General features: G+C 29.2%; 4 protein-coding genes and 3 long non-coding RNA genes across 7 annotated transcripts; 3 read left to right on the top strand and 4 right to left on the bottom strand.

Moving 5' to 3' along the window:
- Positions 1-28,166: 28,166 nt before the first annotated feature.
- On the top strand, positions 28,167-44,167 carry LOC107069390 (uncharacterized). The gene is given in 6 exon segments (XM_089172965.1): positions 28,167-28,389; positions 29,901-30,176; positions 41,673-41,785; positions 41,876-42,003; positions 42,006-42,205; positions 42,342-44,167. Coding segments are annotated over 5 exon segments (699 nt in total). The 5' UTR covers positions 28,167-28,389; positions 29,901-30,143; the 3' UTR covers positions 42,567-44,167.
- LOC149032445 (uncharacterized) lies at positions 42,074-44,793 on the bottom strand. Its single transcript, XR_016176707.1, has 3 exons — positions 44,587-44,793; positions 42,362-42,590; positions 42,074-42,194 (listed from the first exon to the last, which is right to left on the bottom strand). It is a non-coding gene; the product is annotated as an uncharacterized LOC149032445 (long non-coding RNA).
- Positions 44,794-45,012: 219 nt separating this feature from the next.
- Positions 45,013-49,168, top strand: LOC107069407 (BTB/POZ domain-containing protein 1). The gene is given in 7 exon segments (XM_015326706.2): positions 45,013-45,903; positions 46,016-46,356; positions 46,359-46,695; positions 46,773-46,932; positions 47,037-47,194; positions 47,266-47,500; positions 47,592-49,168. Coding segments are annotated over 7 exon segments (1,659 nt in total). The 5' UTR covers positions 45,013-45,637; the 3' UTR covers positions 47,754-49,168.
- A 354-nt stretch (positions 49,169-49,522) lies between these two features.
- On the top strand, positions 49,523-57,592 carry LOC107069404 (uncharacterized). The gene is made up of 16 exons (XM_089172880.1): positions 49,523-49,785; positions 50,048-50,110; positions 50,194-50,306; positions 50,397-50,515; positions 50,590-50,711; positions 50,809-51,005; positions 51,071-51,219; positions 51,296-51,361; positions 51,449-51,606; positions 51,835-52,779; positions 52,880-53,113; positions 53,197-53,249; positions 54,637-54,740; positions 56,214-56,258; positions 56,333-56,554; positions 56,620-57,592. Exons 2-16 carry the CDS (start codon positions 50,069-50,071, stop codon positions 56,889-56,891), a joined length of 2,841 nt encoding a protein of 946 aa, XP_089029006.1. The 5' UTR covers positions 49,523-49,785; positions 50,048-50,068; the 3' UTR covers positions 56,892-57,592.
- Positions 57,593-61,703: 4,111 nt separating this feature from the next.
- On the bottom strand, positions 61,704-62,727 carry LOC149032444 (uncharacterized). Its single transcript, XR_016176697.1, has 2 exons — positions 62,601-62,727; positions 61,704-61,982 (listed from the first exon to the last, which is right to left on the bottom strand). It is a non-coding gene; the product is annotated as an uncharacterized LOC149032444 (long non-coding RNA).
- A 458-nt stretch (positions 62,728-63,185) lies between these two features.
- LOC149032443 (uncharacterized) lies at positions 63,186-64,054 on the bottom strand. Its single transcript, XR_016176748.1, has 3 exons — positions 63,958-64,054; positions 63,695-63,844; positions 63,186-63,619 (listed from the first exon to the last, which is right to left on the bottom strand). It is a non-coding gene; the product is annotated as an uncharacterized LOC149032443 (long non-coding RNA).
- A 58-nt stretch (positions 64,055-64,112) lies between these two features.
- Positions 64,113-65,751, bottom strand: LOC107069386 (sperm surface protein Sp17). The gene is made up of 4 exons (XM_015326662.2): positions 64,984-65,751; positions 64,758-64,842; positions 64,573-64,685; positions 64,113-64,193 (listed from the first exon to the last, which is right to left on the bottom strand). The coding sequence occupies exons 1-4, from the start codon at positions 65,071-65,073 to the stop codon at positions 64,113-64,115; spliced, it is 369 nt and encodes a 122-aa protein (XP_015182148.2). The 5' UTR covers positions 65,074-65,751.
- Between the last annotated feature and the right edge of the window lie 6,338 nt (positions 65,752-72,089).

Raw genomic sequence — 72,089 nt, 5'->3', positions numbered from 1 at the left:
AAACGTCCTAATCATGTGTTTAGTGTTTAAAATAATAGACATATAGAATAAAGAAGAATGGTGTAGGTTAATATTTAGACGTTTGGTTACATTTGACGTATTAGTACGTCATGCATTTATATGGGAAAAGGTGGACTGGACGTTTTGATACGTCATTGAAAATGAGATGAGATTTAATTAATTTATTCTGGTTTATTTCAAAGTAATAAGTAATTTTGGATATTATTATTATTATTATTATTATTATTATTATTATTATTATTATTATTATTATTATTATTATTATTATTATTATTATTATTTTAATATAATATTTTAATATTATATTTAATTTAAATTATATATACTATAATATTTAATATTATATTTTATTTAAATTATTATAATATTTCAAAGTAATTATAATATTAATTTTTATATTTAATATTAATTTAAATTATATATACAATATATAATATTATAATATTTCTAAGTAATTATAATTATTTAATATTATATTTAATATTAATTTAAATTACAATGTTATAATATTACAAAGTAATTATAATAATAATTATTATTTTTAATATTAATTTAAATTTTAATATTATAATATTTCCAAGTAATTATATAATATTTAATATTACATGTAATATTAATTTAAATTATTATATTACAATAATAATTTGGACTATAATATTAAATAACAATATTATAATATTTCAAAGTAATTATAATATTTAGTATTTAATATTATATTGAAAAATTAAAATTTAAATAATTATATAATAATATATCAATGTGTGTTTTAATAAATAAATGTGTACTCAAATGATTAAAATGAATACAAATTATAGAAATAATTCATTGTCCGTGAAAAGTCGTAATTTAATACTAAACTTTCACTTCCGACTTTTACTAAATGTACAATTTATACGAACGAGTTACATTTTCTTACTCATGGTGTCTCGTTAAGAAGAATTCCAATAAATCCTTCAAACTATAGAAGAATTTAAGGGGAAGTTTGGGACTCATTCATAACTGAGATTCTAAACAATTGAAATATTTAAAACACAGTTTACTTTTGATCGAGTTAAAATATATTACTTTGATGACTAACAAGTAATATTGTGGCGTCTCTTTATGCTTTAAAACGAGATGAAAGAAAAAAAGAAAAGAAATAGTGATCTACGATGAGGGTGAAGATCACGTAAGCTCAATTTAAGAGGTCACACGTTGAAAGGCTTGGAAGATAAACTGTGTGAAGTTCGAAAATGAAAAGAAAAAAAAAGGAAAAAAAGAAAAAGAAAAAGAAAAGAAATTAAACCCTTCTTTTTTAGTCTCATAAAACTATCATCAAAATACTTTTCTTTATTTTCTTTCTTTGTATTGTCTTAATAAAAAATATTTTTGATGTATATATTTCATTACCATTACGACTATTAAAATATTATTACGAAAACGTTTCATTTCTTTCGATTAGACAGAAATAAAAATATTAAACTAGAATTGAAGAATGAAAAGTTAAAGAATTATGAAATTATGTTATGATAAAACTATTTATAAAAAAAAAAATAAAATAGAAAAGAGTTTTGTTCTAAGTTCGAATATAAAATAAAATAAATATCTAGATATATATATATATATATAAAAATAAATTAAATTATATTTACTAGAACAAATTCAACGATGATGATAACAACGTTTTACAAAGTAATACGAAATTATTTTGCAATGTATTTGAAATAATACAATTTCACATATAACACATCCTACAATCTTTTAGTAACTATACTTTCATATATACATATATGTATAAATATAATAAACTACATTTTTTAGGACAAATTCAACGATGATAACAACATTTTCCAAAGTAACACGAAATTATTTTGCAATGTATTTGAAATAATCCAATTTCACATATAACACATCCTACAATCTTTTATTAAGTATATACATATACATATATACATATATATAAACTACATTTAGTAGGACAATTTCAACCAACTATGATAACAACATTTTCCAAAGTAACACGAAATTATTTTGCAATGTATTTGAAATAATCCAATTTCACGTATAACACATCCTACAATCTTTTAGTAACTATACATACATATATATGCATACATATATATAAAATACATTTTCTAGGACAAATTCAACGATAATGATAACAACATTTTCCAAAGTAATACAAAATTATTTTACAATTTATTTAAAATAATCCAATTTCACGTATAACACATCTCACAATCTTTTACTAAGTATACACATATACATATATATATAAACGTAATGATATTCTATCCGAAGATATTTGAAATCGTTTTAGCACTCAGTGGGTACTTCGATATTATATACAAACTTTATATACGAGCAGACAGAAACAAGATTATGTTGATCGTAAGCTCCAGTCATAATCCTATCTCTCTTTCTCACATTCTACTTTCGTTATCCAAGATTACCAATATATGTATCGAACGACAAAATAATAAACATCAAAATTTCCTACGAAAGTAAAGTAAAGTAAAGTAAAGTAAAGTAAAGTAATGTAAAGAAAGTAAGAGAAGAAAATGTTGAATTATAAAAAAATATTAAAAGAGAAACACTTTCTCTTTGCAACTAATACTATCAAAAGTAAACTAACTTATAGTATACTATCTTTAAAACATTTCTAAATATTTCTTTACTAAACGTTGATAATACTCTTTTCTAATACCTGTTATATATATATATATACATATATAATAAACATAAATGCTATATATCTTTCTGAGTATTTACTATCGTGTGCGTAAACATATCATAATTGAATTGCTCTTATATGAAATTGGACACGGTCAACGTGTAAACGAATGAATATAAAAAGAAAAGTAATAAAAAACAAATGATAATAAAAAAATAAAATTAAAAAAAAAAAAATGTAACACACACGCGATAGTGATTTGAAAAGCGATCGATCGAGATAATCATTGGCGCCAGTATATATATATATATATATATATATATGCATATAACTTGTAAACGATTGATCTCTAGTGGGCAATGCTCTCTTCTAATATTTAAAAGGCATACCGACAATAATAATAACGAGTCCTCTCGCGATTATTATTAGCAATGCCGCGTGTCCCGTTCATTGATTTACTCTCTGACTGTCGTTTCTTCGATAAGCCGCTTGGGTTGGTAATGCATTGCCAAGTACCTAAGCGCCAGTCAGACGTTCATACTTGTATATTTGTATTTGTATGTGTTTATATATATATATATATATGTGTGTAGGTTTTATGTATTTTCTAGCCGGTGCACTGCGTGCGTCGCAAAGATCTATGAGCTCGACATGTGACATATTCAATCAACCTCCTTTACACAACGTCTCACGAACCGTATTAATGTACTTACTTTAGAAATAAATAAATAAATAAAAGAACAACAAAAATTCAACATTTCTCTCGTGTGACACTCTTTAGAGAAAGAGAGAGAGAGAGAGAGAGAAAGAGAGAATCATTTTAAAATGCAACATTGCGACGTTCTAAGGTATCAAATCTCACCTCGCGTTTCTCTTTCTGACACCGATGCATCTTTCACATGCACCACCACCCACGCTAAATGCAACGTGCATTCTTCAGCTTTTACAAACTTGCTGCTGTTGTTCTCGTTTTTTTTTTTGGATCCCATTTTTTGTTTGTTTTTATTTGTTATTATTGTTTTTTTTTTTTTTTTTTAAACCAATTCATTCTTCCAGAAATTCTTTCGATACAAATTGCAACTTGTAAGAGCATCTTTCGAATGCATCACTCATGCTAAATGCAACGTGCATTCTTTTACTAACTTGCCGCTGTTGTTGTTGTTGTTGTTGTTCTCGTTTTTTTTTTGATCCCATTTTTTGTTTGTTTTTATTTTTTATTTTTTTTCTTAAACCAATTCATTCTTTCTGAAATTTCTCAGATGAAAATTACATCTGAAATGAAATATTTCGAAGAACGGTGATCTTTAGTTTGTATGCCGAAAGATTGATAGATCCAATTTTATCATTGATCGTGGAAAATCTCGATGACTCGCTGCGAAAACTCTTCCTATCGGTTATTCACACGTTTGTTGCATGATGAGAGAATCGATAAGAATAATCGATTTGTTATCAAAAGGTTCCAAGCTCTTGTTGATAGAGTTTCTATGGTGGTGTCGTAGCGTGTTTTGTAAAGTAGCGTGTTTCATTTCTTGAAAGTATAATCTCCATAAAGTGTCTTATCATGAAATGAATGAATGTTATCATGAAAAATAATATGATGTAATTATACAAAAAATAAATAAATGTGGGAAGAAATAAATATATATATTGTTTAATAACATTAATATTAATATTATACTAATTTATAGTATATTTATATATAATATTTATATTAATATTATTAATTTATTATATTATTTTATTATTATTAAAAATATTATATATAAATTTATATATTTAATATTATAAAAATTTCATATAGAAAAATAAATTATATTGCAATAAATATAATATAATAAAATAATAATAAAATAATATAATATAATAAATGCATATAAATATAAATTTATAATTTATAAATTATAACTATTATTTATATAATACTAATATAATACTAATATAATAAAATAATTTTTTGTGTTTATATAAATAAAATCTCCTTTTTTTTTTTTTTAATAATAAATTAATTATATCGTTCACATACCAATTGTTCATTCGTACCGAATTGTTGCAATTATTTATTTATTTTTTTTTTTCATTTGCATTTCCATTAATTAAAGTCAAAGTTAGTTCGGCCCACGTTGGATGACGCATGTAGGCGTACGGACCAATAAGAAACGTTCACATTTATTTTGTAACTAGATCATTATCGAATTACCCACGCGGATCGTATACAGGTAACTACCGTAATTAATATTCATTTTAATTAAAACCTCTTCCTCTTTTCCACCTCAAGGAAGGAAGCGAGTTTAAGTTTGAAGTTTAACAAATTCTCTTTTTTTAAGTATGACTTGTGGTCTTTCTTTTTTTTTTTTCTTATATAATTTTTATTTATACTCGAGAAACAAGTTTCTATACTCGATGGGGTAGTATCACTTACGGTAATTGGGAGTAATAATAAATAAGTACCTAATGACAAGGTAGGTGTACGAGTGAAATACTTCAAAAAAGGGCTTTTTGCGATAGGATCTGCTAAAACGAGTTCACATCATCTTCTAAGAGACATCCATCTATTTCCATTGCTACAGTTATCTCATAATCAAAGATTAAAGTATCTTTTTACTTACTACTACTACTACTACTTTACTATTACTACTACTACACGTTCATTCATCTTTTTGATTTCATCCATTACGTCTGATTCTCGTTGACTCAAAATCAATTACAATCTTAAAATAAGATATCACAAAATAAAAAAGTGTAGAAAATATTTTCTCCTACTTCTCGTTAAATAATACATTGATCTTTCCTACGAATATTTAACACACACACACACATATATATATATATATAGTTTGAATATCTTTTTTATACATTCCTCGAGTTATACGTGTGTAATCTAAATAACTTAACCAGTTGTTCTTACAAGCCAAAACGATTCATCAATGGCTGTTTACACAGCAGGCTACAAATGCCTTCCAACCTGAATGCCTTGCTACGTATTGAACCTTACAGAAGAGAAAGAGATAGAGATAAAGAAATAACATTATATATATATATATATATATATATATATATATATATATATATATATATATATATATATATATATAGTATATATGTATATACAGCAGCAGTAATATCAACTTAAATAGAGAAAGAGAGAAAGAGAGATAATTAATTGCAATTATGCCGTGAGTTAAATTGCCACGGTGAAAAGACAAAGGAGCATAAACCAGGAATAATGTCAAAAGGTTCGCTAATGCACACACATCTTGTTCGTGGACATAAAGGTACCGATGTACCGATGCGATTTATCACCGTTATAACGGCCAATGAGTGTAAGCTGTCAGGTTGGCCAGCCAACGATTTGTCATCTGGCAGTTCTCGCTCCCGTCTCACATATACAACTATACACATAGTTACTTTAACTTCCATCCAAGTTCGTTCCGATTGGTCGCAGAACTCTGGTTGTTCGGTATAGCGATTCCATCTCAACTTCTTTCACGCTAATGCGAGTGTCAAAATGACGCGTGCGAGGAATAAAGTGTGCCTCGTCGTTGCTCGTGAAAAACAAAATTTATGCACGGGAAAGAAACCGATTTGTCATTTTGTTTTCTTTTTTTTCTTATCTTTTTTCTTTTTTTTTTTTTTTGGATAACACTTTTGTGAAAGGTGCTCGTTAAAATGAAGAATGTATAAAGGGACTTTGTTATTTGTTGTTGTAAATTGTTCGTTTGTGTTATTTGAGAGAAAATTTTTGATGATTTTTAGAAAGTATTTTTTGGGGGGGGGGGCAGGGAGGGGGTTCTAAAATTAAAATATTTTTTTAGGTTTAATTAAAAGTCTCGTGCAATTATTGTATTGTAACTTTACTTTGAGATTGCATAAGTTATTGTTTTTGTTTAATTTATTTTGGAAATATTAATTTTAAAAAATGCAATAGGTTTTGAGATGCACCTTAATATCATAAAATGCAGTATATATATATAATTTATAATATAATAATATAATTAATATATAATTAATAATATAATATTAATATTATATATATATATAATTAATATAATATTATATATTATAATATATAATAGATATAATTAAATAGTATTAATTAAGTTAGTTATAATTGTGTATTAATATATTATTATATAATAGTAATAAAGTTAGTTATAATAATATATAAAAAATTATATATATATATATATATATATATATATATATATATATATATATTTATTTTTAATATTAAATTAAATTATTTGTAGGATAATATATATATATATATATATATATATATATATATATATATATATATATATATATAATAAATGTATTAAAACAAAAATTAAATTATATATTATATATATATATTTAAAATATGAACTAATATGATCACACTGTAATATAACATAAAATATGAAAGTATATTAAGACACATTTAAAATATATTAATATATTTAAAAGATGAATAATAATACGATTATAAATATTATCACATATTGTTTAATAATATTCAATGTAATGAATTAATTACCAAGATAATCACGTCGTTCAATTTGTACGAAAGATTGATATCCGTTCTTGTTATCTGTATAACGGAGAAGACTACAACAAAACTTATGGTAGTAAATGCATAATAAATGATGTTGAGAATTTGCGATAGATTGCACGCACGCGTGCGCGTGTGACTAACATACGTGTGACTTGCGTGTTATCATTTAACAGTGAGACGTCAGAAAAGTCACAGAGACGAGACAGCAGTAACACGTTGCCGTTGTATCAGCAAGTTTACTTCATGCATGTTTAAGTAATACCCTCAGAGCAAATAGAATTCATCACTAGGGATGAGTAGAAATAGTAAAAGAGAGAGAAAGAGAGAGAGAGAGAGAGAGAAAGAGAGAAGTCAAACGATGTCAGAATACTACGTACGAGTAAAATGCATTCCCATAAATATTATTTTTCATTTTTTTTTATTTATTTTTTTTTTCGGGATAGTAATATGTGCATGTTCATTTATGACTTTTATGGCTACCATTAGAATATAATGATTTACGTTTGCGAAGAAGTAAAACACTAACGTAGGTTTCATACGTTTACGACGAAATTAGAATGTTCCACTGTTCAATATGGCAACTCGTAATTATAAGTAATTAAATTTCGCTGTGAATAAATTCAATTTAAATAACAAAAATTCCCCTCTATATCAAGGATACATCATACTAATATTTAATTATGTTTATGTTTCAGGAAATTATAAGAAAGCAAAGATTTATTTTCGGCTGCTGCATGGTCGAACGTCATAGTATCACGTGTAAGTCAAACATAATCGATTATATTTACATCTTTATCATTTTTAACACTAAATAACAATATTTATATGGGTATTGTAAATGTACATGTGTGTATGTATGTGTGATATTAATTCAAGATTATTCACGAACACTTTAAGGTTCTTAACGTGCAACTGAAACTACGAGAAATTTCAAGTGTCGAGAAAGGGAGGAGGAGGAGTTGCAAGAAAATAAATCAAAATAAAAAGTGAAAGATAAAGAAAAGGGTTGGTTATCATTGAGGAATAATAAAAGGCCACCGATGTTCACGCCTTTGAACCTCGTTGGTATGCGATCGAGTCTTTTGCTCCTGCTAAATTTGCAGTCACTTTACTCGGTAATGACGTTACGCGGTTACAGCTTCCTTGTGTTTTCACCCTGTTTATGCATTATGCAGAAAGGTGGGGAGGGGGAGGGGGAGGGGAGAGGGGGGGTGAGTGAGAAGGGGGAATAGCAGTAGAAGAAGAAGAAAAAATAAAAGTAAAAAAAGAATCTCGAACGTGCGTGAGTAATAAGAAGTGTGTTGTATACGTGTGTTTGAGTGTAGATGGTTGTATGCGTGCAAGTGAAAGAGAGACAGACGATGTAAGGGATAATGAGAGGGCGGTCGACGATGCCCTCCTGGGTTTAATCATCTCGCGAAACACCTAACGGCTGTTACTCACGGCTCGTTTCTTCGTTGACCATAGTCACCGAGGGCATATAATATTCTTTTCTTCTTTTAACACACATATGAACAGTTGCTTACCATATATATATATATAGATGCATACACACATAGTTATTTTGGACTCATGCAAAAATGCACTGACGTCATCGTATGGACCAATAAGAGGATCACCGAGTGGAGAATATTTTTCTTTTTTTTTTTTTTTCGTCCTAACATTCGAGGTAAGCCAACCCCTCACACGTCCCTTCCTCCACCACTGTATTTAATATTACTACTTTATAACTCGGTACTTCTTTTGATTAATGGATATCATCGTCATCATTGGTTCAATAAAGATTCTAATCTATCGCGAAATGAAATCTGTAATTAGATCCGCGAGAATAAATCTAAACGTGAATTGAACGTATCATTATTTCAAGGATAAAAGAATATGTGTGTTTGTGTATGTATGTTGTGTTGTGTGTGTGTATGTGTGTATGTTGTTTTCAAAACACGAAACAACTATTAAGCAAAGAATTATATATTTTTCAATAAACACTTCTCATCACACACGTGAAGATCAATCTGCCATTAGATCTGCAAGAAGAAATCTAAACGTGAATTGAATATATCATTATTACATGTATATGTGTATGTGTGTATGTGTGTGTGTGTGTGTGTTCTTTTCAAAACACGAAACAACTACTAAGCAAACAATTTATTGTGCGTTTATTTTTTCAATAAACACTTCTCATTGCACGAGGATCAATTTACCATAACATTTTTTGAAAACTTGACGTATTTGAGAATATTAATCAACGTTAAAATAAAAATGTAAAATCATAAAGTGTGATTGGTGGTAATCCTTTCTTAGTAAAAATGTTGACGATGAATCGTATAAAAATTTCGTGGAAATCATTATTTTCAATATGTCTTATCTTTCACGTCCAAACTCTTTCTTCTTCTTCTTCTTATTATTATTATTCTTAAAGTTATTCCATTATCTTCGATTGGTGGATTAAAAAAAAAAAAAAAGAAAAAAGGGTAGTAGTAGGAGAAAGGTTCGAAGAGGATTCGCTACGCCCTGTCGGTTTACATCCATTTCTACTTTAAGAAAGTAAGATAGGAGTTTAAAATGACAGTATAAAAAGAAAAATAGAACTTATTCGAGAAAGAAAGGAACTGTCGGATGGTAGTAGTAGTAGTAGTAGTATTATTCAGAAAGAACTTCATCGGACGTTATCGCTGACCGTGTGCCGGAAGGTGGTGCAATAAATCATGGAGGTACACAACGTCCCAAAGTGAAAATTATCAGAACGAGAGATTAGAGTAGCGAGCTTTCGCAGCTGCGACGAGACGAGTAGTACACTGTGAGCAAACCCAAAAGAATTTCTATGTGTACGTATACGTATACGTATACGTGTGTGTGTGTGTTTATCTGTGAAAAAGAAAGGAAGAAAGATAGGTGAATGGAATTGGATGCTGTGCAATTCTTTGCGGTCCAGCCAACCATTTTCCGTGTTCCTGATTCGTCAGTTCTTACGTAGCTTGTTGCTGCTGCTGCTGTTTCTGCTAACTCTGGTTTGCTTGCTTTATATAAGCGTCACTCGTAATGGCGGGGTTCTCGCTTTCGATAAGATTCGTGCCGCTTCTTGTAACTGTTAAATGCGATTAAATCGATGTAATCGTCAAAAGTGTGCATTACGCTACGATTACACGTTAATTTGCTGCTGCTCCTGGCTGCTGCTGCTGGTTGGTTGCTGTTGGTTGCTGCAATACGTTTGCTTGGTTTTTTCTTACTGTAAAAGAGTTGAGAGTAAGGGAGGGGGAAGGTAGAAGGAAAGAAGGGATTTTACTAAAAAGTAGGAAAAGTAATACATCAAGATTAGTCTTATTTATTATTTCTTAAACTAACCCCCCCCCCAATCACCACCACCTACCACTTTCCACGTAAACTTGTCGATGTAAAATACCAAATAGAAAAGATGGTGGGGATAAATATTATTTCTCAAACCAACCCCTACCACCACCACCAACCACTACCACCATCTCCCACGTAAACTTTTTAATGTAAAATACCAAATAGAAAAGGTGGTGGGGGAATAAAGTTGAGAAGATAGTTGGAAGGATGGATTTATGATAGTGTTATGAGAAAGAAAAGTAGTGTTAGAGAACATTAATTCTAAATGAGAAATTCTTCAAGATATCTTATACAAGTACGACGTAGTTATTATAGACACATACACGCATATCTTAACTTTACTTATGGAAAGCTAGAAGAACGTTACTACCTAGCCTATAGGTTTTTTATAAGCTTCATAATTTGCATGTATAAATTGCGGATCTGTTAGAGGCGCCAGGCGCCTCTTATTTAACATACCAACCTTTTTTTCTTGTTTTTTTTTTTTTTTTTTTTTTTCATTCTTTCACACCGTTCTATAAATTATTTTTAATGTATGACAAGGAGAGCTTGCAACTGACGTTCTTCTTTATGCAACATAAAAAAAAAAAAAAATAAAGAATAAAAAGAAAAAGAAAGTTTTAAACAGTTCTTCTCATACGACGGTTTTGAAACATTGGAGAAAATATTTTCCAATAATTAATTGGACTTTTAAGTCATATCAAATCAAGTATGGATGTCTTCCCTTGATATAAACATTTCATTAGCGATATTCATAATCCACCATAAAAAAAGACAGACAGAGAGAGAGAGAGTGAGAGAGAAAGTCAGAAAGAACTTTTTGTTACATGTGACGTTGTAGTTAATTACTTGAAAAAAAAAAGAAAAAAGAAAAAATGTGAAAAATATATGTGACGAACAAGGAAAAAAGTAAAAAAAAAAAAAAAAAGAAAAGAGAAGGAACTATCGAGATTACCATCTGACACAACACTTTTATGCTTTTTGAACACCATACGAAGACCATTACTTATTCGTAATGGGATTAAGGGCAAGGTGGTGCAATAATCCGTGGCTTACTCACAGAGGGACACAAACGAGAAGAAATATAAAGGAAAAAGAAAAAAAAACTGACAGAGAAAGAGAACGGGGAAAGGGGAGAGGTGACGTTTCTCTCGCTTTCGGCGTCATCGAATGATAAAACAGTGCCCTTCTTCTTCTTCTTCAACAAAAAAAAAAAAATCAAAGTCCCTGGACGTATTTATTTTATTTTTCTTGGTACGGTATGTTAAACCATGAAATTGTAATTTAATTGCTTCCCCACCCCCATTTTACTGGAAGATAATACGAAATTGGTACTTGACAGCAAGATTTTGCTTTTGAAATTAAACGTAAGACTTGTAACTTATTAGCTTCTCTTTCTTGATTTTTATTATTTTTTTTTTTTTTTTTTTTTTTTGTAAAGTTTACGTCTCGTTTCGAAACTACCTCATAAAAATATGTTCATTCTCTCTTTCCATTTGTTTTTCTTTTCTAATAAAAAAAAAAAAAAACTTAAGACTTAAGACTTAAGAAATGAAAATGTATTGAATTCTTCGAATGGAGTTGTGTACTAAGGAAAAGTGAAATGAATGAACGCACACACACACACACACACACACACATATACGGGTGGGTTAACCCAACCTCTGCATCCAAAGTAACTATCGACCATTGTGACTCTATCGACATGACTAACGTACCCCACGTGCCAATAACTATTGCCAACACAAGCAACAAGGGCGGCTCGTGTACAACTACACATACGTAAAATCACAAATAGAACTTCTTGACTATTATTATTATTATTATTATCATCATCGTAGTTGGTTGGTGGTGTCGTACGAGAGACCCATGAGAGAATTGTGGATAAACATGCATCTCTATTTTCCCCCAGCTACCCCCCCCTTCCCCACTCCCCACTCCACTCTACCTTTTCCTTTACACTCCTCCTCCTCCTCCTCCTCGTCCTCCTCCTTGTTCCTCTCGTAAGCCGCAAAGATCGGCGCATTGAGATCGATTTATCTCGTGAGACGTCGGTAGATCGCCAACTCGATTATTCTTGCCAACAATATCTCACGCCTCCGAACTATTCAAGAATCTTACCTTCTAACCAACCACTGCTGCTACTTCTCTTATTTTCTATCTATCTCTCTCTCTTACTCTTGTTACTCTTAACATACGATTCAGAATTGTTGTTCCCAAGAAATAGAAAGAGAAAGATCGTGGACCAACGATGATTCATAGAAAACGTAGGCTACCACCACAACACAACTGACTGACATTGCTTTACTGCAATTTTATTTTACCTTTTTTTTTTTTTTTTATTAAATTGGTCCTCGTTGAAAAGATACCTTGAGATTGCGGAATATACCTTTACTTTATGTTAGATAGAAAACCTTTTTGAGATGCTTTGACAGGATAAATATTCGTTTGCTTTTAATGTACTATTAAACTGCTCTACCGAAAGGCCAATGCTTTCCATTAACGATTCAATTTATGTTAATACTACTAGTAACTTTACTTAAGTAGAAGGGGGTGGTGGAGGAGGAGGTGGAGGAGGAGGAAGTGGGGAGAGGTTTAAATTGTCCATGATATTATATACCTTGTACCATTGAGAATATACTTTAAGTTACTCGTGCTCTTTAAATTCGATATTTATCGATTATTCCTAATTTACATAAATGTCGTATATACAGTAGTAGTAGTAATAGTAGTAGTGAAGCTTTCACTCTCACGTAAGAAGTAGGGAACCAATCGGAAAGGGGATTATCAATATATTGTTGTTCGTTGATAAATCTTTACAAATAAAATAAAATAAAATAAAATAAAATGAATTATAAATATAACTGCTAGGTCACGTTTTGCGATAAATCATATTACATATATACATATCTTATAAGCTGATTGATAATGTCAGTGTATTTTGATAGAAATTTAAAAGTGGATCATGATAATAATAATAATAATAAAAATAAAAAAAATTTTTACAAGATAACTCGAAGAATTTAAAAACGTTGTCTACGTTTTTTCGTAGCCGCTTCAAACGTCGTGTGTGTGTGTTTTTTTTTTTTTATAGTGATGCAAATGAAGGTGTTCCCTCTTGTCCTCTTCACCTTCATAGACAGGTAAAAAAAAGGCATCTCTCATTCCGTGTGAGAATTTTGTGGTGAAGTTATTGTACGTTGCCACTGTTTGTTCGGTGACACCGATGTTGTAATACGATAAACCTTTGCTCGGAAACGCGTATTAGATATATATATATATATATATACATATATATACTAGAAAATAGGAGAATTCGAAAACAGCCGTCATATTTGCTCGTGTTTTTTTTTTTTTTTTTTAATTTTTTTTTATTATACAAAACGAAACGTAAGAGAAATATAGATAATAATTTATGACTTTTGTTTATGTTGCTTTTTTCTTTACTATTTTTATTATTTTTTCACCTTCAAGTTGAGTAGTCATAAGTAACGAATGAAATAGTTGTTATCGTTTTACAACATAACAACAATTGTTTGTAACATCGTTAAATTTTACTCTAACGTAAATTGGAATGGGTCGGGGGTGTAGGGGGGTGTGGTGGGGTGGGGTGGGGTGTTAGTAGAAAAAGGAAGAAAAAATAGTTCAATTTGATGGCAGTTATCGTTACTTTAACTTGGCATGACATAAAATAAAATCGTATAGGAAATATCGTATAGGGAAAGTTTATCGCTAAATGTTCGTACTCAAAACGACGATTTGTCTTTTTTAACATCGAACAATAAAGTTTTCTTCTGGTTCGTAAACGACCAATGAAAGTGAACGTTAGGAATGATACGATAAACGTGTGTAAGACAAACAGTTGATACAAATTCAATTTTAAAAAGGGCTTTATGACTTCCGTGAAATTTAATAGGGCAGAAATCTTTTTGTTGGTTTTTTTTATTCCATTTTTATTTGATTATGATTTTTGTTTTTCGTTTTATATTTTATTTGTATATTTGTTTTTTTTTCTTATCGTTGACATTTTATATTTCATTTTTATTTTGTTGTTTTCATTTCTTATTTTATTTTATTTTATTTTTTTTTTTTTTAATATATCGTTGTAAAATATAATTTTGTAGGTGATCGAGAGTAACGAGTAGTATATCATCGATAATATTCCAACAGAAACTTTTACATCCTGGTGAATGCGTACGCACTGGCATAATACATGCGTACGTGCGTGAATGCGTGATTTTCATACTTAAAGGTTGGTAGAATAGCCCGTAGGAAAGACCATTGGTGTCGATGCCGATGTCGTTATTAAAGAATATAAATCGTAAATAAGGTGCGTTGACAGTTTCGCCTTCTCCTACGTTGTAACATCAACGCTTTGATGGTGGTAGTGGTGGTGATGGTGGTGGTGGTGATGGTGTGTGGCAACACCCATGTAAAATAGGTAAATGCGAATAAACGACGTGGAGAATGTGTCACCCGTTCTTACTATTATATCGAAAGAAAATTTATGCGAGTAAGAAATGTTCAAATAAGAAAAATCAAAATAAAAAGATAAAGAGAGAGAGAAAGAGATAGTTCAAAATGCCGGATATGTGAAAAATAAATTGCACTAATTTTCTATCATCGAAATTTAATATTTCTAATTTATTTTCTTTTTATTATTATTATTATTATTATTTTTTTCAATACCTAGTACAAAATATTAATAACACGGTTGTCAATTAATTTACACACATTTATTATCCTAATATTTTATTCTCATTCAATTTTGAATACGTGCAAAAATGAATTGCACTAATTTCCTATTATTTTTATTTCCATCTAAATTAAATCTTTTTAATTAATTTATTTTATTATTTTTTATAACCAAATAAAACATTTTAACAACATAGTAATTAATAATCAACTTACACACGTTTATTATATTTCAATTATACTCCTCCTAATATTGTATTCACCAAACTCTGTTGATAAAGTAGATTCCTAATCCAGTAATATTTTAATATCAAGATGTTTGATTTGTTTTTTATTTTTGTTTTTTGTTTCGTTTATTTTTATTTTTCTTATCTTTCTTGTTATTTACCTTTTCTTTGGGATTATCATCCATTTAGAATAGCCGAGCATTGCTGGTGGCCGAGTTTTGCGTGTCGTTACCCTTGAATCCGGATTTAACGGCTGCGTTTATGCTAATACAACGGTCGTCGCCAAGGTGTTGTGTGCACACGCGAAGAAGAAAACCAAGTGCAAGCAGGCAAGCAGGCAGGCTCGTGTTATTTTACCTTGTGTCCTGAGCATGTTTTCTTGTTGACTTTTATTTCGTTGGACCACCATGAACACTAATGACCGACTTGATAAGCCCTAGAGGCTTCTTCTCTCTTACGAAAAAATGATCTTCTATCTTTATCTTTATCTGTCTTTCTTATTTTTATAGTATCTTGTCTTGTTTTTATTTTTATTTTTATTTTTATTTTTATTTTATTCAACTTCAATGTTGCATACAAGAAAGGTCGAAACTAACCCATGTTTTTTCATATCTTCTCATTTATAAAGATTGGTGGTTCTGTAATCATAGTTAATGGAATTTTTATTCGTAGTTTATCCAAAGATTAATTAATGACTTCGTTATGGCAGTTAACATAATAATAATAATCGTTGACGCAACTTAACTCAACTCTCAACTCAACTCAACTCAACTCAATTCTCAACAAGGAGGAAGAATAAAAAAAAAAGAGAAATAAAATTCATTACGTATCATAATTCCATTACGTAAATTCCTATGGTGTTAATTCGTTGAAATAATGACAAGAAATTATTGATAATAAATTGATGCTAGTTATAAGAAAATAAAAAAAAATAAAAAATACAAAAAAAATGTAGAATATTTCTTTCATCCTTTCTCTTTCTCATACGATTACGTAATCGTGTGCAATGTTGTTTTTAATGAAAACATATATTTAAATTTGATTATCTTAAAATCCTCAAAATATTTCTTTTGCATATCTGTTAACACGTTGAATTCCAAGCAAGTTTGTCATGTTTTGGGGCCGTAGAGGCGACGATTGTTAAGATTAAATATAAAACACGTAATAGTAACACCGGTCACCGCTGACTTCCTCAGCGCCTTCAGATAAAGTTAGGTTGCCGGTTAAACAGTAACCCCCATTTACAACACACAACGTGGTTTAATTAGTTATAATAAACAAGATTGTCCAAGTAATTTGTTTGGTGTTTGGTGTACGTCTTGAAAATATTTCAAACGAAACAGAACTTTATCTTTTGTGTGAATGTCTGTTTGTTGTGTGATTGAAATCTTAGTTTCTTTTTTTTTTTTTTGGTCAAATCAAAGACGATTAATTTTACGAGTTATTTTGTTGATTAAGTATACAGATAATTAATTATCTTTATCAAGTCATTAAAGATATCAAGTATGCGATATAACACGGACGTTTTGTTTCATTCTTGTTTTTTTTTTTTTTTGATTTACGACGAACGTACTTCACGTATGAAACTTTCAAAATTGTTTTTGGCAAATGTTCTCTAGTAAGTAAATCATTTTCTCAAAATTAATATCTTAACCTTCATAGAAAATTAATATAATAACTATTGTTTATTATAATATAAATATTTGATATATGAAAATAGAAAAAAAATAATATTTATCTTGTTTTATTTTCCGATTTGTTTTTCATTCTTTGGTTAACTCGTCACGCGTTATTAAATCCACGCAGGTCGTGGTTAACATTCGTAAGTACACGAAGTTGGTGGGGATGAGAGGGAAATAGTGGGGACAAGATAAAGTGCCGAAAAAACATTTACAAGACTGTAAATATGTCCAAGTGCGGTTTCCTGCATGACCATTTTGGTCGAAGCTTTAACAATTTAAGCCGCCGTTTTGTTTTTTCCTTTTTTTTCTTTTTTTTTTTACATCGTTCCGCGGTTTAGTGATTTATTAACTTAACACGCTAAATCACAAATTTTTATCATTTTTCTTTGGTGAAGATAGAATTCTAAAGATGACCGTGAACAAATTTTAATGCGTCCATTTACCTTGATTCAAAATAAAAAAACAAAACGAAGAAGAGGAAGAGGAAGAGGAAGAAGAAGAAGAAGAAGAAGAAGAAGAGAAAACAACGATGAAATTACATTATAACGTTTTGGAAGTTGCAAATAATAAGTAACGTTTTAAACGCGTGAATATACGTTTAGGATGATCATAAATAATGCGTTATTATCTTTAGGATGAAATGGGTTATTAAATGTCGTAACTTGAAAAATGATGGTTTTATGATCTCTCTTCTCTCTTCTCTCTCTCTCAAGTGAAATTTGTATCGATACTAAAGACTCCCACCCTTCTTCTTCTTCTTCTTCTTCATCTTCATCCTTCTCAATTGCTTCCGTGAAATAATATCGCGTAGAATTGGCAAAACGTAACTAATAAATTATTCACTATAATCGATCGTTACATTATGGCATTTAATTCCGCAAGATAGATATCGTTGTAATAAAAAGTACACGTCGTCATTTGTGTGCTTTGATTTTCTCTTTTCTTTTATTATTATTTTTTTTTCTTCTCTTTCAAACCAAAGGGTAATAAAAGTATACCCTAGTATGATCTTACAATGAAATAAAAACATATATATATATATATGTGTGTAATAGGAAAGTATCGAACGTAAGAAGTTAAATGCAAAGCATTGTAATAAAAGTAAAATAAAATTCGTACGACTTAAATGTCCTCCTTTGGGACTTGGTTGGTAACTCAATCCGCTTAAATCTATTCCGAACTTACGATTGGTCGAGAGATCATTTTATGCGAACGGGTGCGGAGTTATCTATTCGCGAGTAGGCCGTAACGATGACTTTTGCATAGTTGATAGGTAAACCTCCTCCTACCACCCCCTTTTACCATTTCCATGTAGACGATTTCTCTCTAATCATCGTAGAAATTTTATTTCCTCAGTTCATAGGAATAAATAACATCAAAATAAACAAAGAGAAAATATTCGTTAAATGTATTGACATTTCGAAATGTTATATATATATATATATATATATATATATATATATATATATATATATATTATGAATATTTGTTTTTCTTTTTTAAAATAATAAAAAATAAAAATAAATATACTGTGAAAGATTCATTTTCATTTACAGTCTATGTATGAAAAAAAAAAAAAAAGAAAAAAAACAATCATGGATAGAAAATAATCATTGAACTATAATAATCAAGCTGATTTTATCAGAACAATTAAATGTAAGAACCTATTATACAAGTCCCATTGTCTTGTTGTAATCATTATCATTTGGCACGTCAGTATGTAGGCATCCGCTACCTAGATTTCTTGCGGCGCCTTATGGCGCCGCATATATCGCTATAATGAAGGTAATTCATTCGCTTTTATTCAACGTGTCATTTTCGTAGGAGTAAGACATTTAACGTGTTCTTGTTGGGTACCTTCCAAAGAAGCAAGTTACAACTTTCAACGTAGGCGGATTTCTTGCATGTCAACCCTTTCTTCGATCTTTTCATTTAATTTTTTTTTTATTTCATTCCTTCATTCATTTTTTTTTTCTATACCCCTTTTTACTCATTGATGTCAGCAAAACATTTGAAATTTTCTTATTTGATCAAATTCTTACGTTAACCAGGTGGGACGTATAAATACGTCAAACGAGTCGCTTTAAAGATAAAAGTACAAACTTTTGTACTTTTGTATATAAATGAAAGAAACATTTGGAAATTGTTCTGTCTGATCAAATTAATATGTTATTAATTAATTAATTTGTTTTTGTCTATATTATTAAAACACGTTGTATTATAGTAATTAATATTTTTATATAATATTAATTAATTAATTATTTATTTATTTATTATACCAGAAAAGAATAATTTACATCGTATTAACAAGGTTAATACATAGCAAATTCTACAAGAGGTAAACATAATTACCTGCACATAGGCTGGTACATACTAAAATTACTAATACTAAAAACTAAGAAATATAAGTAAATTGAAATTACATTATATAAACTTATTTATATATATATAATAATATATTTAATATAAATTTGTATATATAGTAGTTAATATAGTAATAGTTAATATTCGTTTGACAATATTAAATAACCAATTGTTAACAATTACAATCACTTACGTTGTTACACAATTGAATTTCATTCAATTAACTTTTACAGTCACGTATCATATCCAACATTCCTATGTACAGTATTCTACCTCAATTTCCAAAATTCCTATGTACAGTATTCTACCTTAATTTCCAAAATTCCAATGTTATTAATTAATTAATTAATTTGTTTTTGTCTATTATTAAAACACATAGTATTATAGTAATTAATATTTGTATATAATATTTAATATAAATAACAATATATTTAACATAAATTTGATTTGTATATAGCAGTTAAAATAGTAATAGTTAATATTCGTTTGACAATATTAAATAACCAATTGTAAACAATTACGATCACCAACGTTGTTGCACAATTGAATTTCATTCAATTAACTTTTACAGTCACGTATCATATCCAACATTCCTATGTACAGTATTCTACCTTAATCTACATAAACGTCATTTTTAATACTTTTAACTTGTTTATTCGCCCGTATTTTTATTTTTTTTATTTTTTTTTCAACGAATACATTTACGTTTAAAAAATGAAATTTTTCTATTTCAAATAAAAATGATCAATTCAATACCACGTGTTTATACCTTTCTCGAAAATGTCACCTATGTACATATATTATAATTAGGTATCATAAAATTATGAACCATGAACTACTTACGTATTCTATGATTGAAAGGAAGGGGAAAGGGGAAGAGAAGGAATTAAGAAAAATTCAAACAAATTTATCGAATGAAAAAAAAATAAAATGATTCAATCTTATTGGACGTGTATATTCGTAATCAGAGATGTGAGAATGTCGGTTTAGCAAAATTAAAAACAGTACACCTATAAAGAAACGAGAATTTCAGGTTTTTCGTTGAACCAATAAAAAAAAAAATTAATATATACATATATATAAAATAAAAATAAAAAAAATGGGGGTGGAGGGAATGGGGAAAGAAAATAAAAAAAAAATAAAAATGGGAAAAAAAAACATCAAGAATTGCTTAATACATAATAAATATGGTGCATCGTCCTTTGTCGGTGCCGGTTTAATTGGTGTCTGGTTTTGGAACCAGTCTCTTCTTCACTTTTTACCAATACCACCACCACCACCACCAACCAGGTAGCACAGTTTTAACTTCACGACAAGAGAAAGAGAGAGAGAGAGAGAGAGAGATAGAGAGGTGACCATTCACAAACGATGCCATGAATGGAACTTCGTTACCACCACCACCACCACTACCAACACCATCATGACCTTAAACGTTTATTCATCTCCTTTTTTTTTTTCTTTTAATTTCTTTTCGAGTTATAAACGATTAATGCTAATAAATACGTTCTTCAAATGTTCACGCGAATCCGGTTTTTTTATTTTTATTTTTAAGACCACTGTTTTATTTTTTTTTTTATTTCAGTTCGATCGAACTTCGATTCTTTCAAAGAAGAAATCATCTCTTTTTTAGATCTATTTTTAAAAATAAAAATAAGATAGTTATCTGACGAGATAAAACTTGTCGATGTTAATCCGACGAAATGATTTAGAATTTTATTTTTCTTATCTACTTGTTGTGTCTCTTGTGTGTATGTTAAAATATCTAAATGAAAAAAAAAAAGAAAAGAAAAAACAAAAAATAAATTCAATTGTAATATTAAGAATATTAAAAAAAAAAAAAAAAGAATATTTTTGATATTAGAAAAACAAAGACAAATATGTTATAATATAAGTTTGTTAAAAAAAGAAAAAATATATAATTAACTTATACGAACTAAATTGAATGAATATTATATATATATATGTACATATACATATACATATACATATACATAAAGCAATGAAAATATATAGAATATTTGTTCTCATTAATCATATAGTAATTTTCATAGTATATTTATTATATATAATATATTAATATAGTATAAATAATTATATTAATATTATATAAATTATTATATAAATTATATAAATATTACTATATATAATATAAATATAAATAATTTATTATATATAATATAACTTATATAAATATTTATACAATAAATATAATATTTATTATATTTAATATATATAATAAATAAATATATTAATATAATATAAATAATTATATAAATATTGTATAAATTATTATATAAATTATATAAGAATTACATATATATATTACTATATTAAACAAATATATAATTTTATAAATAAATAATAATATAAATAATTTATTATATATAATATAACTCATATAAATATTTATACAATAAATATAATATATTTATTATATTTAATATAATATTAAATAATAAATATTAAATTATAAAAAATATTAAATATTAAAACCATATAAATATATAATAGTTTTATATGATATAACTTATAATTTATATTAATATATTATAATATATTAAATATATAATAAATATTAATATATAATATAAATATAATAATATAAATAACTTATCACATATATATATAACTTCATTATACATAATATAACTTATATAAACAGCAACAAAAAAATATATAAAAATTGTATCGTCATTAATCACATAATAATTTTCATTAAAAACAATAATTCAAACTTTAACTTTCCCTTTCTTATAATTATCAAACTAATCACCCTAGTATCTCAAAACAATCCCTTTAATATACATATCCTAAGCATATTCATAATAACACTAATTCACAAAATGAAAATTCTTTAACAAAATAAACAAATAACAAATAAAATAAAATAAAACAAAGGTGCTATTGTGATTTGTAATTTGTACTCGCGAACACGTGAACTTTTATAAATAAAACGTTCTCCCATGTATCTATCATCTAATAATAAACAGAAATAAAAAAAACACAATAGCGGAAGAGTAGTAAGAAATAGACAAAGTAGAAGTAGAAGTAGAATAAGAAGAAGTTAGGTTGATAATGGGACAACTTCTTTCATGCTCGTCCCCGTGAGGAGAATATATCCAGGTGTTACGATATAATTTACAAGAGGTAGAGTAATGTTACTCTCTATACGGTAAGCCTTTCCTTCGTGTTTTCTCCGGCACTTATGTTAAAGTCCCTCAGGCCAATGTAATTCGAATAAGAAAGGCAGAGATAGAAACAGCAAAAAAAAAAAGAAAAGAAAAAGAGAAAGAAAGAAGAAAGAGAGAGAGAGAGAGAGAGAGAGCTTTATATTTGCCGCGAATCAGGTTCGTTCGGCCTCGTCTTTTACGCCGAACATTCGAGCTCGCGCATTTATCACCATTTCATGCAAATCCTACCAAGAAGATTCAAAGCCGAATTAAAGTTTGAAGAGTAAGAAAGAAGGAAGATACGTGTTATATACGGTAAATCAAAAGAGAACCGTTTCTTATTTCTCTCATGTGTAACCTCGAAACATGTCAGATTTATGTATATCGTAAAATTGGATTACGTTTACGTGTTAGTGTTCGAATCGACGTTTATTACAGTTTAAATGTGATACCAGAGAAAGAGAAAATGAGATAGAGAGAGAGAGAGAGAGAGAGACAACAAAAAAATATATATGAAAAATTATTTAACTATACGACGATGGGTTGTAACATTGTTGTAAATAAAATGTTATTCACAAAACGATATGTGGTACATGCATGGAATATTTCTTACGGATTATACTTAAAAAAACAAAAACAAAAAATTAAATGAATGATAATAAAATAATGACACGGGATATATTGTGGGTTTAGAAGGCGCCACGTTATATTTGAAATAACTCACGCAATGTTAAATTTTATCAAGATTTTCCAGGCGCCACTGAATAAGTATATATATATATATATATATATAGATATATTTGTAATGAGTATAATATACTCGTACACGTGTATTTGTGACTCATAGAAACAAAGTCCGATTCGTGTTGAAATACAAACGTATTATAAATCATCATGCGAATACTTGCAATTTATTGATACCTATAATCTATGTATTCTTATACCTTAGTATTATTTCCCTTAAGTTTTAATCATTTCTGTTATTTCTACACCATTCACTGAATTACTAATCATCGTTGAAAAAAAAAAAAAACCCCCGATCGTAATGTATTGTAATTATTATTCGATTCTATCGTAATCGCGAATGAAAATGATATTTTACTCGTAATTAAATTCATTATTTATTCAATTTTGAATTTATATTATTCTTCCTTCGTTCGTTTTATTTCGTTTTAATTGTATCGATAATTAATCGTAATTAAAAGAAATTAATTAATTTGTTGTTGTTGTCATTTCTCCAAGTGTAATATCGATTCGAATTAAAATGGTATTTTACTATTAATACGTACGATTTGATTCGTTATACAATTCTGAATTTTGTTTTTTTTTTTTATTGTTATTATCTCCCTCGTTCATTTTATTTTATTTTAATTGTATTGATAATTAAAGAAATTAATTATTATTATTTTTTTTTTTTAATTTCTTCAAACGTAATATCGATATCAATTAACGTGTTGAGAATTACGCATGATCGAGTCAGAATATAACTAGGTAATTACTTTAAACTTGTACGTGTATCAGTAATAGTAACAGCAACTGTGAAGTCATAAACGCATGATCGCTAAAACTCTTTTACAAAGAGCAATGCCGCCAAAGAAGTAAGATCAAACAAATAAAAAAAATTAATTGAAAATAACTAAAGAAAAAGAAAAAGAAAAAGAAAAAGAAAAAAAGAAGAAGAATAAAAAAATAATAAATATGGTTTTATTCCTTCATTAAGAATTTGTTAGACTACTTTATAGTGTCATAATTATTAATCAGGTAAGAATCAAATCTACGTTTTAATAGATAATCTCACGCCATTATACATACTTCATTTATATGATATACTTTAAGAAGATTAACATGTCTCAGCTAATTTTCATTCTAGAAATTTACTGCTATTATATATATATATATAAATTTATATCATGATATATACATGATTAAATTAAATAAGTATGGATACAATTTTTTCTACGAGTTTTTCTTTACATTGATTTCTCAATTATCAAACAACAACAAAATATATATATATATTATAAGTTATTATATATTAATTAATATTTATACAAAATAATATAATAAAAGATTTATTATTAATTTAATTATAATTAAATTATATTATTTATTTTAATAATTAATTTAAATATAATTTAATTTATATATTATAATAATATATTTTTAATATATAAATTAATATTTTAATAATTTTTAATATTTAATAATTAATATTTTTATAAAATATATATAAAATAATATAATTTAATTATAATTATTAATTTAATTATAATTAAATTATATTATTTATTTTAATTATTAATTTAAATATAATTTAATTTATATATTATATATATATATATATATATATGTTACATTTCTAAACGTTATCTAATATTATTATCTTAATTATCTTCTTCGTTAGAATTAACACAATTAATGTGATCTTTTAAAAATTCAAATTGCCTTGCACCTAAAATAAATTCCAATCCTCTGATGATACGTCTATTACTATTATTATTACTTTAATACTTAGTATAATATATATTTATCTATTAACGATAAAATCGCGATAAGTTTCTAGGAATAAAACAGAAAAAAAGATTTCTGTCTAGTAATTTTCTCAAAAAAAAAAAAAAAAGAAAAAAAAAAACATTGTATAATTATCATCCAAATCGTGATAAGATTTACCGTCATGTTTGTCTATTAGATCATCCTAATATAATTTAATTCATTTCTCTCTTTCTATCTTTCTTTTATTTCCTTCTAACGTTATCATCGAAATGAATACAAGATTTCTGTCTAGTTATTTCATAAAAAATTGTTTTAATTATCAAAATCGTGATAAGATTTACCGTCATGTTTGTCTATTAGATCATCCTAATATGATTTAATTTTTTTCTCCTTTTTTTTTTCTTATTTCTTCAAACGTTATCATCGAATTCCTTGACAGAACGATGATTCATTGGCAATGTCATCAATAGATATACCTTCCACCGTTACACGAGGATAATCCAAAATTATATTCCTAATCCTCTTACGATTACCCAGGAGCCTAGGCTTTTATCGATTTTCTTTTGCCGCCTACCTGGTACGATCAAATATATATATATATATATAGTATATACCTTGTTCACACTAGACTATTTCGTAGTGTTCGAAAAACACCTACGGTTAAAGGATCAGGAAGAATGATTCACGACGATGATCTCGATTCGTTTAACCAAAAAAAAAATAAAAAAGAAAAAAAAAACATTCATCATTAGATTCTTCTCAAAAAAAACTTGTGCACTTCAAATAGAAAATCTTTACAGTTGTTTTATTTTTAATCAACTTTTTGTCTATTTTAATTTGTAATCAAGTAACGTTTGCTAATGTGACGTTAACAAATGAGTTTAGGATTTTGTCATAAGAAATTTACGATGATAGTTAAACGAATGATTTATAATAATAATTAATTATGTATTAATCTAACGCAACAACCACGCTTTTAAAAATATTTAAAATAAAATAAAAAATAGTAGAACATTTGGTATTTCGTAGATCTCGTTGTAAAACTGATGCAATAGGTTTCTATGGTTTTATTTATTTATTTATTTTTTTAATTCTAAGGAAGATAAAAAATAATTTTGATCAAACCCATCACCCACCAACACCCACCACTACTTACTACTATTCGTTTTTCGAATTTTTTTCACGTGTATTTAAATATAACACTAACACCTAGTAATGGTACATTCACCGTAAGAGAATAAAACATACATAACACCATATCACACACATCTCTCGTCCATTACAGTATGTGAGAAGGCGTGTTTTCACAGCGCGTGAGAGGCGTCTCGACTTCGGGACGGACCAATCGATGATTTCTCGAGAGTCATTAACTCATATAACGAATGATACTGGATCCCCCAGTGTGCAAGGTTCGATACCCGCCATGCTGGGTGCTACCGTAGTCTTAGTCGTAGTAGTCATAGTAATCATAGTTATCTATCTACTAACTTGCATTTAAGCAAATAGAATCCTTAGACAAAACTCTAACTTGCTTCCTTACTTCCTTGCTTGCTTCGATTACTTGTCTCGACTACTTTACTAACATATGAAACAACCATGTGAAACAAAAAGATAAAAAAAAAAAAAACCTAATTATAAGTAAGTAAGTAAGTAAGTAAGTAAGTTAGTAAGTTAGTAAGTATATGATACATTCGGTGAAAGTGTTGGTATAATAGGATGGTATTTAATAGATAAGTATATTATATAGGCTTTTTGCTATTTCCTTTTATCATTTTTTATCATTGACTATTATTTTGGCAATGTTATTTAAAAAAAATAAAAATAAAAAATAAAATAGATAGAAATAATAATACTAGGATTGTTTGATCATTTATTTCAAACTAATAAACAACGATACAATATATTATATAAATGTATAATAAATATGTTACATAAATATATATTTTTATTAATTTAAATTATTTTTATAAACTTAATAAAAAATAAATAAAAATAAAATATATACAATATAATAAAAATAAAAATAATTTATATTTAATAAAAATAAAATTAAAATAAAATACATATATATATATATAATAATAATAAATTATTAAAAAAAAAATAAAATTAAAATATATATAATATAATAAAAATAAAATATATATAATATCCCCCCTCCCCCTCTCTCTTTGTATATCTGTCATTTTACCCCGTTAGCTCATGTAAAAGGTGCGAAAAAATATTTACGTATATGTATATATATATATATATATAAAATATATAAAAACTTAAGAGATAATGTGTGATAAATGATTTCAATAAAATGACGCGACAAAATTCGAATTAAAAGCTTGCTCAAAGGGGAAATTCCTTTTCCTATTCTCTCTCTCTCTCCTCTCTCTCTCTCTCTCTCTCTCTCTCTCTATTTGTCTGTCTCTGTCTCTCATTGATAGGTCAGTAACATTACTTGGATCGTTAGATGACGAGACATAATTATTACTCTTCGAAAGTACACGTGGCAAAAGCGGGGGGAGGGATGGAGGTAGGGTGGGGGTGGGGGGGGGGGAGGTAGAAAAAGAGGAAAAGACGTTTGACACCTCATCGATAAGATATCTCTTTGAGAATGGCATGAGAACACAACCAAACCAACTCTGATCGTCATCGAGAACTCCACGATGACGAAATTTGACGCGCCTCTTCTTACTCTCCCTTTTTAACTTTCTTTCTGTCTTTCTTTCTTTTTTATTTTTTATTTTTTTTTTTTTTTTTATTTCATACTCAAATAGCACCGGCGCCCTTCTTACACTCTGCCGATCGATCGCATTTTTATCGGCAAAACTTTGAAATGCCAATCCAGTCGAACTCGATTCGTCGTGGTGCTCGTATCGAGTACTATCATTTTTTTTGTTTTTTTTTTTTTTTTTTCAATTTGTTGTTGTTGTTTAACCACTCTTTGATTGTACATGTGTGACAAAGCTTTACGAATTTTTTGGGGGTTAGTAAATAAACGGGCGAATTATTTTTTGTTAAATTTTGTCAAATTGAAACGAAATCGATTGTATCGTGGAATAATATTTAAATTGTTTTCAAAACAATTGTTTTTTGTTATTAACTATTGAAGTTTCTTCTTCTTCATCATTTTTACTGCAAAAAAAAAACGAATTTATGCTAACGAGTGTATAGTGTGTATCAGTGTTGGTGAAGTCTGAAGAATGACGAGGTATTTTAACGTTTCACACGCACGCTTATCCATCTTCGTTTGTGTTAGCTTTTAAAAAATAAAAAAATAAAAAAAAAAAATAAAAGAAAGAACCCTTCACCTTCTCTTTCTTCCTACGTGTGTCATTTCACCCCGTGAGTTCGTGTAAAAGATGGAAAAAAAAATTCTCTTATACATCCTCGTAGTAGGTGCATGTGCAATGGGGCCAACGATGCATGCAACTTTGTGCAGATGGTGTTAAAACAGAAAAACGCGTTTAAAATATTGAAAAATTAAAACAAATTCTTTTATTTATTTATCTTCTATGAAATTAACATTGATTTTATTTGTATTTTATTTTATTTTATTTTATTTATTTGATGCGGTGCAACAGAATATGCAACTTTGTGCGGGTGGTGACGAAATAAAATAGAAGTACGCGTTTGAAAGATTAGAACAAATTCATATATATTTATCTTTCCATAAAATCAACTAACATTTATTATATTTTTATTTTATTTTATTTTGTTTTATTTTATGTTGTGTGTATGTGAGAAATACGGAAATATCTTTCTCATAGTTTTGCCAATCCTTTCGAGAAACATCCTCGTCGTCCTCGTCGTCTTCTTTTCGACGACAGATATTCTATAGTAAGACTATAATTTACGATCGTGTAACATTTGACTTTTATTCACCGGCATCTTTTTCATTGTACCTAAACCGCCGCGCGTGCAAGTATTTAGATTGCTATCGATATAACCGATGTAAAGTCCGATTTATGTACGTGTCGTCGTCGTCCTCGTAGTCGTCGTGATATCGAGAAGATTGTCGCGCGAGTTCAACATATTTACATATTCATTTTCCAATTGCGATCCAAACAACCAACGCAAATTGTTCCTTTTTACATGGAACGTGTGTATGTGTCTGTTCTCTTCTCTCTCTCTCCCTCTCTCTCTCTCTTTTTATCTTCTTTGAATGTCCTCATACGTTTGTAACAATTATTGTTTAACGAGGTAACACGATATTTTTTTTTCTTTATCAATTCGATTACGATTTAAAAAAAGTAACAATCTAAAGAATTTCGTATCACTGATTATCATCAATCGTGATTTTTTTGTTTTTTTTTAACGAAAATAATTTAGATTTGTCCCGAAATAATTCTATTCTACAAAAGTTGTTAAAAATTTATTATAATAAAAATAATTATTATTATTAAAGGGTGAATATCAAAATTTGGTTAGTTTATTGTGTTGCAACTTTAATTTGAAACTCGCATATTGGATTTTGTATTTTTGTAAAATTAATTTTTAATATTTACGAACTTTTAATTACACCATATAGTAATTTTAATATATATTATATATTATTATTAAATAATTATTAAATTATTATATTATAAATATAATCGAATTTAAGTTATCCTTATCATCATCATATATATATTCACCTTTTACGTAAGATAACAAAAAAATAAATTATATTCTTAATATTTCAATTTAAAAATAATCATTTTATTTATTTATCTTTTTTAGATAGGTGGTACGGTGGTGGTAGTCATGTCACCCAATCAACCAAACGACGGACCACAAGAAATCGACGTGGAGGAGCCAGGAGAAACGGATTATCGGCCGCCAGGCATAATCGTATTTTCAAACGAGTTAAATCGCAAGTAAAAGAAGATCACAATTTGATAATAACAATTGAAGAGGATCGATACGTGAATTCGATCCAACAGCTTGGAACCTACGGCCTCCCCGCTGGCCTGGCCAGCTACTATGCGAATTGAAGCTCTCAGCGCCCTCGTCGCGGTAACTATACTTTCATCATTATTATTTTTATTATTATTATTATTATTATTATTCTCTTTCTTATTATCTCTTTATCTATATCGATCTTATTAAACGATTAAATATTTCTCGAGTTATTGAGAAGTTATATTTAGAATTGGAACAAATTCTAATCAGCATTCCAATTACGTTTACAAATCATTTCGTGTATATACACATATAAATATATAAATTACGTTTCACGTTGTTTGTCCGCAATGGATTCCTAAACTACTGAACTGATTTTAATTAAATTTTGCACACTGTGTGCAGTTTCATCCAACTTGAAAGATAGGATAGTTTATATCTCAATTTATAATTCGCAATATTATTTTATTGCGAATTATTTATTTATTAACAAAGAGTCATGATAATCTCTGTCAGTTTGATAAGATTCTAACAGATGGTGGTATAAAGTAATTCGTTGGCTTAAAGACGTGTGTATCGGACTGATTGTGAGCTACACCAACACCGGGGCACCCCCCCCCCCCGATTAATATCTCGTTAATTAATTATTGAAACTAATCAATAGTGGCCCATGAACCATCTCATACTTACTATCAATGAATGAGAATGAAAATTTGAAAGTCTTGAATTTATTACCACATCGGGGTAGACCAAGAAAGTTCAAAAATATTCTATTGACACCACTGTATAAAAATATCAGACATATACCATTAGAACATCATGATTTCTTCAAATCCCTTTCACACAACAAAATGTAGATGAGTAGAAAAATTGTTTTGTAATTAATGTTTGTCATTTTGTACGTTATGTAGTTAAAAAATGTTTTCAATCGCATAAATTATGTTTCTGAAGTGTTTTAAAGATATGTCAAATAAATTGAGTATTGTTATTTTTTTTTTCAATTTGAAGCATCTTAAATTATGTTGAATGGACTTGGCTACCTTCGAAATTTTCTAACAAATCTGGTTGTTAATATTAAAAGTAGCCTAACTCTATTCGTGGTAAGAAAATGCATATTATTCATTTAATAATTGTCACTATTTTAATAAAAACTATAAATTGAACATCCTTAGATACACTTAAGCAGTATAACTCGTATCTTGTACGTATATTTTGAATTGCATTGAAACACAAACCCTTTGAACATAAATGTAGTTAGTTCACTTTCAAAATAAACGGCTCATGTATATACGAACCATTATTTAAACAAAATATTATTTAATATCTCGTTAATTAATAATTGAAACCAATCGATGATAGTCATAAGTAATTTCATAGTAACTTATCTATATCCCTAAATAACTTCTGTAAATCGAGTAGGTTTCTATAAAGGTTTATTAATGAAACAATAAACGCCTCGTGCACGCCCCTTAACTTGTGACTATTGTATAGGGAAATATCTACAACAGGTAAACACACACCATTGAACTAAACAATAATTACAATATCCAGGCCGGATATAATGAGCATAAATTACCGCCCGTCGAGTGTATTATTAGCATATTATCGAGCTGTCTTACACGATTACTACTCACCGGTGTTGCGTTGCGTTGCGTTGCTTTGCGTTACTTTGCTAGTTGAATTGCGTCAGGGTTGCAAACGTTTTATACGAATTTACATGAATAGAACTATTATAAGTGTTTATCTTTTTTTTTTTTTTCGTGGTTAAGTGTTTATAGTTTCTTTCTTTCATTCGAATACACACACACACAACACACACATACGATGAACTCTTTTTGGTTTCCCCTGTCACGAAAGTATCGATAAACTTTCGAAATTATGATTTCGATACGACAACAACAACTCTTTTTCTTTTCATTTTATTTTTCTTTTTTTTTTTTTTTCTTTATATATTTTTACTCAACGCGGTTGGGGGTGTCATCACATTTTCTTGAAGCTGAATGTTTTTTTTTTTTTTGGAGTTAGTTCATTCCGATTCTTACGAACACCAACTTGTAGTCATCTCCTGTATTAAACACCTGCCACGAGTTTCTCTTCAACTCAAAATATTCCCTCCCCAACCACGAAACTTCATCTTCAAATAAAAGCTTTGATCTTTCTCGAGTATCAAGGCTTTTGTAGTTCAAGAATGTGTGTGTGTATGTGTGTAATCACAGGTATATAAATTTAATACCTCGTATGAGAGACTTTAACAATTACGTGACACGATGTTAAAATGTTTATTTCAATTATGTCTGTGAAAATGTTGAAAAATGTTCTAATCTTAAACCAATTTTTATTCTTCTTTCAAATAAATTCGAATACGAAACAACGAACTAGACCTTGATTTTAATCGAACCAAACGAACAATAGAAATGTCTATAGTAATAAAAATAAAAAAAATAAAGGAAGATTTGATCAGTTATCAAGATAATACGGATTACAATTTGTAAAATGAACGTCTTACAAATCAGGAAAAAAAGTAGCTTACAATAACGGTTTGTTTGTTTTTAGAAACAATATTGATACAAATCTAAATCTTTAGCTTTCAATTTATCATCAAAAAAAAAATATATATATATATATATATATTTGAGACGTATAGAATTAAAGAATTAAAATGAAAGAATAAAAAAAATCATGATCCTGTATAAAAAAGAAAAAGAAAAACAAACACATAGATGAGATTCACACTGTTGGTGATTTTAGTAAAAAAAAATGAACAGGTATCCTTATCGTTACTCTTATAAAAGGTACTTGCCCGTTATCTATGTAATATTAAATGCTAACCGTACGAATGTATAAAAGATCGGTAGTATTAAAGTAAGGGATACATTTGCGTATAGCAAACGATATTGATAAACGACTATCATCGTCGTCTCGAAGGTGAGCGCATGGATAATTTAATAATGGCAGATTAGCTGACACCCTTACTTGCAATATATATATATATATATATATATATATATATATATATATATGTGTACAGGTATCAACACTGTTGCACCGAATGAACGAGCGAATAAGGTGAACGGTAGAACGGCATTAGCATGCTAATCGTTCTCTCGGCACCAATATTTTCCAATAAATAATCTCCTTAACGCGATTTCGAACGATCTAGAATCCTACGACCTGTTTTTTCCCCCATTTAGCTATAAAGTTACTAGACGATAATTCCCGAGAAATTGTCCCATCCCGAGGAACGACAATTGCACTTTAAATCATCCATACGTTTCCTGGAAAATTCTTCTTTTCTACTTGGTTGGTTAGCAAGCCAACAGCAACAGCAGCAGGATGTAAATGCAACAGCTGTAAAATGTGATCCCGTTTTTCGAGATGATAGAGATCGTAGGAGAGATACAACACCACACTGCATTCCTGATACCAAAACTAGTCGCGAAACGATACCACTAGATCTTTCACGATTATTATTTTCCAAAGGAACATTTTCGAAAATTTTCAATTCGTATTTACAGTAGTCGATAAGAATCTTTACTATTTGTATTGAAACCTTCCTAACTTATTCTTGCATGATTTATTTCATATTTTCTAAGCAAAACTTTACCACTCTATCGATTTCAAAAGCACCGTGGTGTTGTCGTTGGTTGTACGAGTATAATATCAACCCATCTATCGTGTAACTACCCACGCGAAATCTCCGCGATTCTTGATGATAGCTGTATAAACGAAATCTTGAATCGTTTTGTCGTGTTTGACGTTTCTTCTTATTCTTATTATTTATTCAAAAAAAAAAAAAAATATAACAAATAATAATGAACAAAATTTATTACAGATAATGTGACAAATTTAAAATAAAAAATAAAATTAAACCTATAATATGTAAATAATATAATATAATTATATTATTATATTATATATTTATTATTATATATTTATACATTAATATATTATATATTATATAATATATAATAATAATAATAATAATATAAATAATAAAAATAACAAATAATCAAATGACAAATTAGATTTAAATTAGAACATATAAATTATTAAAGTTGTTGTATTAAAGTTGAAATAATTCTTTGATAACTTCAAAAAGTATTAATAAAAAAATAATAAAAAAAATAAAAATAACTTAGGTAATTCTACGATAAACGTAAAAGGTATTTGGCAGATAATGATATGTTAACAGGTAATTTCCATTGCGGTTTGCCATTTAAAGTTAGTCGCGTTGTCCTTTGGCGTATTATCATCGTTAGTCGGTAGTTCACTTACCTTATGTTAAGTTGAGTTTAAAGTTTATGCCATACTTGTGTAAAGATTTCAACAGGATCGTTTGTACTCAAGCTGCATTTGCATAAGGTTCGATCTTTCTTCTTGTTTTTTTGTTTTCTTCTTCTTCTTCTTCTTCTTATGAGTATGCTTCTAAAAAGGTTTTTAGGCATGAAAGGAGATATTGCCGAATGGACGCCCTTTTTCCTCTATTATCACGGTTGTTCATCGTAGTTCATCATGGAGCCTGTAATTTAAAACAATTCAAAAATAATATATTACAAATCATAGTTGGTTATACAAAACACAAAAGGTAGGAGGATCTTCGATGTTGTTCGCACACTTGAGAACCCTTCTTCCTAACGTTCGAATGATTTACTATATCGTGGGTGGATGTTTCTGCCCTTTGGGCTTTTTGATCCATACGAAAGGATTTTTAGCTTTGAGAGAAGAGAGAGAGAGAGATTCGCGATAGAAAAAGGATCCATGAAATCGTACCTTCGAAAATACGAGCTCTCGTAGATCATTCGAAACATTTTTCTTTATTTCTTTTTTTTTTTTCTTTTCTTTTTTATCTGCAAAACATTTGCTTTTTGTTTTTTTTTTGTATTTTCTTTTTAATACGGGCGATTATTTTATCTGATAAGTTTCGAAATGGTCTGTGAAACTAAACTACTCGTTTCGTATCTGAAAGGGTGACTCATATTAAAACACGTGAAATAAAACACATACACACATATAACGTTACTTAAAAGGGTTATTGAAGCTATGTTAACTTTAATCAATGAAAAATTATTGACCAATCGTAGTAAACTTATTTTGTTCACCATTAAAAACATTGAGTTCTAAAAATAACAATAACTAATAAAAAAAATAATAGTTACTGAAATTAAAATTATTTATTTTTAATTTAAATGCACGTATTATTACAGAGTACACACGTAAATGAAAATAAATAAATGAAACAAAAAAACAATTATTAATTATCAAAAAAAAAAAAGTACTTTAAAGAAAAAAAAACCATTTTAATAGGATGCAACACGTGTGTTTGTCAAAAAAAAAAAAAAGAAAGAAAAAAATGAGAACTGGAAAAGAAATCTGTTTAAAATCTTCCCACATGATGTTAATTTCAATCAAGCTCATCTCATTAAAAGTGTCTCTCTCTCTCTCTCTCTCTCTCTCTCTCTCTTTCTCTCTCGTACAAGAATATCTAGCAAGTACAGTAGACTCGACAAAACACGTCGAGGAATTTATGGTCGACAACTCGTTCCTATGCGTATTCTCTCCTCAACCGATTTCGGTCTGATCTCTTCTCCTTTTCTCTTATGTTAGTGTTATGTCGTACCACTACGTTCTAGTAACGACATTCGGCCTGTCCCGTAAAGTCTCACGCGGAGCGTAACGAGCCTGTCCACGGGACGTCATTAATTTCTCGCCTGAAGGAATAGAAAAAGAAAAGAAACAACAAAAACAAAAATAAAAACAAAAATAAAAACAAAAAATACAAAAAGAAAAGAAGAAGTCCTGTTCGTGGTGGTCACGCGTACGTAGGTTAGGTACATCATGAGACTAGAAAAAGATTATAGAAAAGAAATCAAATGCTTTCAGATAAAGATAGGGATGAAGAAACGGAAAGAAAGAAAGAAAGAGAGATACATACAAACACAGAGAAACAACAGACAGATATACACACATACACATATTATATATAATATGCTGCTAGTTCGGTTTTCTATAAGCCCCACATGCGTGCGTGCGTGAGTGCGTGTGTACGATTTACGCATGAAACGGCAAGGCGACTAACCAAATATTTATACACGTCAATCATAACACACGGCGAAGCGTTCGCTGTCTAAACAGCCCGCGGGTTTCTCAAGGGATAAGGTGAGGTAAGGTTGGAGGGGGGTGGGAGGGGAGGGGAGGGGTTTTGAAAGAGAAAGAAAAGAGTTACTACACACCACTGGTAAAGAAAAGGACCGGGGGCCGGTCATCTCGTCTTGCTGAGCCACTCGGTAGCGTTCATTGTGCTGTTGAGCACCAGCAGCACAACGTTCGAGGACCTTTCATTTCATCTTACTATCTCTAACAGGCACTCGATAGTTGCCGTTTGTCATGGGGAGGGGGGGGGAGGTAGGTAGGTTCTATACGCTGGTGTGTGTTTGCTTTTCCACGAGGAAAAATCCTCATCCTTGTCTCGAAGGCTCTCGTGTGTAACTATTCGAAACATGAGAAGAAAGACAGAGAGAGAAAGAGATATGGAAAGGAGTAATATCCTTACAACAGGTTCCAACGTTTCTCATTCCCAAGACAGCAGGACCTTTATCCCTTCCGACGCGTGCGACGCGTGCCAATCCAAAAAGGCACGCGATACGATCTCGATCTAATATATATATATATGTATATACATCTTCTTTCTAACGAAACTTATTGGGGTTAGCAAGAAAGTAATTTCGGCTTGCACTAATAGATAAAGTTATGTTTGTTTTGTTATTTTTTTTGTTTATGTTAGAATTTTTTAGGTATTTAATTAAAAGCTCATTTTTTGTATAGAAACAATTTTAATTTTATTTCACACTAGAAAAAACCGAAATTACTTTCTTGCCAACCCAATATATTTATTAATATTATAATATTAACTATGTAAGGTAACTCTCTACGAAATAACATTTTAAAACCATGTTTTTTAAACGTTCACGTATATATATATATATATATTGGGGATATTATTGACTTTTGGTTAAGAAAAAAAAAAGAGAGATTCTCTCTTGACAAATATTTCGAATAAGAATTAGTTAAATATAATAGCAAAACGATGAAGAAACTCAACTGGAGTGTCTCATTATTCACGAAATGTTCTTACAATGGCAAAAAAAGCTGGGTGTTGAAATCACCTTTGGCACTTTGCAATAAGTCGACGAGCACCTCGATGGTCCTACTTATAATTTATACAATGGTTTATGCTAATGATACCGAAAATGTTGTGCATTGATGATAACGGTGACTTGGGGACAAATATTACACACATGTTACGTACATCTTATAATACAGGTTTATCTCGTAAACTTTGATTGAAGTATTGTCTCAAGATCAATAAATACCTGTCCATCTTTCGACATTTTTTTGTTTGTTTGTTTGTTTGGATTTTCATTTGGTTGAAACGTTGAAAATAAATTGTGTAAAACGATCAGAATGATTTTTCTTTAAATGTTAAGGATAACTTTCTCGTTGGTAAGAAAAATCGAATGCCATGATTCGTAAGGGAAAGCTTTAAAACATGATCGGAATTGGTGAATCTCCTCTACTTATGTTCCGTTAGATTCTTACGTCGGTTAAGTGCGTCGTTAAGTTTGATTTACAACGGACCCACGAGGCTCTCTTGCTTGTTAATAATAATTACACCGAAAATTCGTCGGTGGAATGTCGCTCCGAGTTATGCCATGCCAGAGATTGCATTATTACGGTGTCCAATATAAAGAGAGATACGTATTATATATATGTATATACACATTTATACGTATTACCTAGTCTACCTGCTACTAGTAACATACAACGGCATAGTTTTCTTAACACAAAAACGGTAACTAGCGGAGAGTAATAAATTATTACTTGCGTCCAATCGGTTGGTACCTATCGGTTTGGTGAACATGCGAAAAAATTCTTAACCAATAACAGTAAAGAGAATGCTTTCCACACACCTAGTAGTAGTTGTTCTCCTAACAACATCCATTCCTGAATTGGCGTTGTAGAATTGTTAAGTTTATCGCTAAATGTTGTCGTAATATTTCGATCAAATTTCAATTTCAATTTTATAGAACTAGTATATGGGTTATATATTGTATACTTTAGTCAAATTAATGACATTACTTTTCATAAATTATGTTTCCTTGTCAACACTTCTTAAATTGAAAATTTCTATAAGATATTTAAATAAAATGATAATTAACGATCTTCTCGATTAATTAGATAGATTAATTTAGAAAGTTAACGCGTTTTCTAAAAAACTAAATAAAACGAAAGTTATCATCATCATCATTGATTCAACGTATAAAACTCATAAAATTCGTATCTAACGTTAATAAAATGCAACCAACGTGCATAATAATGGGTCGATCGGATAAATCGAAATCGAGATCAATGTACGGAAAAAATACAGGGTTCGTGGACGGATCCCACACGGCTTGCAAGCACGTAAGAGAGATCGGATGGCATGGAGAAACATAAATACGTCCGGTCGATAAGCAACAGCGGCCTTTTCGATACGAGTCCCGGTTCTTTGAATGTTATCGGTTCACCCTATATGTAGGTATGTATCTGAAACGCAATGAGACCGAACACATTCCAGGACTCGTGAGATACGAGCTTGAGGACTGGTCCTAGATGCCAGAACTCCGAGACTACTACTGTGTGTGGTAGTGGTGGTGGTGGTGGTGGTCCTGGTTAACATTATGGTTCACTAATTACACTACAAATTATTTTCATGAGTGAACAGGTCATAAAGTATTTAGTTTGTTTGTTTTTTTTTCAAAATGAAAGACTCAAAAAAATTCAATAATTATTAACAATTGTATATAAAAATACAATGTGTTAGTCTATAAATGTCGAATCTCGTTGATATGATACACGTTTAACCATCAAAAAAATGAAGAATTCTCCTAAACTCTATCGTCGTTGTCATCTATCAGGAAATTACGAGCTATACGTAATCGACAATATTTTTCTTTCACAATCAGTGCGTGAATTTTGTGGCCGTCGTTAGAACTCTACTACTACTACTACTCTCTTAAAAAAGCCAAAACGAGTTTGCAATCCAGATGCCGTACGTTACGTTTACCTTCGTACAACTCGACACATCGCTCGATTGTAAATCTTTATTCGCAAAGGATTGATAATAATCGGGGTGGATTGGTCGTGGAGAATTGTTGGAGGACCCGTCATTAGTTTTAAAATTGCCAGACGAACGATCGGCGGTCCTGTTGTGTGTGGTGCGTGTATCACGGAACGATGAAATGAATGCTCTCGCTCGTGTTACCAAAGCCCTCCTCGTATCTTGGGATGATGTATCGCAAAAAAAAAAAAATAAAAAATAAAGGAAACCAATAGATCGATCCCGTTTTTCGACGAACACATACATCTGACGACCAAACGTTATATTACCGACATTGAACTGGAATGAAACGTCGTTGATAGCTTAATTAGCATAATCTCGAATTAAATAGTCTCGAAAATGACGACACTTGAACAGATTGATCGGACAATATAACGATTCGTATCAAACGATTCAAGCTTTAAGAGAAAATAATATATATATATATATATATATAAAGATCTCAAAACATATCCTTTCATTTCAACGTTCAATAAATTTCAAAAGACATTTTACCCCCGTGTTTTTCTCACTCTTACTCTCTCTCTCTCTCTCTCTCTCTCTAACTTTTTCTTTCTCGTTGTGGAGAAGTAATTAAGGATAAATGTCGTCGTTGGAAATCGTTTGGCATGGACAGGCTCGCAAGATACGGTCATATAAGTATCGATTAAAATCGCAGGCAGTCGAAGAGAGAACTCTCATTCGTTCGTTTCAAATGATGCAAGAATCCGATAAGGATCCAAGAACTCGATGTGTGGCCATTGCCGCCGCCTGCGTGAATATCCGTTTAATCTGTACGCGACTTCTTTTACCTCCTCCTTCTCCTCCTTCTCCTTCTCTTTCAGTTCTTCTTTGGTGAGTTCTTCGTACGGGAGGCGCCAGTTAGTTAACCGTTCACCTCCCCCAAAGAACGATGGCTCAATTAAGCTCCTACAGGAACGGTTATCTCCTTGTTGTACCATTTCTATAAATCTTGGAAGGATGCGACACCATGATCCCAAGTCAACGCGTCTCTCATTTTCTTTTCTTTCAACCGACTCAAGTTTCAAAGCGAATACTCACTCTCTCTTTCTTCTAATTACATCCAATGACGGCTCTAACTTCCCCTTTCTCGTAACTCGATAGACAGTTATTACATTCGTTCTTAAGATGGAAAAAGAAGCTTGTTGGTTTGGTCAATCATTCCTTCGTTAATGGTGGTGTTATTTATATCATCATCTATTTACATTTATGTAATTTAAGCGTGTACCTAATAATTATAAATTTATATATATATATAATTGTTTTTTCTTTATCTATAAATATTAGTTGAGATTATATATATATAATAAGGAATATTACATTAATTCGTATTTTATATTACACATTAGATTAATTTATATTGTTATCCTTGAGTGTCGAGATTGTAAAATTTTCAATTTATATTATCAAACGTTGACAAAAAATAAAATATAAGGGTGATGTTATATTAAAATATCTCTTTCAAGATCGTAATACTTTCTTTTCTCATAATGTTTCATGTATGTTTCAAAATAATAAGAGTATTTGTAAGTACATACGTGCACGCGCAGACAAAATATCGTTCAACCTATTATCCGTAGTAATTATCGCCCAAGGCGTAATTCATTCTTTTTTTTTTTTTTTTTACTTTACACGCATTGAACCTTCTTCACAATGATGATGAATAAAAAAAAAAAAAAGAAAGAATATCCCCTACCGTGATGATGGTGCACAAAATCATCGTACAACCACCACTACCGTCAGTTAGTTTCTGGTTACAGAATTACGTAGCGCAATTAAATCGAAAATGTATATACAAGAGAAAGAGGGAAAATGTGAAGAGAGAAGAAGAAGAAGAAGAGTAAAAAGAGAGAGAGAGAGAGAGAGAAAGAGAAAGAGAAAGAGAAACCTTCGTGGATGAAGAATGCCATGGCTTTGCCGTAAGGCCTGTTTTGCATAAAAATTATAAGCCGAATTAATGTTTTCACCTACGTAAGCTCATACGTGTACCGTATTGGCCGATGCGTGACTAACTTCGTGCTTTATTACATACGTTCAAGTTTAATCTCCTTGTAGAGATACTTTCTCACGCTTGTTCACTTTTACTCGACATGTTAAAAACAATAATCGATATAAATATACTCTAGTAACACAAAATATTGAAAAATATTGAATACATGTGTATTTAATATTAAAAAGAGATTCAATGTCTTCAATATTCATGTATTCAATATTTTGTGCTACTCTAGGGTAGTTAGTATGACTTATAATAAATTAATAATAATTAATATTTAAATTTTTTAATATTAAATATACATATATTCAATATTTTTCAATATTTTGTGCTACTAGGGTATCGACTATTATCATGGTTGCTGCAATTGATACAAAAATATATAAAGAAAATAACATATAAATATTAAACGATGACAATGTTCACCATAATAATTATCATATTATATTTCTATTCGTAGGTGGTTTGGCTGACCGCAGTCCTGTGCCCGCGGCTTGCTGCCGCCAACCTAACTTTACCCTTTTCCTCTCGTAAATCCAGAGAGCATCCCTTCAGAGGACATATCTCTCACTGGTTAGTAATATTGATTCTTTTATCATTTGTCTTATATATAATAAATCATTGAATATATATCATACTACTTATACGTAAAACAATTTTTAGGACAGTACCATTGGAAGACTCGAGCAAACGTATGACCTACCGAGAGATGCAGATGGTTATACGCCAGGAGGGAGGCGAAGATGGCCTCGCAGTTGACTGTTGTCCAACGATAGAGGAAATGGTCGAGCCCTTGGTGGCCGAAATCGGCAAGAGATGTATGTTGAGCTCTATCGAGACGGTCAAAATGCCCAGAGGTTCTTCGAGTACTCCTGTAGGCCAGACGTCCTCGATAAGCCCTGCAGGTTCGTTGACCGGAAGCTTAGTAACCAGTCGAGATGCGTACAGAAATTCTCATACACCTACGCCATCGTCGCGAATCCTGCAACGAAGGTATGAGCATCAAATAAACTATATATTAACGTTATCATTTATCATTACACCAAACACATTACAATTAAATTATTAAAAATTACATATATACATGTACGTGTTTATATAATCATAATGGTTTGAATTTGATATTTAGGAAGGCTCCGAAGAACAAACCAAGAAGCGTCACAAGGAACACAAATTTCCAACGTTTCCTGTTAGCGGGTCAACCTGGACGTTGGATTACATCAGGGTAAGGAGCGGCTGCAGCTGCGAGATCATGCCAAAGCCCAGAAAGAAGAAAACCATGGCGACAAAGGCGAGAAAAGCGAAGAGTAAACTAAGACAGCAAAGAGATCAAGACTCTGACTTTGAGACGTGAGACTCGAACTCGTGTTTGGTCGAACTGCAAAATGAAATAATGAAAAAGGTTACCAGTGATCGGTTCGCTGATCGCAGAATTAAACAAAAAAAAAAAAACAAAAAACAAAAACAAAAAGACATTTTAACACGAGTATAACGCCATATTTTCGATGTTATTTCCTTTTATATCTATATATGGGTATAACATCGTATTGTACGTTTAATAATTTCGTATTCGCTTTAACCATTGCATATTTATTGATATATTATAGTAATTTACATTAAAATATATCGAGAAGGAACTCGACACGTATCTCTTTTCTACAATCATAAACGAAAAGTGAATGACAACGTAATGATAATCGAATGCGTTAATTATCGAGATACGTTTCTTCCTTAAACTCGATACATCGTCTACTTAATTTAAATATTTTTAATCATAAGAGAACGATTATTCTATTTCTTTTATTTTTTTTCTTTTTATTTTTTTTTTTTTTGTTATTTTACTTGAACGACAAATTTATATTATGTATATTTTCTATGTGCATATTATAAAATTGTAATTTAGTTTTTAAAACAAAATTAATCATAAGAAAAAGAAATACGATTAGTTGTTAAAATGTTAAGCTAATTTGTGTTTCACATAGATCTGGGCAACTTCTCATTTTAAATTTCTTTTATTTTTTTTTTTTTTTTTTTTTTTTTTTTTTTTTGGTTTCATTCAATAATTCGAGAAGAGCCACAAAACGTTAGTTTCTCTAAAACCACACACTCACACTTATTTAATTCTTTACAATTCTAATATTTAATTTAGATAAAAGGTGTTGTTTAGAGAAATGAAATGGTATAGGAAGCAAAGTTGATTAACTTTGCAAATGACCATGACAACTATTAACAAATCTGATTAATTTAAGGACATTAAATCAAAAGTTACTTTCGTTATAATAATATTATGTGAACTAAAGTATTGTTTTTTTTTTCTTTATTTTTTTTTCTTTTTTTTTTTCTTTCTTTCTTTCTCGAGCTTAGGTAATAGAATAATTATAATCGTCAATTTCTAAAGAAATATATCGTATCGTTTTTAAGTATACGTATATGAAAATGTATTTTTTAAATATTGTTGTATGTGTATAAAAATTAAGATCTATAATTGTGTAACCTCTCAATATTTGTTAACATTCGATTTATAACATTTTTTTTCTTTCTTCTTTTCTCCTAATTGTCATTTAAAAATTAAATAAATGTTTTACTTCTTTTTTTTTTCTTAACACGATCATTTGTAAAAAAAAAAAAAATGGAATGAACGTGTAATTATTATGTATGCGTGTATAAGTAAAAAATACATCATGATAAACGATCGATACATTTCTCTTTTACCTATAGTATTTTTTTAATTAACGCAAATCCTTAAGTATTCGTACCGTTCAAACATTATCATAATTTGTCGTATTAATAGATTTTAACAAACTGGCTTCTTCGACTTGATAATATTTCATGTATGATACATCAAAAAAAAAAAAAAAAAGAAACCCTTAAGGGCTTGCAGAAGATTTTCTGTATTGCCGTGTAAACATTGTACATAAACGTCATTAAATAATACACAGTTGTTATAAAACATGATTTTTCTGACGCCAACTCTTTTTATGTATGAATATGTACGAACAACACAACCTGTGCATGTTTTTTATTTAACAATTAAAAGTAAAACTTTCTTTCGTATTGTGTAAAAAAAAAACAAAATCAATTTTTTCCGGAAACCATTTGTTCGCGCGCATCACAGCAGCCATTTTGATATTTTTCTTTTTCATAAATATATCGAATAATTATTTATAATTATTATCATTGTACATGTATCTAAAAAAAAAAAAAATTATTATTAATATCAAAAAGAACAATTGAAATAAATCATTATAATATTTTCAACGTTTATTAACAATGCATAATTGCAAATAAACATATTCAACAAGTATAATTAAGTTTGAAAAAAGTAAAATCTTATTTAACGAATAAAATCATTTTAATAAGCTTCACATAATTACCTTTGTATTTATAATAATAGTTAAATTAATAATCTTATTCCTTCTTTTTTCCTATTTTCACTTTTATGCGTAATTTTTATTATAATTCAATTATAATATTCAACAAACTCCAATTGTGTCTCGTTCTTTTGACAACTAACGACAATGTACTCAAAGAGCCATCTATGATATAAATTGAGAACTAACAGTGTCGATAACATAAAATAATCTTCGTTACATTTAAACATTTATTACTTTTCGCATTAAAAAAAAAAATCCGAAATTAAAGTTAAATTAATACTTTTTTATTACTACAAATTAAATACAATTATAAATTAAATAATAATTATAATTTATAAAATATATCTATGTATTACCGACCGAAATAACAAAACTCGTATGATTCGTAGAAACATACGTGGTGTCGCTGTCATCGCTTTAAACGTCGTTCACAACGTAAACAAAATAATTACAATCATCAGACATTAAAGATAAATAAACGAGTTCTTCTATGATTTCTGTAAAAAAGAAAACTAACAGTTTCATTCAATGGTGTATTTAATTACGTTTACTATTACAAATTGGAGATATTAATCGCATGAGTATGTATTTAACGAAATGTATGGCAAAATGGATTAGGGCGTTTACACACGATGTCATATAACATATATGAAACTCATTCGTTTTCTTTAACGGCTGATTATCGTCATCGTTGAAAACACGATTTTGTAAGTTTAACGATCGTTCGTACAGTCTTTAAAAAAAAAAAGATAAAAAAAAACATAAAAAGATAAGAAAAGTATAAGAAAAAGAACGATAAGGAAAAAAACGTTGAAGAGACGGCGGAAAAGGGGAAAGAGAGAGAGAGAGAGAGAGAGAGAAAGAGATAAAAAAAAAAATAGAAAGAAAGAGAGAGTAAAAAAGAAAAACAGGAACGTAAAAGAAAATATGGAACACTGTTGAGAGGCACGGCGCCTCACGTCAATATATTGTTTTGTTGTGATACACGATACACGATTGAATAAATGAAACGGGGCAATATATCGAGAAATATTACGTTTCCTGCGTGAAAATGTCAACGGAAACGTCGTTGGGCGACGTGTCTAATGTCGTCTCGAGGATACACAATTTACGGTTAGGTAACGAAGACGGCGGTGAGGAAGTTCATAATGGAAATAATGCGGTGGCAGATGAGTCCGCAAATTCGGCACAAAATGCACAATCAATTGGTACTTTATCTCGTGCTCGGCGTGCACTCAACTTTGTCTGGGACGAAGAACAGCCTACCACTTCTTCTACCTCGCGAGGCCTTGACGTTTCATCGTCGAACGGTGATAAGTAAGTATTTTCATCTATGATTAAAATTATCTTGATGTTTTATCAATTGTCAGTGTCATATCAATTTGATTATGTGTAATTTAAATTTGGGATTTGTTTTGATTAATCACAGCAGGCCTCCAACTAATGCAGCTAATACAATTCACATCGATGGTCATCCTCAGAATAATGTAGCACTTGAAAATAGTCATGGATCAGCTGTAACTACGTACAATTGGCAAGGTACAAAAGCTACTATGCGAGAAAGGATAGTTTTCCTTTTTAACAATGAGATATTATCAGATGTGAGCTTCTTGGTAGGACGGGGAGCTCAACAACAACGTATACCAGCTCACAAACTAGTCCTGTCTTCTGGAAGTGCCGTATTTTATGCAATGTTTAATGGAACGCTTGCTACAGCTTCTTCGGAAATAGAAGTACCTGATGTAGAACCAGCTGCTTTTTTGGCAGTTCTTCTTTTTTATATACAGATGAGATACAAATAGATCCTGAAACTGTGATGACAACGTTGTATACTGCTAAGAAGTATGCCGTTTCTGCTTTAGAAAAGCACTGTGTCGATTTTTTGAAGAATAACTTAACCAGCGACAATGCTTTTTTACTTTTAACGCAAGCTCGTTTGTTCGATGAGCCTCAATTAGCAGCAGTCTGTTTGGATACTATCGATAGATTTACCACAGAGGCCCTAAATGCCGATGGATTTGTGGATATTGACATCGATACGTTGATGGTTGTTTTGGAAAGAGATACGCTTCGAGTCAGGGAATCTAAAATATTTCAGGCTGTGTTAAGGTATGCGATATCTGACCAGCCTTGTATAACGAACTATGAGCGATAGCATATTGTCATTTATTACATATTTCGAACAGATGGTCAGAGGCGGAATGTATAAGGCAGCAATTGCCAGTTATTCCAAAGAATCAACGTTTGGTTTTAGGCAATGCTCTTTCTCTAGTTCGTTTTCCTCTTATGTCCAAAGAGGAATTTACTGCTGGTCCTGCACAATCTGGATTATTAAATCATTCTGAGGCTAGTATTACCACTGCTTGATATACAATCAACAATATATATATATAATATTAATAATAAGCATTGATTAAGAATATATTATGTTGAATGCATTCTATTTCTAGGTTTTATCTTTGTTTTGCTATTTCATACTGAACCCAAAACCAACAGTAAGTTTTCAAACTATGCCACGTTGTTGTATGACTGGAAAAGAACAAACTGTGTGTAGATTTCAGCATACCAAAAGTAAATGGGGTTACAATGGAACGAGTGATCGTATTCGGTATATACTTATATGCATTATAAATAACATTAAGTGAACACATTTTATAACAACAAAAATATTCTCAACAGATTTAGTGTGGATAGACGAATATTCCTTATTGGTTATGGAGTTTATGGTAGTATGCATGGATCTGCGATATACGAAGTATTAGTTGAGCTAATACATACAGCATCTGGAAAAGTAATAGCATCGAATTCAACGACATTCAGTTGTGATGGTTCAAAGTATACTTATCGTTTAATGTTTAAAGATTTAGCTGAAATTTTACCAAACACTATTTATACAGCATCTGCAACATTTAAGGTGGATATATATATATACATATTATGATATACAATTATTATAATATTTAATCATTATTTTTTTGTATTCAATATTAAACTTTGTTTATTAGGGTCCCTATTCTCATTATGGAACGAAAGGTGTAAAAACGGTATTGGTTGATTGCGATTCTGGAAATGGTAGAGTCAAATTTGATTTTAATATCGAAGCTGGTGATAATAATGGAACATCCGTCGAAGAAGGACAAATTCCTGAGCTTATCTTTTACACTTAAGAAAATACAGTGGACACAAATATAACATTCCTCCCGTTACCTTATTCATCGCTCTTTAATCGATAAATTATTTATAAATTAAATTGTATAAAGATAGATTATTATATTTTGTTTGGATTTTGTTCATATTTTAAGGATGTCAAATAGAGTGATGTAGTCAGCATGAATAGTCCACGAGCATGCCAAAGGATTAAGCAATTTTCAATTTTGTTATAAACCGTGTCTTCGATTTATATTAAGGGATGATGCAGCTTTTGCTTAAGCTTTATTATGTTTGTCAAATGGTGCTTAGATCCTTCTGTATCGTACTGAGCACTGGGAATGGAAAATTGTGAATCTTAAGAGGGCCTTATTACAAAAAGAGACTGATCTGTGCCACTGATACACATTCAAATGTGAAGTAAATATTTTATCTTTTCATTATCAAAATTCATTCTGCAATCGATATCAATTCTTACAACTGAAGACAATCTGTCTATTTTTCTATCCCTTTGATTAGTGTATACTTGAAACAAGAAGATAATTAAATATTTGAAAAGAAAAAGAGAGAGAGAAAAAGAAAGAGAGAGAGAGAGAGAGAGAGAAGTTTTGTTATTTAAACGAAATAGCAATGAAAAACAATGGTTTTTGTTTTCTCAATAAATATTAATGTTTATTAAACATAGCAAATAAAACAACATATGCAATGTATCTCAATGCAAAGCAAAAATAACAGAGCCTAATGCTTCTGAAATATTTTTTAGTAAAAATTAGTTTTAAGAGGAATCTCATATCGATTTTGGAAAGTATGCAGTATTCTCTATATAGATGTATTTCACAATCTAATATTAAAAAAAAAAAAAAAAGTTAAATGAAGAAGAACAATTGTCGAAGAGAATAATAAAACATTGGTTAAGAACTACAGCCATGTTCAAATATTCCTCCTTGAGGATTAATAATATGAAAGAATGTTTTATTATTCTTTTGAAACAATTGTTTCTCTGATTATGATATTGCTTCTAACATTATTACATTTTTTAGTAAAAGATTGTTCTAAAGTATCTACACACATTCTTATTAGAAAAAAGACAAACAAATAACGAAGTTAAAATAATATAATCCTTTCTAATCTTATTATTTAGCTGCCACTGGATTTGATGGAAAATATTACAGAATTTATGAACTTCTTCCATTATTAGATGAATCAACAATATGAATTTTGAGCTTTGCTTCAATATCAATTGACAATGATGCAACCGAGTCAACAATATAACAATATCTGCACAAGAAATATTAAACTCATCCTAGCGATATTATTTTTCATTAGCATTGTAATTGCGTGAACAACAATTTGTAATTAAAATTCAATTGTATTTATAGAACAACAAAAATGCACATATAATGTTAAGTACTGAAATAAAGTATTTGTTCAATGACTTCAAGTTTTCTCTCATTGAATTCATATTTTATTATTTATATTTCTCTTAGAATATGTATTTTTGTTAAACAATTCTAAACAAAAAAAAAGACAAATTTTTAAAAGATTATTCTAATAAGACAATTACAAAACTAATATTAACGTAGATTAATTTAAATATTACAGTAAAATATGTAACGTATAGTATTTGTAAAGGAAATTAAAATAATTATAAAAAAAATATTGAATGTGCACTTTTGAAAATGAAAATATTTATCAATAACATGATAAAACAATAATGATGGTAAAATGTTATCCTAGAGACCCCTAATGTAATTTATATAAAAAGTAATAATCAATTGATTATTGAATCCTTTGAATCATTTTAAAATATATTTAATATATTGATATATGTGTTGTCACGTGATTTATCATTGATATATAATATAACGTCAGTAACGTCAACTGCTGCCCCATTGTGGCTTCATTGCTGCATTTTGTCCAGTAAGTGACGACAAATAGTATCGCAAGTCGATGCTAACAAGCTGCATTTTATAATTATAAATAATTGTACAAATATTTCGATGAATAATATATCAAGATTATTATGTTACGAAAGGATTTTGAAATATTTAGGTAAATATTAATAATCATGAATTTTAATTGAGATATTTTAAAAAAAATTACATATCTACGAATTTAACCTCTAACTTATCCACATCATATCTATATGCACACACATACACACACATACACATCATATACACGCATACACAATCTGCAAGTGCAACGAAGAGAAATTAAATTCATTGATTGTTATTATTAAAAGTTCGATTTTATAATGTAAAATAAAATAAATATGATGTTTAAATAATATTCATAGTTTACATAAATACAGGGTAGTGCACATTTAATCTCCATGGCTAAGGACAAGATTAGAACTTCTGAATCAGGCAATAAGGTAATGTATATGCATGTTACGAACATTTTTTTGATTCATTATCATTTATTTTGTATTATTAACACAATATTACTGTTAATTAGATAACCTTCAAAAGTGGGGAGACATATACTTCAGAGTTTGAAATCAATGAGATACCTCCTAGTGCTAGAACTCTACTTACTAGAGGTCATACACAAGATGAAATTAATTTTTTTCTGGTAAGATTAAGAAAAAATTGTTAAAGATTTCTTTATGAAATATTTATATTTATGTTAAATAATTTTGATATTGTGTATTTATTTTATTTAGGTGCTACAGTATCAACGCGTGGACGTTTTATGACTGAACAAGAAAAATTACGATGTCCTAATGAACGGCCTTTATACTTGTTTATACAAGGACAGTCTAAACTTAGTGTTGACAGTATGTAATGAATAATTTTTTATTAATTCATTTTCAATAGAAATGTTTTAAAAATAATATCATTGATTTAACAGTGGCAATACAAAAAATTAATGAAATTATTAAGAAAGAACATCAAAGTTCACTAAATAGACCAAGCCGATTTACCAATGCACCTCCACCACTTATGAGTTTACATTCTGGAATTACATCAGTAGTAAGATTTATTTTCATTGTAGTATCATTTAAAATGGTATAGAATATTTTTTATTTGACGATGTGAAATATATATTCATATAAATTTTTGTCTATAGGAAAAAATATGCATCGGTATAGAAAATGCACCACAAGGATTTGATTTACGAGGAAGAATTATAGGCCCTGGTGGAGCTAATTTGTTATATATAAGAGGAGAGACCGGTGCAAATGTATCTTTAAGGGGTAGAAGCTCACAATTTATTGATCCTGTATCAGGATCTGAATCTCCTGAACCACTTCATTTACACATAGAGTAAGATATTATTATTTTATCCATATTATTATTAATTCAATTAATCATAATTTTTATTTTTGTAGACATCAAAAACCAGAAGCATTACAAAATGCAAAACAATTGGCAATTAATTTAATACAAACAATGCAATCTGAGCTGCAAAGTTATATACAGCAACAACCACCACCAGTGCAATCTCAACAAGTTATAGAACAACCACAAATACAGCAATGTACAGTTTTCTCTATTTTTTGTATTTATATTATTATATAATATTCAATTTACTATTAAATTGTATTATCTTACAGCACAGTTTCAAACTATGAACATTGGTACTTTAGGGCAACCTAATGTTGTTACAATACAACATCAAGGTACAATTTGTAATCATAGATTAATATCGTATTATCATTTTTTATACATATGTAACAAAAACCTATATGAAATGATATTTTTTACAGATATAATACAGCACCCTCAAAGTAATGTGGTAACTCTACCAGCAACTATTTTAACAGCAACGGTAGCTGGAGCACCAGGTCCTGGAGTAACAGTTCCTCCACCAGGAGTACATATTCCACCTCATTCAGGACCATTGGTACCTCCTTCCCAAAGTCAGGTAGAAATTAATTGAGATAATGATATCGATCAAAGAAACATTCATTATTTGTTGATAACCTTTGCTGGTTTAAAAGGTAACTGAAGTCGCGTAGAAAGTATTGCCCCTTATTTAAGGGTTCAATACATTTTTTTTACTAATAGATGGCGTTATTAATATTATTGACTGAATATATATTGTTTCTCCTATCAACAGGGTTTTGTTAAGGCTTTGTCTTTTTATTTTAAGGAAATACAGACTTTTATGCCGCCACCACCTGTTGGACAAGTACAATTAATTGGGCCTCCATCAAGTGTAAGTCAAGTACAATATCAGATTCATCCTGGTCAACCGCTACAAATTCAAGGTATTCAACCAGGATCACAAGCATCACCGCAGCCTGTTACTCAAATGTATGTTATGAGTCAACCACCACCACCAAGTCCAGCTCAACAAAATTACATTTCAACTGCTAGTGTGCCAGTTAGTGGGGCAGTGTCATATGTTTATACCCAACCAAGTGTACAAAGGCCTGCAACACCTTCGCAAGGGATGATTGAGACTGTCAATGTTAACTTGCAACAACCACCACCAACAGCTCCTCTCAATATATCTCAACAACCTCCACCTCCATTATTACATCTTCACTTTCCTCCACCTAACTTTCCTCCAAATCAACCACCACCTCCCGTGCCTCAGACTTATCAAATACAATATCAGCAGGTACAGGCGCCTGTGTCACAATCACAAGCACAGTTCGTTCTACAACCTGGTGAACATATTGTGCCACCACAAATACAACAAAATCATGAACAACCTCAAGCAGTAGCACAACATATGATCCCACCTCAATTCGAGGGTCATCCGCCACAATTTCATTTACAAGTTCCACCACCATCTACTCAAACCTTTTTGGTTCCTAATGCTCAATCTCCTCAACATCATCAGCAACCTCCATTACCACAAGGAGGTGAAATTCAGCATCAACAAGATGAACAAGGTCCACTACCACAGCCGGTACCTCCTCCGCAAATAGTACCTCCTCCATCAGTGGCACAAATGCAAAATTCAATGAATGTTCTTACTAGTGTTCCTCCGCCAACGCAGGCACCTCCTCCTCCTCCACAAAATGCTCCATGGCTCTATCAAACGCAGCAACCGCAGCAAATACCTCACTCCCAGGGTCAGCTACAGGTAATTCTATGAATAAATAACTAAAATCAAAATATATAAATGTATGTAAATGAAGTAGTGTATATTTTACGACATTTATGTGCTAACTATTTTCCCCTAGGTACAAATGCCACCTGGAAATATGCCACTTCATAATGCACCACCGCCACAAATACAAGCCCAAATACAATATCATACTCCCCATATGCAATATCAAAATGGGCATATACCGGCGCAAGTACATTATACAGTACAAACACCTCAACATCAACCATTTGAACAAAAGCCAGATTCCCCTGAACAACAGAAACCTCATGGAGTGAAGAGAAGGTTTTCTGATATTGAAGGAAATCAGGTATATTTACAATTATTAGTAATTCAAATATATGGATGTTAAATAATATAAACTATTCAAATAAAACTAATGTTTACGAACAGGAACCACCACCATATCAATGTGGCCCTTTACCTGCTCAACGTCATGGCACAGGGTAAGCATGTGCATATATTATTTTCGTTTGTTTATCTTTATAAATTCATACCAATCATTTGCGATAACTTGAGTGTTGTTAGTAGGACAATCACTAGGTATACAAATCAAGTTACCTTTATGTAAAGCGGATTTTAGAATAAGTCAAGTATTCTTTGAGAATATTAGTAATATATTACAAGAAAATATATTATATAGTTGTATTTTTATCATAGAAATTGTTAACTTTAAATACAATATAATACTTTGCTTTCTTGCAAAGCATTCTTTTTTCTTTTACAACATTATTTAATAATTTACAATATATCGGCATTGGTAAAGCAATTTTTACTTTTTATGTAAATTTATGTTTCAATTAGTTAATAGTGTGTATAAAAATGTAGCAGAAAATTAACACAAAGGTAATATTTAAATTAAAAAAATTATATTCTTGTTTGAACAAATTTTTTTTTACAGAACCCCGCCTTTACCAAAGACCGTGTAAACTTTGATGACTATATATATATGGATTTCTTATGAAACCAAACAGATCTATGTAATAATTAATTTATTCTTGATGGAACTGACAATTGTAAATTTTCATGTTTGTCGATTCACGATTTTTATAATTATAAAGCATGATGTTACATTGATTATTTGTTAAGTATTGTATTATAGATATAATAATTATTTAATCACAAATCTTTTTATGAAAAAAAAAAAACTTGATATATTCATACGAACAAATTTCAATGAATAATAATTATGAGCCAATGTTTAATTCTATATTATTATTTTTGTTATTATTATTATTATAATTATTATTATTATTATTTTTATTTTTATTATTATTATTATTATATGTTCAAATTAATGTATGAATATATAGAGTTTTGTATAATAGATAATTATATTTTTTTAATTTTGTACAAAAAATATATTTACATAGATTTGTTCATATCATGGGATAATTCAATTATGCGTAAGATTTGAAAAGTAAAATTGATTAATATTTATATATATACATATAAACAAGCTTAATTATTATTTAAATTAAGCAGTTTGCACAATGGAGGTTTTTTTTTTTATATTTAAAAAGAGTTTTTTGCTTTAATTGTTAATTATAAGTTACTTCATCATCAATAGCAAGCAAGCAAGCAAGCAAGCAAGCAAGCCAAACGTATGCATCATAAAATGAAGTTTTATTTTGTAGAATTAAAATAATTGACATACCGTAATGAAATAAATTTTGATATTATTAATAATCATCTGGTGAATTCAGGCTTGTTCTTAATATTTCAGAAATAGCCATGGGTGTGCATCAGGTGACTTTTACATTAATATATGAAATGCTTGTGTGCTGTTAACAACTTACAAAATTAATGAGTTCAACTGAATTGTTTAAGCAGAGAAGGTGAACGTCAACAGCAAGTCTTACATGGTCCATCGCCAGCAGGTGCCGGTCTACCCCATGGAGATCGAAACAAGCTGCTAATGCCACCTCCACATCCAGGTCTGTAACTAAGAGTATTTTATGTGAAAAAATGCTAGATATTTTTACTAAATAGAATAAACTGATATATTCATTGCAGGAGGAAAGACTTTACATGTAAATTGATTATTCTTTATGACAGATAAATGTTTACAAAGTATTTTAATGAAGTATAATTTTTGACGAATGTAAAGTCGTTCCTTTCTATATTTATTCTTAATATGTGTGTGTGTGTGTGTTTTTTTTTTTTTTTTAATCATTGAAAATAAAGTATCTAGCATTTTTTTTTTTCAATACTCTTAGACTGTAAATTTATTTAATGTAAATATATTTTTATAAAAATGGGTTACACACATATATACATATATAATAAAACAAAAAATGATGTTATATGTGTTTTTTAATTTGTATTTTTTGGTAAATCGCTTCTTTTACATTTGCCTAAGTTTAAACTTTGCAGATGGACACGAGAGATTGACAAAAAGGATTTGTGACACAATGCTATTACATTAGCTGCTTCAAATTTGTTTCTTATTATTTGAATTTTACGAAACTTTGCATATATGGCTACAGTAGTTGATTCAGGCATTTTAATTTTGCCGCTATTTTTTTTTTCTTTTTTGGTAATGTTTCTTATTAATTACTCATTCATATTTGTAAGCTTATTCGAACATTATTTAATAAGATAAATTTTGATTTCAGAAACTATACGAATATCCAAAATATTATGGATCCGATCATTTATTAAATATATGTATAGAGAATGTTAAATATAACGATCACATTGAAATTTTTTAATATTTTCCACATAAATTTTAGGATTCTACGATCCATGGAGATTCTTCTGAGAAGAAATTAGCCTATAATTTATTTTGTGTTAATATATAATATAAATTATATCAAATTTTCAGAAACATTCTACCAGCGAGATGATATCAACGATGATAATTCATTTCTAATAATTTTAAGTTTATATATTGCAGTAAGAAATGTTGATTAACTAAACTGGTCTCTGATAGATGGAATGTACAAATTATAAGAAGAAAACAGCAAATAAATTAATATTCGTTATAAAATAGTATATTATATTAAAGAAATATTTATTTGTTAGCTTTATAAATATCTATCCGGATTATAATTAGTAATAATAATAATCATATTTTATTGGTACAGCGAGGAGCAGCCTGGTGAACGATCCTGCAAAACGGCAGATGTAATATCATTAATTTAACGATTATATCTTTAGCTTTTAACAAAAAGCCGTGTGTTTTATTTATCGCTGGATGTATTTATCATCACGTAAAAGCAGAACACATAACAAGGCAAAAATAATCATCATCGTTTTTCGCAAAAATAATATGCGAAAGAAATTGATTTTAACTTGTAATTACTAATTGCAGTATCATAATCGAAAAGCCAATTTAATGCAAAATAATGTTTTGATAGTGTTTCATCGATATCGTTATAGTTATAACAATAATTTGTATTATTCAGGTGAAAAGCGTAACATGGATCCCAAACATACGGGATTAAATCCAGGTACGGTTTTAGAGGAGAATTTATTTTGATTTATTTAACGTATTACTCAAAATAATTCACTTCCATTTAATTAGGTAACGAGTCAGTATTACTCGCTGAATCTGGAGGTATGAATCCAGCTACTGGAGGAGGACCACCTTTACCACCATTACCACCTCCACAAGCACCTTGGCAATCTCATCATATCAGAGCTCCTTGGGGTAGACCTCCGCCAATGCCAAGAGAGGAACATCACACGTTGTGTCCACCTAATTTACCACCTACGAATATGCCACCACCACAGATAAGACCAAGAGGTAGATCATTAATTAACTCTTTATCAATTTATATCATACTAATAATAGTTTTATTATGAAAATAGGTTATTTGGAAGGTAATCGTTCTCCTATTCAAAATACGGTGATGGATCATCCATTGAACATCGAGTACAATCAAATACCACCGCATGCTGCAAAACCAGCACCTTACAATTCGCATCCATTGATGCAATCTATTTGCAATCCACCTCCACCACCACCACCCCATCAACAACAACGGCCTCAACATCCGGCGCAAATGATGCCGCCGCATTATCAAGTGCCAATATCTCAAGCATATCAACCACCTACACCCTGTCCACCATGGATGAATTAAAATTATTGAAAATAATTTTTCTTCTATATCCATATATTGATAACATTGATATAAAAGATCTTTCATGAAAGATCCAATTAATTAGGGATCGTTAAATTAATTCTATTTGATATTGATTTGTTCCTTGATAAGTTATATATAGTTATATATATATATATATATAGTTATTGAATTATATTGTAAAAAAGGAAGTACATAGTTACAATATATTGTTCTGTAAAAATTTGTAAATATTTCAGAACCTCTATCTAAGTTATGTAAGTTATAAGGAACGAATGATAAATTTATTATTAATTATAAGTATATATGAAACAACAACAAAAAAAGGAAAATGATGTTAAAATTATTATTTTTCTTTGTATCGTCTTAAAGTTAAAAAAGATAAAAAAAAGAACAAACGACATCTAATGTTGTAAATGATAAATTTTTATTATAAATTATTTAAATAACGATTATTCGCTTTTTAATTAGCGAATATATAAATGTTATATTCCATTATTATTTTTTCTTTTTGTCGCAATTGAGATCAGATTCGTTTAAATTTATGTTTGTTTGTTTTATTTTTTCATTTGTTCGTTAGACGACGATGATATTATGAAGTGTGTACTTTTTTATGAATGCACAAATAAATAATAAATAATTAAAGAAACTTGATTGGGGATAGTTGTGTTCAATAATAAATACATTTATTATAAACTAAAGTATACAGAGATATCACATTCAATCAAACGTTACATTGAAGAAAATTATGAAACACATCGACGTGTGTTGATCAGTAACCGTTCTCCGCTACGTTGTAAACTGTTATCAAGCAAACATCGTTAAAGCCTCTGTGTTTTCGCTTCTAATTGCTCGTTGCCCTGATTAGTGTTATGACCTGCCCCTGAACATTCGAGCCCCTGTGAACAGGAAACGACGACGACCAAACTCCAGCTTGGCTTACGTCCACGAGCTTTATGCGAATTTCCTCAATTCTCTGTATCTCGATTGAACTTCTACCATCAGAGAAAATTATGAAACTGTGAAACAATTCACTAACGTTTGTTGCTTTTCCAATCACGATCAATAAAGTTAGACATCACTTTGGATGTATGTGAATTTATTTGCGATTTTGATAATCGATTAGAACATATAACGATGATGATGATGACAGGAAAGAAAAGAAATTAATTCTTTTAGGGTAGGGGTGGGGGGTTTGACCTAATATATATATGTATATAACCAAATAAAATCTGTAATATTTTGAAGATAATGATCGAACCTATTGGAATTATTTTGTCAAGATGTCACAAGGTTGTCCATCTGTTTCTCATCAACTTGTCGCAGCGTCTATTGCCTTTCGTCGTGCTCGTAAAAAATTTCCTAAAGATTATGGCGTTAGATCTAAAGAAGATAACACCAAAGTAATTTAACAAATAATCGTATATATATATATATAGATGTGAAGAAAAAATATTATTCTTTATTTTGTTTAAATCCTAGACCGAAGTAGAATCGAGTAGAAGAAAAAACAATAACGATCTGCCAGCTAGTAGTTCATCGTCCGCTAAATGCATGAGCAACAACAACGATAAATCACAGTGTTTTTGTTCACCGTCCGTGTACAGTGACGATGGTCCACGTTATTTGTCAGCTAAACAAAGTTTATCGATTAAACAAAGCAAATGTACGTGCTTTAGACGTAACAAAAAATCTTCCGAAGAAGAATCTACGAGATGGGCCAATGATCAGAGTGCTGTTGGTGATGTCTTAGACAAAGTATCAACTCGAGAACCTTTTGTTGAAGAAATTCAATTAGGAAAATCGATAAATCGATACAAGTAAGAATCATTTGATTGATTAAATAAATAATATTAAAAGTAAATAACTCATTAGAATTTGTTTTTTTATATAGTCATGACGTTGATGTAAACACGAAGAATAATAGTACACATTTAAATAGAAAAAAGTGTAATTGTTGTTCAATATCTAATAAAAAATCTGTGGATATATCTGATCCATCTAAATTAGATTCTCTTGATCTGTTATACGTTGCATCGGATGAGAAACATTGTCACGTTAATTGTATGAACAATCATGGTAAGTTTTAACACTCGTTATTAAATATTATTATTTAATCAGAATTATATTTAGGATTAATCAAAAGTTTGTGATTTTTATTGTGTTGAAACTTTACTTTGAAATTTGATAAAAATTATATTAAATAATACTTTGATATAAACTATTTAAATAATAGTAATACAACCAGTAGCGATAACTACGAAGCATAGCATAAAGAGGAGACCTAGAATAGGAAGAACTGTACAGCTACATTCCGTCTAATTCTCTCGCAGGCTCAATCCTATATGTTTGTCTTTTTGTCTCTTATTTTTTAATATAGTAGCCGTTTCATAGCCTCGTTACATAGCTCCGTTTCCGTTTATTTACTTTTCAGATCACTCCCATTCTAAAGAAGTTCTCACTTCAAAAAAATAATTAAAGACAAACACATCGTGTTTCAGAACGTCTCGTTGAAGATGAAACGTTTGACCATTTTTCACGAAGTAACCAGAATGATCAGGAGATTCGTCGATCGTGTTCGAAATTAGATAGGTCGTCGACAAGGAAAGAAGAAGAAGGAGAAGGAGAAGAGGAAGAAGATATCTCACCTTTGCTCCACACATGTGACCCTCGTTCCCCACGAGGCATTAACCTCGATCTCTTACGATCTCCCGAAGACCATCGACCTCGTCTATGCCATCGTTATCCTACTTGTCCTTCTCGTCATTCCTGTCGACAACGACGATGTCACTCTTGTCAGCAAAAAAGGTTTTCTTCTTTTTTTATATATGTGTGTACAATATATTTTTCAACAGGTTGTTATGTTTATTAATTTTTTTTGTTTTAATATTTTTAGGAAACTTATAAGATTACATTGATATTGATTGAGATGTTGTTTATGCAACTATTTTAATGGTTAATGAAGGATTAATATTTATTGGGGTTAACCAAAATGCTACTCTTGTCAGCAAAATAGATTTTTTTGTTTTATATATATAAAGAAACCAAATAATTAATATATATATATATATATATATATATATATATATATATATATATATAATTATTATTATATTAATTAATGTATTATATTTAAATTTTAATTATATATAATTAAATTAAATAATATAATAATTAAATATTAAATATTACTATTATATATAATTATATTAATTAATATATTAATATATATAATTATATTATTATAATATATAATATATATATAATATTTATAGATATATACGAAATATTTTTCAACAGGGTGTTATTATATTTATTATTAATTTTCTTTTTGTTTTATTATTTTAACAAAACCCATACAATTACATTAATATTGATCGAAATGTTATTATGCAACAATTTTAATGATAAATGAATGATTAATATTTATTAAGGTGAACCCAAAATTGGTGACATTTATTATGTTGTATTATTAATTAAGAAAGATGATCTATACTAACACATTTCTTTCCCTTTTTCTCCCTAACCCTTCCTTCAACCACCCTTCCATTTTCTGGATTCCCTCAAAGCGAAAGGATTTCTAATTTTGTACCGGTCGGTTGCACGTGTCCTTCTATTCTTGATAATCGTCGAGTTTGTTCGTGGAAGGATCATCACGAGAGGATACGAACTTGTAAGAAAAAGGACAGAGACGTAGAAGAGGAAGATGATAATGTAAGAATTATTGATCACAAAGATTCGATATCCATTCTCATGGAAAAATATAAATCGAGAGAAACGTTGGATTTAAACGAGGAAAGGAAAAAAAAGGAAAAATCGTGCTATGATAAAGGAAATGAAAATTGGCAATCGTAATAACGAGGATTCACAAATTTCTCGAATTGTGATTCGTGAAAACAGAAGAAAGGATTGTAATGGTACAAATGTATTAGAAAATTCGAAAAGTTGCGATCGCTGTAGATGCCAAGAAAATCGTCTGAGGTGGAAAAAGGATACGACAACGACGAGAAAGGAAGAGGAAGAGGATGAAGAGGAGGAAGAGGAGAAGTTGTTGTTGTTGAAAGAGGAAAAGGATCAAGAGAAGAAGATTTTGCTGTTCGATGATGATGGTCGTAATCGGATTCGCGGTGAAGGCGATTTCTATCGAAGGAAGAAGAACCCAACCCGATCGAAATTTGGAGAACCTTGGAGACATACCTTTTGACAAACCTAAAACCTTCACCCTTATACCAGTTAACTTTTCTATACACATGCTTTTTTATTTTTTATTTTATATCCTCTTTCTTTTTTTTTTTATTATTATTATTATATCCAATTTTTATATATATGTCTAGGATTTTGAACAATTTTGTGTAGAATTTTGTTGTTCTATGATATATTTATGGTTATATATTATATTTCATTTATTTGAATTACATTTTTCTTTTTTTATACCTTATAGTATTAATTAATAATATATATATATATATATGTATTATTTTTATATATTATATTATATATAATTTAATATTTATATATACTATAATATTAATATATAAATATAATATTAATTTATAAATTATATTATATTATATATATTATTATATTTTTTATATTATAATATTAATTATTATTATTATTATTATTATTGTTAATATTAATATTACCTTAAAGTAATTTTAGTAAAAAGAATAACGAAAAGTTACGAAATTCGATCAGAGTTTTTATTTTTATTTTTTTTTATTTTATTTTATTGGTTTTTTTTGTAATAAAACTCTCTTCTGTACTATTCTAAAAAATTCTACTTTTGCTTTTAAAAAAAATTCTACTACAAGTACATTGAGTTCTGCAAAGTTAATGATCGTGGCAACAGTTAATAAAACTCACCGGTTAAGAAAAGTTCGGTGCTTACTTTGCAAAACGTTACCGGTGGTATGATACCAGTGGAAATTACCGAACGTGGCCACTTACATTAACCTGCCTTGTCGTTCGTAGGAGTAGTCTCATGGGACATTTCTTCTTGTTCTTCTTCCACTTGTTCTTCATTTCTTTCTATTTTTTTGTCCATTGCCACGTTACTACTTTCAACGTTAATCGACTCACCAGCTGGATCTAACGTAAAACCGTATTTGAGTTTATTTGAGTTTTTTTTTTTTTTTTTTTTAGTTTCAAGCTTAACGTTTGCTTTTATATTTCAACTTTTCTATCTTTTTATTTTTTTCTTTTTTTTCTCTTTTTTTTTCGTTATATTTGTTTCTGTATCTGGCTCTATGTGTTTGTACAAAGCTTTTTTTTTTTTTTTTTTTTTTTATAAATGAAATACGAAACTTTGAAATTGTGTTCTATCAAATTGTAAGAAATGAAAAATATTTGAGATATCTTTTGTGGTTTTTACAAAAGATTTCAAATGTCATATGTAAAATATTAACAAAAAAAAATTATATTATATTAATATGTTTGACAAAATATAACAAATATAATTTTATAATTCTATAATTTTAAAATATAATTTCGAATCTTGTAAGAAATGAAAAATATTAAAAAAAAAAAAACCATCTTGATTGTAAAAGGTTTCAAATGGTAAAAAAAAAATATTTAAAAAAATTATTATATTAATACTTTAAACAATATATAAATTAAAAATTGTAAATGATTTGATGAATCATGATACAATTGTTAATTCATATTATAAAATACATAAATTTTGTTGGTTCTATATTTTAATTATACCTTCAATTGAAATTTCATCATCTTCAATTTTCGAAATTTCCGATGATTCCACAATCTTTTCTTCTTCTTTTTCAATCGTTTCATTCAATTGTCTCGTTTCAATAGGAGATTCCGTATCCATTTCTTCTTCATCTTTTTTTAATTAATTCAATTAATATAAAAAAAAAAAAAAAACAAACAAATTCAATTATCTTTATTCGTAATATCTACCATCAATAGAAATTCTCGAACGTTTCAAATGATCCTTATACATTTGTTGAAGTAATTTACTAGCTTTTTCCATATCCTCCCTTGTACCAAATTCCTCTGGAATGTCATCGCGCGAAATAACTTTGTCGAAAACATTTTGACGTAAAACGTCGAGAATTCCTTCAACTACGAGAGACCTTGATGAAATCACCTTTTGAACACGTAGAAAACCTTTTCTCATACGATGCCTGTTGTAAGCTTTCTGACGAGGATTAATAAAGGATTATTTAAAAGTAATCATTTTAATTTTACCATTTATAATTTTAAAATTATATTATTACACTTATATTATTATTAATTAAGATATTGAATATTAAATGATAAAAAAGGCCACATTTCATTTAGAGATTATTTCAGCTGACACTGTTCATTTATAAATAAAATAAGATTAATATTGTTCAATTTAAAAGCTATAATAAATTATAATAAAAGATTACTTGAATGACCATAGCAGCATTGTTGGCAACTTCAAAACTCAATTTTGAATCCTCGAATACCATTTCCAACCATGCAACAGCTTGTACAGTTTGTCCAGACTCGATGGTAAAACCATGAAGAGTTGTCTTCTTTTCTTCCTCTTTTTTCATCTCAACTGAAAATCACGCGATACTAACGTTTACTTTTCCTGTTATATCTTTTTCAATTTTTTTTTTTTTTTTTTTTTTTAACCATACGACGGATTCGTTCAATTTCTCACGTGTTTTTTTCTCTTCGTGTTTTTTCATTTGCATTCTTAAATTTCTATTGGTATAATATCCACGATATGCTGTCTATAAAACAAATCAATGAATTTTATCGAAAGGTATTTTGATTGTAATTAAAAAAAAAAGGTTATAATAATTTACTTCAATTATGGGTATGGATTTTGTTATTTCTTCAGCTGGGACACCAGATTTTTTCAAAATATCCAAAGTATTCATCAATGCTCTTTGCCATTGTATTTTTCCTTGAGATTCAGCTAATAACATTCTGGAACGATGACCACGAAAAGCTGCCTGAAATATTTCAAAAACAAAAATCCAAAATTATTCTTCCCTATTCTCTCACTGTAATAAAGCGTGTGTATAAAAAAAAAAAAAAAAAAAAAAAAACAATTAATTTTATTTACTTGTATAATTGTGGCAGCTTTGTCAGCTTGTTCAACATTAATTCCGGTAGCTTGAAAAATATCTCTCAAAGAAATTCTCGACTTTTCGTCCAATTTTTCATCTGAATTTGATAAATTATCGATTATTAGATATACATAAAAATAAAATGAAGAAATTATTCGATTATATTTAATTTTAAACCTTCACATGTATCTTGTCGACCATCGATGATATCCAAATATGTACGAAATGCTTTCTAAAAAATAAAATATACTTTTGATTACTTAATTTTATATTAGTAACACCAAAACTATCACATCAGTCATTTTTAACTGGTTGGTTTTTGACTTGATTTGGTATCAAGGATATTTTGATATCAAATATTCTTCATTATTGTACTTATTATTATTATTATTATTATTATAATTGTTATTATATAGTATTTAAGATCTCAGAACATGGAAAGTTCCTTTTGTAAAATAATAATAAGTCAATAAATATAAAAATATTTTACTTTGACGTTTTTTTTATTAAAGACGTAATCATTTTAACTGATTTTTGTAGAGATAGCTACGTCTCAACTGTCGTTAATTCTAGTGTTAAACTAATCAATAAAAATTAATTATAATAAATACCTGAATCCTAGGTGCTGCTGCAGCAATTTGTTCTATGCTCAAACCAGTTCGATAAAGTATATTCATTATCGTTTGACTTCCTTGTAATATATTATTTACAACTTTGACTGCAACTAATTATACAAAAAATATATAACAATTTATTCATTCTCACATATACATATATGAAAATAAAATGAATCAACCTTTAGCATTTTCACGTGTAATCAAAAGAACATCCATGTAATCGGCAATGAATGAATAAATTTCTCTTGGTTGTGATCTAAGTACCTTCAGATTTTACAAATGTTTTGATACACATGTTGTTGTTGTGTTTTTATTTTATTTTGCGTATGTATTATTGTAAAAATAAAAATCTCTCTAACAAAAAATAAAATAAAAAGGGGGAAAGAAAAGATATCGTGTATACACCTCGCGTGTAATGTCGGTACAAAGCTCACGTAATCCTTCGGGGACTCTATAGACGTGTTTGGCGCCGTGTTTCTGAAGCGTAACATCCATTTTTATGGCTGCTGTTCTCTCCTCTGGCCTCTCTTTTACTATTTTTCTTGTTTTTTTTTTTCTATTCTTTTCTTGTTGTTTTTTTTTCTTCTTCTTCTCTTTTTCAGATTGATCTTTATTGCCTCGAGTTGACGAATCCGTTTGTCGAAGAATTTGTCACGAAGTCAAACACGCTTAACTCAATTTCTCAAAGGGTTTTTTTTTTCTTTTTTTATCTTTCTCGCATTTAATTCACGATTTTTAGGTATGAACCTAACTTCATTTTTAATACGAGAATTTTATTTTCAATATCGAATATTAATCAAAACGATTGATTGTTTTTTTTTTTTTTTTATATGTGTGTTATCATACTTACAAAACTTACGTTTAATAAAAAAAGAAGTACACGTATGTGTGTATATTTTTTTGTTTTCTTTTTATTGAATGAATTTTTTCATCGATAACTATCGTTCAATCATTTTTATATCTATCGATATTCAAAAACGTCACCCATGAAATGTTTTTTGGATATAATTACACCCCAAAAGTACGCAATTTTTTTTTTTTTTAGTAATTTTTGCTTCAAATTCCCAGCTGTTTTACTCGTTCCATTACATTGTAATCTTAATCCTGATACTTTGCATTCATCACATTTTTTCAAAACTTTGTTTTTTTGAAGGTTTTACTTCTATTTTGTGTGATCTGCACACGTGATATTCTTTTTTTTTTGTTGAAGCTAGCGCGTATAACTTTTAAAATATATTATTATATTAGAATATGTCGTTTGATGTTATCCACGTAAAAGAGAAACCCAAAAAGATAGGAAAAGAGAATGAGTGAGTGAGTGAGTGAGAGAAAGAGAGAGAGAGAGAGAGAGAGAAACCAACTGGTCGGTCGTTGAGAAGAGACAAGCGTTAAATTTTATCGTGTTTCGACGAAAATTTACACCACGAACGTTTCTACGAAACATTGTAACGCATACAGGCGAAACATTATTAACGGTCTGGTGATTGTAACTTCTGTGTAATTCCATTAGAACCGGAATAAAGTTATATGTGCAACGTTGAAAAGAGATAAAGAGATGAAATGATAGAAAGAGGAGAATCATTCTCGACGAAGATTGTCTCGGTTCGATGAATAAGTTAAAAAGCTGTTTCTATTATTTATGTGATAGAATATAACATTGACAAGTGTTATATATATATAGATGTTTAGTCTATTATTAACCTATTAATATTTAATTCTCATTGTTCAATATTCGTATAACTTTTCAATGTAAGATCTTACGTATAACGAGATTTATTATGAATGTGAGTAATGAAGTGTTTATTAAATACAATTAGGCGAGTCAATTTATTTGTCAAATAAAAACTAAAGAAAAATTTTAATAAAACTAAAAGTCGAGAAAATAGATAAAATTATATGTGCAGTTTATTTCGAAAGTGGTCTAATTCCATTTGTCAATTATTATTTTCCAATTGCAACGTGGTTATTGTACAATTTCATGTTATGTATCAATAAAGCATTTGAGGTTGCTTATATTCCAAGTAAATATGATAATATTCTATTGTAAATAAAATGAGACAAGAAGATTTTGTATGAAAAAAATTATTAGAAGACGTAATTTTTAAAAGGGTCAAGAATTCTGATGAAGAATCAATAAACTGGTTAAAAATATGTTGAATGCGTTTTGTCAGAAATGAACTGTATCAAATTTTTTATAAGACATCAATGAATGAGAATGAAAATTTGAAAGTCTTGAATTTATTACCACGTATATTGACACCACTGTATAAAAATTCAAAGACATAATTGACCTATTACAATATATACCACTGGAACATCATGATTTCTTCAAATCCCTTTCACACACACAAAATGTAGATGAGTAGTAAATTGTTTTGTAATTAATGTTTGTCATTTTGTACGTTATGTTGTTAAAAAATGTTTTCAATCGCATAAATTATGTTTCCGAAGTGTTTTAAAGATATGTCAAATAAATTGAGTATTGTTTTTTTTTTTTTTTCAATTTGAAGCATCTAAAATTATGTTGAATGAACTTGGATCCATTCGAAATTTTCTAACAAATCTGGTTGTTAATATTGAAAGTAGCCTAACTCTATTCGTGGTAAGAAAATGCATATTATTCATTTAATAATTGTCACTATTTTAATAGAAACTATAAATTGAACACCCTTAGATACACTTAAGCAGTATAACTCGTATCTTGTACGTATATTTTGAATTGCATTGAAACATAAATCCTTCGAACATGAATGGAATTCGGCCACCTTCCAAATAAATTTCTATGAGATATAATTATTGTTGATGAAAATAATATTATTATTTGTATATAAATCTTTCCTATGTGTGTGTGTATCATTCATAATCAAGAAACATTTTATCAAGAATCCTTTATTAATGTTGGATTAATCGTGATCGTATACAAATATACATTACACTTATGTTAATACAAATATGTAGCTTGCCACTTGGGATTTGACAAATTTGCTAAAGCTAATAAATGATCATTCGTATACACAATTATCGATAAAGTTAGTATCAAGCCGTTTCCCTGCCCCCCCCACCCCCACCCACCACCCCGCTCCCCACCACGTCGTTATACCACAATTAGCTTTTGAAAATACATTTAGCGAGTTTAATAAACTTTCTCCCGTGTTGAACGATAATTGAAATAAAGAGAAAAAAATTGTTAATGCTATCGTCATTAAGTAGTTTATTTGAAAAAAAAAAGTAAATAAATAAATAAAAAGAAAAAAGTGTATGAAAAGAAAGAAAAGAAAAAAAAAAACAGAAGGAAAACAAAAAACCTAAATTGTATACTCGAGTTTGAAAGTGCATTCCCAATTCGATATTATTATTATCATTATTATTATTATTGTCATTGAGAGGAAAAAAATTGATAGAAAGAAAGGATAAAAGAAAAGAAAGAAAAAAAAAAGTTCTCCATTCGTATCTCGACTCCGATTTTCATTGCAAACATTGAAGAGAAAAGGAAAGAACGTTGATAGAGAAAAAGAGAGAGAGAGAGAGAGAAAAATCTGGTTTATCGGGAATAGAACGGAAAAGAAGAAAGAAAAAAAGCAACGTGGAAGGAGTGAAAAAGAGTGAAAGAGAAAGAGAAAGAGAGAGAAGAGAAAGAGAGAGAGAGAGAGAGAGGAATCAAAAGATAATTCTATACATTTGGCGGAACATTAATCTTCCGTCTAACTACCGCAGATACAAAATAGCCACTTTTCCGCGGTGTTACCTTCGACTTCTTTTCACGTCTACGAAAGCTTGCCTTTTTTTTCTCTTTTTCTATTTCTTTTTTTATTTTTTATTTTTTTCCGAAGCCCCCAGGGCTGTTCCGCATCGTCGTAAATCGCCAAGCGAAAGCTGAATGAGGGCGGGTACCGTGAACGAGAAAGAGATAGAAAAGAAAGAAAGAAACAGAAAGAAAGAGAGAAAATGAAAGAGAAAATGCAAGGTATCCTTTAAAACGTTCCCCCACTCCCATGCCCCGTTACCCCTACTCTCCATTTTCCCCCACTACCAATCTCCCCCACTCCCGGTGGCGAAATAAATTGGCGCCAGCGTGTTTACACGTTGGAGCGAAATTAAAATTCCTCGAGTGTAGGAAAGCAGCAGCAAGCAAGCAGCCCTTTCGACACAAAGATGCACAAGGTATGTTGCACAGGTGGTGGAATAGAGGTGTACACACGCGTGGTTGAAGCTACTCCTGAGAAACGAAGAGGTTACGAGGAGAAGGAGTGGGAGGAGGAGGAGGAGGAGGATGGGGAGGAAGGGATAGAGAGAAGGGTGTTTAAAGTAGAAGATAAAGGATCTAGAACGCATTAGGAAAGTAGTTGTTGTAGCAGTAGTAGTAGTAGTTGAACTCAGGAATTCTCAACTAGACTATTGAAAGGACCAATTAAACAAGATAATACATTATCTCTCTTTGAATGTTACTATATTAACCCTTTTGCAAAAAGGTTTTAAAGTATTTTCGTATTTTTTTTTTTGTATTTGTACTTTTGTACAAGTTTTTATTTGTTAAAGATTTATATTTATATTTATATTTAATATTAATCCTGATATTTATATTTCACAGGATATATCATATATTCTGAATAATAATAATAATAATAATCTATAAAATATTATTTTAATATTTTATAAATTATTATTTGATATTTAATATATTTTAATATCGTGATGTTATTAAATGTGATTAAAGTTAATTAATTTAATTTGTAATTATAATAGTTGTAATTATATAATTATTATTTCTGTATACGTGTGTGTAAAATTCACATTGACCTACTTTAATTTTATTAAATAACATTTCTGAAAATGTTCGAATAATTAATATCTAATATACTAACATAGAAATCCTTGAAACTATTCTAAGTTTGTCAATTGCGTTATGGGTTTACCGGTAAGTAAACTTTAATACTACGCATCCTATTAACGCGTGAATCATGCGAAGTGGAAATGCGATCCTTCCAGAAACAAACATATATATATATATAGCGAATATAACGATTCAAATATACATATATATGTATATACAGATGGTACATACAAGTTTGAATCGTATAAAATGACGTAACTCTTGCCAGGAAATGTCCTCCAATAATTCAGTACTAATAAATTGTGTACATCACATCATCAAGGGGGTCCATCGATTAAACTTCGTTACTAAATTATGTTTGCTACGATTCTGAGTATGGGTTTAAGCAGCTAGCTCTTGGCTGCTTCGTTTGATTAACTAATTAACCAATCAGATCGATAATTAATATTACATGTTGATAAAACGAATGCACCGCATTAGACGTACATTGTCATTTCAATGATTTAATAATAAAACAATTATAAAGAAATATTTATTGTTTGATTGAATAAGAAAATATTAATAATATATTAATTATATATTTATATATATAAAGTAATACAATTATTTACAAATAAATTTTATAATTTAATTATATACTAATACTACTAATTATAACTACTTATATAATAATATTTCATATAATAATACTATTAATATATACTGTACTTATTAATCATTTAATTATATTACTTTTTAAATTAATTTAATTATTTATTTTTAATTTTTGTTCGTTTGTTGTTATTTTAATTATTTTTAAAAAATCATTTTTCTATAATTATTGAGATTGTCTCGTTATATAAATATATATATATATATATTTAATATTGAAATATTATAATTGAAAGTGTGTTCATAAATAAGATACTTAGACGACAGCAGGTGTTGTGCCAGTTTAATTAAAGAGATATTTGATTTACTCGAGTTTATGTCAGGTAGATGACAGTAGGGTGGGAAGGGGGGAGAGGAGGAGGAGGGGGGATGACTTTGTTTTGAGATGCATGGAATTTGGTATCTTCGTGGTGTCGTTAACGTGAGATACTATAAACTATGATTATGACTCTTACGTTGAGTTCACCTATGTCATCTACACTTTCCTGATTGGATATGAACCATTTATCTAAAGGGATTAATGGTTTTAACTTTAACATAAATCTTAATGAGATTGTATCAAAATTTGACAGCTCACTGATAAGGTTTAAATCAATTATATTTATATCTAGATGTGTGTGCAGGAACGGAAAGTGAGGAGTGTGAGTGAGTGAGATAGAATAATGAAGTTTCTATGATAGAATATTATAATCTATTTTCATAGTCAACTATATGACTGAAGAGAAATTGCTATTTTATTTTCATTTTATACATATATATATATATATATGTATATAAATCATTTTAATCTTATTTTTTATAACAAAGTAATATGTATAAATATGACACATACGATTTTAATATTTCATTATTTTCATAATGAACTTATTCGAATTTAAATAATGACATTTTATTGCACAAATATATAAATTATTTCTTCATAATTATTTATTTTTATTATATATTGACTCGTTCAAGGGGATGATATTGTAAAAAAAAAAAAAACAAAAATAGAATTATTATAATAATTATTGCTTTTTTATTTTTCAAGAAATGGAATAAAACGTTTATATAAACGTTTATATAAAATAAAATATTGCGGTGACGATTAAACAATCTTAATCGAAATGTTTTTATCATCATTTGATTTCTTTTTTTTTTTTTTTTTTTTTAATCAAATTCTCGCACACCTATGAAAAATTGGAAAACGAAAGAGCGAGAAATGTGCAATAGTTAAAAAAAAAAGTTCGTAACGTAATCAACTACGACGTTTTTTTTTTTAATGCTATTTTTCTCCTCCTCCACCTCCTTTTCCCTCTACCCCTTATCTCGTATGATATTTTTCCTCTTTTTTTTTTTTTTTTTTTTTTCTTGCTACTACACTTCACGAGTATTCTATCCTATTTCCCAAAGTCGAATTTTTGCTAACAATACGACGTGGAATAAAAAAAAAAAAAAAAAAAAAAAGTAAAACCACATTCGATTTTGCCGATTCGCACTATCCGACAGAAATCTAAATTAGTATAACGTATCGTTATTTATAACGTACCAATCTTCCATATACGATATTTTCACACAATGTTAGATGAGTCCACCGCTAACAGACTTTTTTTTTCTCACATGGAAAAATATCACACAAGCGTTTTTCCCCATAGGTACCTTTCCACACACACACACACACACACACAAAGGTGTGCGTATCGGAATTATCTTCGATTTTATCGATATTCCATGATCGGATTTGTTTTATGAGCTTATATCCATTCCATTCTTCCATCTCTCCTATCTTTTTTTTTCCTTTACCCCCTCTTCTGCTTCCCCCTATTCACCCCTTTTTGCTATGGTAAATTAAGTTCCACGGCTTTTGTATCGACACAACAATTTTTTTTCCTTTTACTTTTTATTATCCATTTTATTCACTTATTATTATCTCTCGTTCACATTTATTTTAGGATATTATTTATTATTATTATATAAATATATAATTTATTCGGTACTTTGTTAAACGCACATAAATTTTAATCGCGTTTGATTTATAAAAATTAATCAT

The sequence above is a fragment of the Polistes dominula genome, unplaced genomic scaffold, assembly GCF_049000335.1.
Source record: "Polistes dominula isolate Pdom_NZ unplaced genomic scaffold, Pdom_raw_medaka contig_22, whole genome shotgun sequence".
NCBI lineage: Eukaryota > Metazoa > Arthropoda > Insecta > Hymenoptera > Vespidae > Polistes > Polistes dominula.
This window is presented reverse-complemented; position numbering and strand designations above follow the sequence as displayed.

Coding starts and splice junctions, on each gene's coding strand:
- LOC107069404 (XM_089172880.1), top strand. CDS start 50,069: ATGGCTAAGGACAAGATTAGAACTTCTGAATCAGGCAATAAG. Junction 51,362..51,448: donor TGTTACAATACAACATCAAG/GTACAATTTGTA, acceptor TATTTTTTACAG/ATATAATACAGCACCCTCAA. Junction 52,780..52,879: donor ACTCCCAGGGTCAGCTACAG/GTAATTCTATGA, acceptor ATTTTCCCCTAG/GTACAAATGCCACCTGGAAA.
- LOC107069386 (XM_015326662.2), bottom strand. CDS start 65,073: ATGGATGTTACGCTTCAGAAACACGGCGCCAAACACGTCTATAGAGTC. Junction 64,843..64,983: donor GTACCGACATTACACGCGAG/GTGTATACACGA, acceptor TAAAATCTGAAG/GTACTTAGATCACAACCAAG. Junction 64,194..64,572: donor CAGCAGCACCTAGGATTCAG/GTATTTATTATA, acceptor TTTATTTTTTAG/AAAGCATTTCGTACATATTT.